Source organism: Pleurodeles waltl, chromosome 9 (genome assembly GCF_031143425.1).
Source record: "Pleurodeles waltl isolate 20211129_DDA chromosome 9, aPleWal1.hap1.20221129, whole genome shotgun sequence".
Lineage (NCBI taxonomy): Eukaryota > Metazoa > Chordata > Amphibia > Caudata > Salamandridae > Pleurodeles > Pleurodeles waltl.
The window spans coordinates 781,923,733-781,995,821 of record NC_090448.1 but is presented as its reverse complement, the minus strand read 5'-3'; positions in this window follow the sequence as shown (position 1 = coordinate 781,995,821).

Genomic DNA, 72,089 nt, shown 5'->3' with positions numbered 1-72,089 from the left:
AATATGGCCTGTCCCCCCGAAAGATGGGGTCTCTGGGGACAGAAATCAGGCCAGGGAGGGGGGGCTGTACGCTTCCCTCCCTATTTACAATATATCAGGGCCCTGGAAGATTAGGTCCCCTGGGTCAAAATCAGCCTGGGGAGGGGGGCTATGTGGCCCCTCCTGTATAAATTAAGCAATTGGCCCTGGGTCATGGGGTCCCCTGGGCCAAATATGGCCCGGGAGGGGGGCCACATAACCCTCTCCCCTAAAAAAATATAGCAGGTCTCAGGGGATGGGGTCCCCGGGCCCGAGATCGGCCTGGGGAGGAGGGCTGCATGCCCCCTTCAGGGTTGGCTGTCTATGAGGGGTGTTGGCTGCACTCGGGGTTGGTTTGAATTAATGTATGGCAAATAGATATTGCTTTATGATTAAAAAAAACCTTAGAAATTCACTAAAAAAACTAAACATTACAGAGATGTTATAGTTAGGTCCGGATTTTACACACACAAATCCATAGAATTTCAGCAATTATAGTTGTACTTATCTCCATAAACTATTGCCCTATAGTAACTATAACTCACGCCCTAACCATGTAGCGCTAATTACCCCACATAGCCCATCCCCAGAACATTGTGGCTCTGGAGAATGCAGACGTACGATGCCTGCACTCTCCCGGGCAGGGGTCTCAACTTTGCTCCCACCCGAGAGGAGCAGTTAAAAAATGCTGCTCCTGCAAACAGAAACTGCCGGGCCCCACTGAGCACCCAGTATGGTGATGGCTGGAGAGCCAGCTGGAGCCAAGGGGGCTTTCAAGCTCCCCCTTCGGCCCCTATGATGGAAGCAATTCTACAAATGTTTAAATAGGACTGGCTCCCATCAGGGGAGCCAGCTGTGTCCACTGGGGTCCTGGAGCTCCACCTGCACCCCTTCCAAACAATTAGAGATGTGAGTGCCTTGTGTGGCCAGGGGGGCACCCACTTAAGAAACAAAAATACCTTTTATGGATGCCAGCTGAAGAGCTGATTGGGGCTGCGAGGGCCAACATTTATAATGTGAGTGTCCAAGGTGAGCCCCGGGACACTCACAACAATATTTTGTTCTTTAAAAAAAAGTGTAAAATAAATGAGCTGCAGGAGCCACTCATGTATTATTCACAGTTCCTTATAGGTTCACCCTTAATGCCCTTTGATGGCTATTAACATATTTGTGTTAACTTTGAGATGTTCCCAGAAGGATCAGGGACACCACAAGCTTTTTTTGTAGTTGTGGGGGACTTCAGGGAGTGTAGGAGCCACCCAGCAACATAAAAAGAACAGTATGTCTCCTGGGTCATTAAATCCATGAGCCTAGGAAATCCTATGATTTGTTTTCCAAAACACTCATAGCTGGAGCTCTATGCTCTCTAGCTGGAGTACAAGGCACTGTTATGGCTGTTTTTATGATTGTGTGTTGGGGGCTGAAAACTGAAAGACTCAGAGAAATGTTGTTTTAATTTAAGTAATAAACATGTCTATGAGTCTTTCTTTCAAGATGTTTAAGCCTACAAAATACAATCACATAACTATCTTACAAGAAAGACTCACACATATGTATTTTTTTTATCCATTAAAACTTGATTAAACATTTTTATAATAATCACTGTTGTTAAATATTACATTATTTAAATTCATGAAATATACAGTTGATTAAAGATGTTTGTGATTTTTGTAGAAATATGATAGATCTGCTATGCGTTGTATTGTATATAATACTGTCAATGGAATGCAGGGACAGTATCTGAAAACAGAATATATAGAGTGGTAAATGTTTTGATGAGGGATGCTGGTGGTTGAGGTTGAACAGACCGAACAGAAATGTTAACATCTCTCTTGGTCATTTATATATACTGGTGAGTCATGGTGGCTGACCAGTGCAGAGGGGTACAATGCTTTCTGCCTTCTAGCAAAGACCATGGGCCAGATTTACAAGGCCATTGCGCCATTTAGCACCACATTAGCAGATACATTTTTGCCACAAATATGACACTAACAGGCCACTACCATAGCGCCATATTTACAAGGTGGTACCAACTAGGTTTATGCCACCTTGTAAACACTTTGCGCCACATCATGCATAATATATGCATGATGTACGCCTAGGAGCATTCCATCATTAAAGGTTCACTAAAAATGGTGCAATGGAATCTGCAAGATTCCATTGTGCCATTTCTTGCCTAATTTTTTAAGCCTACTTGAAGCGCACGTTAAAATGAGGCTCCATTGATTTTGATGGGCCTCTTAACACTATACTGGATTAGAGTAATTTTTGTTACGCTAATCTAGTATAGCATTACAACAGAGTAAAAAAAATGACTCTATTGCCTCTAACATGCGCCATGGGGCGCTGTATTGTAAATATGTCACTACCATGGTGGCGTTAGGGGACGCAAGGGGGCTGCAAGAAAAGCGGCACATTACTAGTGAAGCGCCACTTTCTTGTAAATATTGCCCTATATTGGTACGAAAAAAGAAGAGGGCTCATATTTACTATGAATTTGCTTCTGGGTTGCACCACTTTTGTGGTGCAGCCCCAAAACATAATCCTTTCTGGCATCTACTAAGCCATACAAAGTCAATTTATGTGGTGTACTGAATACAATTTAACGCAAGGAAGCACTATTTGCATTACTTTCATCGAGTGGCAGTTTCATGGGTAAAGCATGGACATTCCCATGCATTCACCCATGTAATTTGATGTAAACCCAGATTTACAATGACCTGAAACCTGGGTTTGCACCAAACCGACAGAGGCGTAATGAGGAGAAATATCTTTATTTCTCCTTTTAAGTTTCTCTTTCCGTAGGAAAAGGAATATGCCTCCAAGGATGGTTTATGTGCAGGAAGGAATCCCTTCCTGCTCAAAAACAATCCTGCCCATAAAGCAGGCACCCTTGTACCATGTTGCAGCGGTACCTGCATTGGCACAAATCAGCATACAGTGCACCAGCGCTGGGAGAGAGCAAAAATGTGCCATATGCTAGTAGATATGATGCATTTCTGCTCCTCCCTTCACACAGAGCAGCACAACAAGCAAGTTGTGTTGCATTACATTAAAGAAAAGTAAGTAAAGCACTTTGTGTCTTTTAAGTGGGCAGGTGCAGATCAATGCAGACTTTAACATAAGATAAGGAAAACAGTGAACTATTGAGCACTATTGTGCACTGTGAGACATCTGTCTTATGGGTCATAAGTAGAGGAGAATGCACTATCCAGCGAGTCCCCATTGCCCGTAAGTCTGGGCTAGTTTCTCGAATGCTGAATGCGAATTTGGTGTAACAGAATGTTAACTTTGTGTGTCTGCATGGAGATGTAGAAAAGCTCTGGAGGAGCATTTGATCTGCTCGTGAGAGTAGAAGAGACTTCCTATGAGATGGAGGAATGCCCCCAGAAGGATGTAGTTTGCAGCAGCCCACCCTCAAATCCACTGGCTAATGTTGTCATTGTGGGCTTCTGATCAGGAGGAGCCTAGACGGAAGGGTGGGCAGACGACTGAAAGCGTTGCAGAGAATTAATAGAGTTGTAAACTGTACAGTACGTATTACACATGTGCACCTGAGGTGATGCAAGAAGTGGCAATTGGGCAACAAAGGACAGATGTTTGCTGGGCATTTATAGTAATAGTTGTAGTGACACAACATGATTACTAAGAAATGAAGAGACTGAGCAAAAGGTGGAAGAGTGTGGAGACTAAGGCCTTGATTTATACTTTTCAGTGCAAAACTGCTACTGCGCAGCTTTGCACCAAAACGTTTAGCACCGCTTGCACCATTTCTGAGCACCAGCCAGGCACCATATTTATGGAATGGTGCAAGCGGTGTAAAGGGTAGGCTAGCATTAAAAAAAAATACGTTAGCCGGGTGGGGCTGGCGGTATGGAAGAAGGGAGTTTTCCAACAAAAAATGACGTTAGGCAGGTTAGAGTAAAAAAAAAAATACTCTAACCAGTCATTTCTGACGCAAAACCATCCATACCACATGACTCCTGACTTAGAAAAGACAGGAGTCATACCCACCACCCCAATGGCCAGCACAGGGGACCAGGGTCCCCTGGGCATGTCCATTGCACCCAGTGCCATGTATGGGTACCCACTTCAAATAGGCCCACAGGCCCCTTAACGCCTGCCTTGACCCAGGCATTAAATAATGGTACAAAGCAAGCTTTGCACCATTATTTGACCCCTCCTTCCCCCCAAGCGTGATTTTAGCACGGGGATAAATAGGGCACTAAGGCCATAGAGTCATTTTTTGCATGGGAACGCCTACTTTGCAACTCATTGAGGCAAAGTAGGTTTCCACGTCCAAAAAATGACTTTAACTCCATAAATTCTAGCACCAAACTATAAATATGGAGTTCGTTTTGCACTGAATTTGTGTAAAAAAAATGACACAATTTCGGTGCAAAACAAGTATAAAAATGCCCCTAACTTCCTGACAGATAGGAAGGGTGTGCAATCAGGACATGCTGGATGTAAGGAGATTTTTGGGGGGTATATTTTGGGCCTAGAGAAGTGGTAACTGGAGTTAAATGTAGTAGTGAGAATACCAGATTTCGTGCTGTTTTCAGTTGTTTGGCAGTTCTGAGCAATGGCGAGTGTGATCATTTTACATTACATTATCCTCCAAGTTAGAGCACTATTTGAGTTTGGCAGGTGGCCAGGTTCCGCTTGCGTCAAAAAAATAGACCACCAAGATAAAAATAGCTGCATTAGCGAACCAGTTAGCTAAAAAAGTGGCCCATATTTGCATACCAGGCCCTTTTTGAACTTGTAAAGACACCCTGCTTGGGTTTTTAACAAAGTATGGGAGATTGCATTCATTTGTTTGCTGCAAACAATCTTTGTGGCAATATCAGGGAAATCATGAGTCAAAACCGGCAGATGTGGCTATAAAACCGGCCCACAAACTCCTAAAAAAACAGCCTGCGACCAGCCCATTTGGCACTGCTTGGTTTCCTTTTAGGCCAGTCCGACCCTGCAGGCAGTTACCTCTCATCTGAACAATTGAAACATTCGGACATTGCTCTGCGGGAGCAGCAACCATTTGTCATTGGCTTTTTTGAATAGCCTTCCGCTCACTATGATGACAGAAACCTACCCACCTGGCCAGCCAATATGTGGAATGTGAGACACTTCACTTGGCCGTTTGCAAGAGACGAGGAGTAGTCATTTTTAAGGTCCATGATATGTGTTATCACCCATTAGAGACTGCGAGAGCTAGTATTAGTACACTGGCGCATGGCAGAACAGACTTTGAATCATGTTAGTCTCCTGTCTCAACCACGCAGCAGAGTATTCCCAGCTTGAGTTCTTTTCAGTGCGTGGAAGACAGAAAAGCTGCCAGCTGTGCGGTAGAATGAGAATATGTTTGGAAATAAAAACGAGCATTTGCAATGCAATACGTCTCGCATATTTCGATCAAGTTGTTATCTTGTGACAGCAGTGCCCACGAGCAAAAACAATAGTAAACATGAGTGGAAACTGAGAAAAGGCAACTTAACAAAATAAAAGAAAGTTAGCTTTAAATAATAAAACTTTGCAATTTTGTTTGTTTGCTGGGCACGTTTTTGCCAGTCACAAGCTTTCTGTTTGTGGGGCACTGGAAGTTAAAACGAACAAAATAGTACCTCGATCATGTTGGGAGCAAAGGACGGGTACTAATTAAGTTGAAATCAATCAGTGCTTGATCCCTGCTCCACACAGAGGAACAGAAATGATGACAGACATGCCTTGATGAATTACGAGGCTGCCAAGAAGATTGCCACGCAAACGAACAAATGGTGAGAGGCAGGCGAGCTCCAAGCCCTTTACTTGAACACAACAGTGTCTCGCATGTGAGACGAATGCGCTAGCGCATGCTCTGTCAGGCTCGACCCTAATACAGTGGTAACTATGCCCAGGTGTCATTTAGCTACTGAAAAGAAAAATAAGACTGAGTAGCCCTGAGACCGGAATCTGGCTTGCTCATGCTGGCTGTTGACATAATTAAGGATAAGAAAAGTGGTCTAGTAAAAAGCAGTCAAACAGAGATGCTGTTTAAAGAAAAGAAAATTGTATCCAAAGGGTGTTTTTTATCATTGCACAGAGGACGATGGACTACTCCTTGGGAAGCACCGGTTTTGAGATATATGATTATCTCATTGCTCTGTTTATAAGTGCCATTTTGTAGAATGAAAAATTATTAGATTTATGCTGAACAGGCATTGCAGGTTTTTTGGTGCTATATGTATATATTGCAGTGTGGGAGGCAGCTACCTAAGTGTCTAGAGTATCACCTGTACAGTGGGGTAGGTGTAGGGATATTGCACACGTATGATGCATATTATGCTGGCAATATAAGCCCCTTTGTGTTAATTTTCTGTGGTTATGAACTTGCTGTGTGCATGCTTCATATTTGTGAGAACAGATAAAGAAGAAATGTAGTATCTCCTGCAGGACCAGTGTACTTTTCGCGTTTGACTACATATCATGACCAGACAATCATTCAATCAATCAGTTTTTGTATAGTGCAACTATTCACCCATGAGGGTCTCAAGGCGCTGGGGGGTGGTGGGTATGGGGGTATGGCAGACACAGCCTCATTTGAAAAGCCAAGTCTTGAGGTTCTCCCTGAAGATGGTGAGCGATGGGCTTTGTCTGAGGTGCAAGGGTAGGTTGTTCCAGCTCTTTGCCGCAAGGTAAGTGAAGGACCTTCCTCCGGCAGTGGTTTTCCATATTCAAGGCATGGTGGCCAGTGCTTGCTGAGCGGAGTGGAGGGATCTGGAGGGGGTGTGGAAGGAGACGCAGTGGTTCCTGTAGGCTGGTCCAACGTTGTGTATGGCTTTGTACTTGTGGGTGAGTAGCTTGAAGGTGATTCATTTTTCTATCGGGAGCCAGTGGAGGGCCTTTAGAGGCTGGGAGATATGTTCTTGGCATGGGAGGTCAAGTCTGGCGACGCGTTCTGGATGAGTTGCAGCTTTTTTATGTTTCTCATCATGGTGCTGGTGTAAAGAGCGTTACTGTCGTCAAGCTTGCTTGTGACTAAGGTGTGGGTGACTGTCCTTCGGCAGTCTGCTGGGATCCATTTGAACATTTTCCAGAGATTGCGGAGGGTGTGTCAGCAGGAGGAGGTGCCTCAGTTCACCTAGCCGGTAAGTCACCTGTGTGACTAATGGTTTCATGTTGCTTTAACTGGATTTATTATATGCAGGGCTGGCTTTTTTTGCTCCCCCTACATGACCACCTCCTCGGATTCTCTCATTACCATCTGAAAAAAATGCCCCTCATCTCTCCATAGCCCCTCTATTACATACATTTCACTTGTTTTAAAGGACAGGTAAAGGCTAGCTTTACTAATCCATTTAGCTATCCACAAAAAATACAGTTCTATGCACCAGGCATATTAACCCTCTGCACTACTTAATGGTGAGTCAAAACTGCCACCAGACAAACCTATGATCTCTCTCTTTAGCAGGAACATTAATCACAAGAGGTATCTTGATATTTTTATTGCTGACTGAAAGCTGGGTGCACAAGAAACTCTGCAGCAGGCTTGGAATTGCAAGTCACTGCTCAACACAGCGCCCCCTCAAGTCAGTGCCCCACCTCCAGGTAAGCGCCCAGTGCTGCCGCATCAGTCGCACCTATCTAAAGCCGACCCTGACTGTATGTGTTGTTAGATTTGATGCATGTATGAGAATGTGTACAATAGTGTGTTACATGTTGTGCATGAATGGAGATCGCATGCAGTTTTAGATTTTTGTTGCACCTACGGAGATTGTGCACGGTTCAGATTTGTTTTGTATGCATGGGGATTATGGCCCTAATTATGGCGACCCGGCTTCCACATTATGACCATGGCGAATGCGCCACAGTGAGACCGCTGGCAACGCCACGTTTCCGCAAGCCGTCGGCCTGGCGGTGCCACCGGTCTTAATCCGCCTGGGGATTATGACCCCTCTCTCCACCGGCGTTTACATGGCGGTTGCACCACCATGTGAATGCTGGCGAAACAGGGTTCAGGGGTCCCCATGGCATGGGCAGTGCAGAGGCCTTCATGGCCGGCCCCGTCACGCTGACAGTGAAGACAGTGAAAAGCACGACAGGTGCTGTTGCACCCTACGTACCGCAACATTGCCACCAGCATCAATGTTGTGGTCTGTTTCCCGCTGGGCCACCGGATGGAAACTCTGTTTCTGCCTGCTGACGCAGCAAGAAACTCTTAATAGGGGCCACGGGAAGGGGACCGCACTGGCGGTAATCCGACCGCAGTAGTTTGGCGGGCAGCCTTTTCCACCTGCCAAACTCATATGAGAGGCTATATGTGTCCAGAGTTTTGTTAAATTTATGGGGAGTGTGTACGGTTTTTGATTTGTGTATGAATGAAGATTGCCTATAAATGTGAAGTGTGTTTGTGGCATTTATGTTTGTGATGGGCATGTGTGGTGTGATACGGTTGTATGGGGACATGGATAATGTTTGTATGAATGTTCTTGTAATGACAGGGTTTGTGTTGGAGGTAAGTCGTATGTTTTGAGGTGAACCATAGATACCCTTGCTATTGTTGTTTTACTGGTCTAAATGGGTAGGCTTGTGGATGAAGGGAATCCCTTTGTCGAAGGATTTCTGATTGTTCTGTTCCCTGGCAATTGAAAAAGTGGGAGTTTGTGACTTTATCTCCTCCGTGTATGATTGTAGTATGGCATGATAGGGAGTGTGCCCCATGTCTGAGGGGTTCACAAGATTTGAAGGTTTTAGAACTTTATGCAAAGTTAGTCTTAACCTAGTTGTTGTCTCATTGTTTTGTTTGACTTGAGGTGTGGTGAGCCTCATGTCTTCAGGGTAGTGAGGTTTTCCTCTACTTTGTTGCATGATAACACTTTGAACAAATTCATATGCACACCACGTTGTCAATAGATCATCCTTATGATCACCGGCTCAGAGCCATTGGGGGTGTATATTATATATAGATTGGTTTGCTCCTACTTCACCAGCACTAATTTGACAATTTAGCCTCCCAACAAAAACCCCACTCCCCCATACTCATCAGAGGAAGTGCACAAGCTCAAGGAGTTCATCCATAAATCCACACACACTCCGTCAGTATCTAAATCCTTGTAATTTTTTTAAGTACATCAACCACACTCACAGCTTTGACAGAAGGTACTCTTGTGTTTCGGTTGAATTGTATTTCAGGAAGATGTGTTGGGTTTTACTTTTTAGTTTTGTGTGTGGTCCCGAACATTTCTTTGTTCTAATTTGGAAGTCATTGCTTGAAACCTAATGTTTGGGCTGGTACTACGTTGTCCTCTGCCCTGTCACTCATTTATCTAGAACGCCTAATACATTTCTACTGCAGTCTTACCTGTGAAGAGTCTTTCTTTCACCTACGTCAAGACCATCGTTCCCCAGCCTTACATGAGAAGTAACAAATAGTTTTTAATCACCTATACACATGTACTGTTATTTGTCGAAATACCATCGTGGTTTCCCCACTTAAGTCCGAAACATCATGCAGAGGTTGGTGTTTTGCACAACAAAATCCACAGGTACCAGTATTTACTGGGTAAGCCACATATAATGGTGGCCTATGTTGTGCTTGGAATGCCATTACGAAAAGCTGATAAGACGAATATAACAGACAAAACAGATATCAGCAATGTATAGCAGACAAAGGGACTGTGATTTAACAATGGATGCATAAGTTAGCTTGGTTAAGACTTGATGAAGAGACAAGGTCGCGCAAACGTGTTGGTTGTGGTTTTTATAAACACTTTTTGAAGAACTGGATATAGGAACATCGAATTATGTAAATGCAAAAAAAATGAAATATTGCCACCAGAGGAATTGCTCTTCTGATTCGACTAGAGGAAATAAGGAAATAATGTATTGAGAAACATTTGATGTTCTTATTATTTTTAAGAAGAGATGCCTCCTGTGTGTTTAATGTTGTGAAAAACATCATGTTTTACTTGGCATGCTTAAGAAAGGTAATTAATCTAGACCATTTCCAGATAGAGGTGTGCTGATTGGTGTCAGGATGAGGCGCACTGTTTGGTGTCACGACGTCATGATACATTTATGGCTTGTCTATTGTAACAGATTGTCTAGACTTCACAGTAAGAGCAAACTGAGTAAGATTCCAAAGAACAGGCATTGCAAAGAAAGCACTCTGTGAGGGTTTGGATTGTATAGGGGTAGAAGAGAAGTCTGTAGCAGTAGTCAAACCATATAGCGATGAGTATAGTGATTGAAGTTTATGGTTTATTTTCCATATATTGAGGTGGTTTAGATGACCAGTAGCATCTGTCCAACTTAGGACCCACTCAAACAAATCTCATACAATATACACCACCATGCCCTGAACAAATACCCAGAAATGCTCAGTGCTGATGGTTGCATTGGTGGTTTAGAATGTGAACATGAAGGACAGAGAGTAGATTTAATCTTCTGTGGATGATGCGATGTAGATTATTTTATTGCTTTATCGTCTTTGAAATTTGAGGTGCTGGATATCTGAGCATTGCTGGGTGTTTGTTCAGGGCATGGTGGTGTATATTGTATGATATCAGTATGATGACGCTGGTTTGTTTGAGTGGGTCCTAGTTTGGACAGATGCTGCTGGATGCTGTGGTAGTATTACTGTAAAACCTTTTCTTAAAGCTTCCGTACCCAAATGTCCATGGGTGATTTTGTTGCATATCCACAGTTAACAGTGCTGTTTGGAAGGAGTCGAAGCTTGCAGTGGGTGAGGTCAGAATAACTCAACTTGAAGCTCTGCAAAGTCAACCTTAAAGGAGGTCTTTGTTGGTAATCAGATGTCATCTATGTACTAGGTAAGACTGTCAAGGAATGAGGGAGATGATCCCATGCTGGGTAAGGTGGTAGACTGCACAAAGGTTATGAGTTGTAAGAAGCAGAAGTGCAATTGTGATGGGTTAATGGTATGAGGAGGACAGTGAGCTTAAAAGAAAAGCTGAGATCAAAAGATTTGCCCCAAGCACGTGCCGAACTAGTTGTACATGCTACTGTGTTTGGGGTGGTATATGTTTGTTTGCCATAGGATATAGTGGGCTGAATCTGTTCTAATAAAATCAGGGCAGGGGAGTTGGCTGGCCCGGGGAGCAGGTGGATGTCCTGCTTTTGGAAGATCGAGTCAAGTGTCCTCTCTAGGTAATATATCAGAGAAATTTAGAGAGAAGTAGAAATTGAAGTATGTGGTAATGTGGTTACTTGTCGTAGGACAGAGGCTGAAATTTGGGGTAGCAGTAATAGGAGCAATTTGGTTCAGAATGAACTTGCTGTTCTGGCTTTTATTGATAAATAGACCACACTAGTCGGTAGTTTGTCCGGCCTGAATGAGGCAGGTTGATTGTATCCTATGTTACAGTGAAGTATGAAAGTTAGGTGAAAATATTGAGAGGCAAAGTTATATGTTATGAACAAGATCTTGTTGCTTATTCAACGATTGTTTCGGATTTCAAATGTGAAGTTGGTGGCAGTTGCTGGAGTCAACTGGAGACTCATTGCATTTTTCAGATTGGAAATATGAAGGAGGACAAAGGCTGGAGAAAAAAAACTGTGTTTTGAGAGAGAGATGTATGAGAACAGGAGCAAATAACCTTATTAGAAAGCAGAAATAGAACAAGTGATGGGTAGTTAGTCTATTGTGGTCTTGTATTGATGAATTATAGAGAGGGATAGGAATATTTGTACCTAGTAATGTAGCGGTTCATGAGTGCTAAAAAGGTGGATCATGGATGGTGCTATGATCAAATGGAAAGCTATGCCAGCAATGCCTTACAGCTACATACAGGATATCAGTGACACAGCTCACAGGCTCACATTCTTTATTATAGGTTTTGATGCACTTTTAGCGAATGGAAGACCATACTACTTCACAGCAGCATCCAATGGAAAACCTTGTTTCAGTGGGCAACCCCAGTAGGTCCAATCAGGTGGTAGGAGATTCAGGAAAGAGGGGATGGAGCTAGAGAGATCCTATAAAGGGCCCTAAAATGTTCTAGAGGCCAGATAAGTAGGGTGGAAGGTTACTAGTGTTAGCGCGTCGGAGCCTTAATAAGTAAACTTACAAGGGGACGCATTTAGGTCGACAAACCTTTGGACCACGTTTGGGAACTTCCCAGTACAAAATATTTTCTTGGCCCTAAAAACTTAATAATGACAATTACTAATCAATAAACATTTAATAAGAATTTGTTATCGATCACACCATGACTTCTCAGTCACAAATAACCACACCAGTTTAGTCAAAAGTTGAGATATTTATTTCACTATTGGTTACAATCTAACATCTTGTCTGTTAATCTCATTAACAATAAACCACACCAAAACAATCCAAATTAGTAATCAAAGCACGACTTTATTAATGCATAGACTATTTTCATTCAGTATTTACGCACAACATTAATATGAATCAACTTAGCAGTGTCTCATTAGTACATGAATCAACAAAGCAAGAACTCAGTCATTTGTCTATTTGCACAATATATTAGTGAACGCCTTAACTAACCTCAAATTGGCATTAGCATGTTGGACTTCATGCAAAACATTTTAGTGAACACGAATTTAGAAAATATCTATACTAAGGCCTCTATCAAAATTAGCAGTTGGTACCTAGAAAGGACAGGCAAACAGACAATCACAATTTGCATCGGATAGTTACCAAATCCAACAGATCAGCAAGCAGCATCAGTCTTCGTCCTCAGGACATTAGTCGATTCACCATCAGCAGAGATACGACGGGGTAAGGTCTTAAGATAGCATAGCTAAGGGATGATCGCTTCCCTCAGATGGAGGAGAAGTTAGTATCAGGTAAGAATGGGGTAGAGGATGGTTTAAAGTGACAGGACAACTAAACTAATATATGTCAAACTAGCAAAAGATACTCTAGCAAAAGTCTCACAGCAAATGGCAATTGTAAGAGTCCAATGTAAGTGGAAGTGTGAGTGGCTCCGTTTTCCTCAGGTTATGCCATCAAATCAAAACCGTCTAACTATTCCTTAATTCCTCATTGGATAAAGTTTGGTGCATTATTATCTCTGTCCAATAATTCGGTAAGCACCTTACTAGAATTTTCCACAGTTTACAGTTCCCATGTTGCGGATTGGTCCATGTTATTGACGTCTTCAACGGTTGGAACGTCATGTAGGAAATGTTACACTTTGCACTCCAGTCAGTGTCTTCATTGTCTTCTCCTAGTACGGTTAACCTTGCACCTGTTACGAATTACACTGTTGCATCTAGCAAGAACGTCGCCTTGAGCAAGCTGGTTCTCATGAGAAATAATTCACTACGGCTACACACATATAACTCTTAGAAAAATACAGCTTTGTGTCCTTCAGGAAAACAGCACATTACACGTTAGAAAATACAATTCAATATGTGGCCAGACAGCTAGGCCCAAATCCTCGCTAAGCTAAGGCCCTTCTAGTTTAATAAAGCAAACGCTTAACACATAACTCTAATTATGACATACAAATACAAATACAAACATTATTGCATAAAACTCTGAATTAATAAGCCTTTTCATTAGTCTTCGTATACATTGGTAGCCACTCCCCGTGGGCACATTTCAAACCTGTGCATTATTTTCTATGTTAACACATTTTCTATGCAGCTTCATCACACAATATATTTGTAAGATTACATAATTAATATTGCCTTTTAAAAGACACACTCCAACAATAGGAACGTGTGGAATCAGCATGGTTCTTCTTTCCTTCCTTTGTAGTTTTGCTATGCTTGTACAGTTTGGGCCTCCTGGTTTTGCACAGTAGCCAGGGCAGGGCCTGATGCAGAGGGTGACCACAGCAGACTCAGTCGGGTAACAGGAGGTTTAGGAATTAGGGATCAGTGCTCTTCTGTTCCAGCATATGTTGCCCGAATCCAGGAGGGAAAGGACCTGAGGGTTCAGGGACACTAAGCATGCTTGTGACCTACTTTCTTAGTGGCAGTGTTCTACTTGTGCATCTCGTAGACAATCTCTTTGTGTTGTTGGGGACTTCGGAGCCCTAAAGGGTGGGAATGACTAATTTCAGGATCAAATGGTGAGGCCTGTTGAAGAGAACAACTCTAGAGGCCATGATCAGGTTGTGGGAGAGCAGGAGCTTTGACAGTCCTCTTGTCAGCAATATGCAATGGCAGCGCTGCGGAGGCTACTGCAATTGTCCTGGAAGCTAAGGGGGTGTTCCTTCCTAAACCGTAAAATTTAATTTCCCTATTTATATGTATTGAGGAACTTGAGGTTTTAAGTGACAGACAGCTCAAATAAAGCCATTTGTGGCTTTAAAATTAGGAGTCTCCTCCATAAATCAAGAGGGTTAGCACGTATGGTCAAGCTACAGGCCAGAAACATTTACTAGTGATAACACAGCAGATGTTTTCTACTTTATAGTATTTATTCCGTGAAAAAACTAATAAAAGCACTACCTTACTAATTACTTGTCAACGTACCTGATTAGGTTTGCTTTTTGGTAGGAGAATGGTTTGGTAGTAGGCAACCTTATGTGTTGCCCCCAGTTTTTCCTGGAAAGAAAATCCCATACTAAAGAAACATCTTAGACTACAATAATAAGGAAGCTGCTGATCAGACAGCATTAGGAGAAGACATTATGCATCGCAATAATATATAGTAGCCACTTTTGACAAAGGCCAGCATTTTCGTGGTATCTTTAAGTAAGCCTAAATGCACGCTCCTCTCTATTTTCTGAACACACGTTATCATGACAGCAAAGGGAAGCAAATTAATGTGCAAAGGTAACTGCAGAGTAGCACTCTGTTTTAAAGGGATAATATGGCATCCAAACTGCAAACACTTCCTGAACAAAAATGCCATGCATCAGTAATTAAAATGCTGCTTTGTCGATAAATGAAACACATCAAAGAACACCTTCTTGGTTTCAAGGAACGTGTCACATCTGCAGTCTAATAAAAGGGCTACTTGATGGTTCATTACCATAACCTATTGAGAACAGTAATGGAACAGTATAATGATCATCAAATTGCTTGGATTTGCTCTCTTGATGGGCAGCCCATCCAGGAAATGGCAAATATTGAAAAACAATGAAAGCCAATCGCTGAAGGGGACTGATAAAAAAGCCTTCTCTCTTCACATCTTGTTCTTGTACTTACAAAAAAGATAACATCAGAGCTATCAGCAACTAACGCTGTCTGTAGCCATACCTAATACAAAGTGTGCATGCATACATCCTAAAATAGTGCAAAGTGTTAGGAGTAGGAATATTAATGTAACTTGCTGGTCAAAACACAGTCAGAATCCTTCACTTCTCTCTTCAGCTGACTGAACGTGCAGAAGAAGTGTTGTTTTCTCTGCTACTGTTATTTATATAAATAGCAAAAGACTTGTCACACATTTGTATCCCATTCAATGAGTTGTGCATAAGCAATCATAAGCATTTAACACATTTCTCCTGGGCGGGCTGAGCCATAGGGGTGGTGTTTGAAGTGTGACACCGCTCAAATGAATGCATTCTTGACTTGGCAAATGGGTCTGTGGACCCCGAGTAGAATCTGCTATGTCTGTTTTTCTCAACTTTCTGATATCACTAAGAAGTTTTGTATTGTTCTTTTTGGAACAGGAACTTAAATATCTATAAAGAGTGGTTTACAAAAAAAGTAACAAATCTGCACCAATATAAGTATTCCTTGAATGGATGCACATTTACTGCTTTTTGGAATTCACAAACATTGGCAGTAGTAAGCTCGTAGAGCTGTGACTGCTTCAAGTTTCAACACACACTACTGGCAAGCAAGCACCCAAAAGGTGATGGGGAAATGATTGCCAATAGTCTAACCACTGGCAATCGCTTGGGGTAGCATTCTAAATCATTGTTTTTCTCCCAACGGTGCCATTCTAGTAAGAAAGCCTGATGTAGGGTTTGGTGGAATGGAGTAAAGCCAGACAGAGTGTTGGAGGACTTTACTTCAGCTACCCTGCCTTTAGTATGGCAGCATATTTTTGAGATGTTCGTCGGCCCCACGGACATCTCTGTACATTAGTAGTAACTGCCGTCACGGTGGTTCCTGTCAATGTAGGAACAGTTTGACAGACGGATCTGTCAAACATCATGGCTGGCCTTCAAACTTTTCCAAAGCTTTTTTATTTTTAAAACCAAACTACTAAAGCCAGAGTTTGCCTTTGAAAAAAATATATACAGTATATAACAAGCCCCACACCATGGGAGTTATCTTCTTATTTTTTACTGTCCCTTACTGCTAGGATATACCTGAGGGTAACAGACAGTTAAAAACAAGCGGTCCAACTGTGCACTCTAAACAGGGTGGCAGTCGGATAGTTTAACTCTGATGACCCCTACTCGGTCAGGTCATCTGGGGAAGTTTTACACCAACTAAGTAAATTTTACTCCACTCTGGAAGTAAAATGTGAATCTACCCAGCTCAAAATCAGGCAGACAGGGAATCTTGTCACTGTTGCAATGGATTACCCTGTCCGCCAAACTTCAAACAGCCAAACATGCCCACCTAATCCAAATCAGTACTGAGTCTGCTGTCCATTGGAACATTCCAGTATAAACCTTGGCCACTCACCCGTTCACCCTGCACCCACTACTTTTGTTGAAAAATTTGAGATTCACACACCCCAAATCTCACTGACTAAGCTATGCTCCTTTGAATTAATTTATTATTGTTTTTGTGTCAGTAATCCACAACATTTTGTGACAGCATTACTTCATTATTTGTACATTTGTACACCTGCTACCACTGTATGCACAAAGGCTTCACCTCATTAGTAGCAATTTATCATCTAAATACAACAATGAGCACTTTGAAAGGTGACAAGTAAACCTTTGTTAAAGGTCCTCCACTGTACAGCTAAACTGGAGGCAGTGGCTTTAGTAATTTCTTATCCAGTTGCATGAGAAACACACTTTTTTTTGTCCTCATACCTCTCAGACTCCAAGCCATCTCCATACCATATCCTGTTGTGCCCTTTCAAGTACAGGAGTGACTGCTGCCGGCGGGACAGAGTCTCTCTCACTTAGGCCCATATTTTTCTTTTTTAGCGCCGCATTTGCGTCATTTTTTGACGCAAAAGCTGTGCAAACTTACAAAATATAATTAATCCATTCAACCAACGGTGACCAATTTTTTTTTTTTTTTAAGAGATTCTCACTGCCATGTCCGTTCTAGATGTTTTGAAAAGAACGTTAAGCCATTCATGGGCATGGGGGAAACTCTGAAATCCATTTGTGGCAAACTTCCCTTCTAGCCAGAAGTATCATGTAGAAGAGCATATTCCTCACATCCCTGCTCCTTACTTCACCTTCCTCGAGTAGGCCAAAGATTATTAGGGGAAGGCTTACCAAAATGTCCTGTTTCAGAATGCCCAAGATTGTGTTACACACCTCTTCCCAGAAACAGTAGACTGCTGGGCACTCCATGAACATATGTATGTCTGATGCTCTCTGCAGCCCGCATTTTGCACATTTGACCTCTTCCCCCTTCATTATCTTTGAGAGTTTGTAAGGGGAGATATAGGCTCTGTGTAAGGTAAAGAGATGATATCTCCTCAATGGGGCGGGCTTTACTACTCTGACCAAGATGTGCATAGATACTTGCCATCTGTCTTCTAACTGCTCAGGAGGCATTCTTTCTCCCTGGATACCCGGTAACTTAAAGTCGCCCTTGGATACGTCTGAAATTACCCAATACCAGATTGATATTTTTTTAGAGCCCTGGGGGCTCTCTGAGTAACTTATCCTCCAAATGGCTTGCTGATCCCAGACTTGCACTGATCCCCTGTGCCCAGCCTTACAGTTGATTGTACTTCAGTCTAGAAAGGTTCCCCCTGTTAGCTTTGTTAGATCTCCCCAGGATAGAAGGGATCCATCCTTAAAAAGGTCCAGCCAATACTCTGTGCCTGCCGTTCTAAGCAGCACTGCCAGTACATCCTCCAGGCACTCTGGGGTACCTGGGGTGTCTCAGACAGGGACCCACTGGCTATAGTAGTCAATCTTTGCTACTTGCCTAAGCTTGTACCACACCTTTGCCGCATCCAGTAGTATTTTCAGTTCCACTTTTTTAAAGCAGTTTGAGTCACCGAACTTATAGAAAAAGTGTTTTGCTGCCCCTTTCACAGTGACTACCATAATCTTAAACATATCTCCAGTCGCTGAAGAATCTGGGGATGTGAAGAACATTCTATCATTTTTCAATTGGAATGCCCATGCATTATATTGCAGGTCCTGGAAGCAAGGCCTCCCCTTTCTCTCATTCTATGTAGCTTCTTTCATGAGATCCTGGGACCTTTCTGAGACCATATGAAAGAGTTTATAGCTTGATGGAGTTTATCCAAATGTCTTTTATTTATTTGCAGGGGGATGGAAGTGTATAGAAAGTTCAGCTTAGGCAAGATCACCATTTTAATTAGACTAATTCTTCCAATGATTGTGAGGGGAAGATGTGCCTACTCTTGCATTAACTTACTACATTCCTCCAAGGCTTTCTTTGAGCTAACCGCTGGAATCTGTTCAATGTCCTGCACGATCGATAGGCCTAAATAGCTCATTATATTTTTCATCTGCCAATGATCCTTCTTCTCATTCCATATCATTATGTCTGTTTTCCCAGTGTTAATATGATAACCTGAGACCTTCCCAAACCCCTCCACCATACCCAGTAGCCCAGGAAAGCAGTGAATAAGTCAGAAGTATATGCCAAAAGGCAATAGGCATATAAGGCCACTTTCTTCTCCCAGCCCTTACAACAAAAGGGGGAAATAGAGGGATTCTGTCTAATCTTCCTGGCAGAGGGTTCTCTATACAGATCAAACACTGGGGGGACAAGGGACAGCCCTGTCTAGTGCCTCTAATAATCTTAAAAGGGGCAGTTAACTCCCCATTCACCAATACTGTAGCCGAGGGACCCTGATAAATTAGACCGATGGCCTTACAAAAATTCTCGCCTATATTATAACGCTTATGGATCAGTTTCAAGTAGCTCCAGTTAACTCTGTCGAAGGCCTTCATTGAGTCCAGGGCTATGACAGCTAAAGGTTCTTCTTAGGTTATGGCCAAATCAATAGTTCCAATCAGATTAAACATTAATTCAGGTAGGAATCTATTCCTAATGAACCCTTTCTGATTTAAGTGTATCAAGCCGTTCACTACTTCACTTAGCCTATCCGCCAGTATTTTAGTGAACAATTTATAGTCACTATTCAGTAGTGATATTGGCCTGTAAGATTCACATTGAGTCGGGCTCTTCCCAGACTTCAGAATGAGCGAGATAATTTCCTCGTTTCTAGAGGAAGGCAAAGGCACACCCTCCTCAAAAAACTCTGAAAATAATTGTGACATAGCCGGAACTATGGATTCTCCTAAAGCTATATAGAGCTCGACAGGGATGTCATCCGGACCTTTCACTTTCCCTCTTTTACTTCCTTTCAAAACTGCTCTTATCTCCACCTGAGAAATAGGTTTATTCAAAGGGACTTAGGAGAACATCCATCCCTAACCAATCCCCCACTTCCTCCTCACCTACCATCATCTCCTCTGTATACAGCTGGGGAAAAAACTTCTGAAAGGCATTCTCAATATCCTCTATGCTGCTAAGCTTAACCGTTGACTAATCAGGCACAATTTCCTTAAAGCAGTTCCGTGCTTGCTACCCCCTGATATTCCAAGCTAACAATCTCCCTGCACTTTCTACATATTCAAAATGAGCGAGCCTGCTAGCTATCCATCTTTTTGCGACCCTAGATTGCAACACATACTCCAACTGCTGCCTCAACTGGTTTACCTTATTCTCCAAATCCTGCATGTCCTCCCTCTCTGCCTTCTTCATTAATTGATTATTGCATTGGTGTATTTCTTGTTCTATGCTGATTGATTTGTTCCTATATTGCTTATTCCTATAGCTGGTGAGACTCAAACACTTCCCCCTAATGGCAGCCTTAAAAGTGTCCCAAACTATAGTCGTGGAGGTGGATCCCAGGTTGACCTTAAAAAACTCTTCTGTCTCTCCCCGGAGCTGAGAAATAACCTCTTCGTACAAAATCAGAGTGCGGTCTCCTCAAACCTACTTCCTGAAGAAGACTGATTTTTAACATCACAGCTACGTGGTCTGAAAGTTGAGCTGCTGAATAAGCTATGTCCTCAGCTAAACCGCAGAGTGCTTGGTCCGCTAAAAAATAATCAATCCGAGAGGCATGGCCGTATTTTTTATTACAGTAGGAGAATCCCGGTTTCACACCCACTCTTTGCCTCCACAGGTCCCACAGCCCAAATTCTTTCATCATCCCTTTGAGATATTGTTGAGACTTCATGGTGCCTACCGATCTACAATTTGTTGACCTATGTAGTTTATCGTCCAAGACCACGTTAAAGTCTCTAGCCATTATAATCGGATCTGTGAATTCTAATAGGTGGGAAAAAAATATTCTAAGACTCTCTACATCATCACAATTTGGCCCATAAAAACCTACCAACGTGAGTTTCCTGCCGCATATTTGTAGTTTGAATATAATCCATCTGCCCAACTTATCATACACCATCTCCAATAGCACTGCATTAAACTGCCTTATCTTCAAAATCACTACTCCTTTAGTATTAACATTATGCCCTGTACAGGCAAAGCATTGCACCAATTTCTGGGTTTTAAACAAATCCGTGCTCTCTTCCTTAGTTAAATGAGTTTCTTGTAAAATTAATATATGCGCCAGAGAATCCCTTAAAAACTGCAAGACCCTGCTGCTTCTCCCTTTAATCTGTAGATCATTAACATTCCAAGACATTATTTGAATTACCCTATTACTGTCTCCCTGGCTCCCATTAACCTCATCCAGTTAGATACTCGCTAGCTGAGGTGTATGAGGTTTTTTTTCTGGTTTTTTTCCCCATATACTCCCCACCCAGTTACCCTCCTCTGTGCCTCCCCCCGTTCCTGGAGAAAACTCCCCATCATTTGCAGCCGATATTGGCTCGGTTTTAAAGTGCCCAGGGGACTCCAGGCCTTTATATCTGTACGTGAAATAGCACTTCATTCATCAATACTCTCATTTTTCATGGTCTCCAATAGATAACCCACTGCTACTTGGTCTTTGATATTATACATCTTATTATTGTGCATCACTCAAAGATGGGCCAGAAATTTGAGTTGGGCCATTGCACCTAGTTTTTAAATTCCTCCAGTTGTCTCTCCACTCCCATTGCCTATTCAACATTGCCCTAGACGGTCTGACCTGATGTCAAAAGAGAAATCCTCTACTCGTGGAATTTTCATTTTTAGCACCTTTGTCCGATTTTTTTTTTTAAGAGGTAAGTTTGGAAATTTAGCAAGATCTTGAGTGGCTTTTTACTATTAGGATTCCTCCTGAACTGGTCTCTGGGGATCCTCTGGATGTTGCTTGCAATTTATTCCTTACTCTCATTCAATGAGGGTGCATTCTAATAAGAGAGGCTACATACATTTTAAGATCATCTCCCTCCACTCCCTCTGGTACATTGAAAACTCTCAGGTTATTCCTTCTGGAATTATTTTCCAGCTGTTCTAACTTCTCCTGTAGTTCCTGCTCAATCCCTTTTAACAGTTGAACTTTATCTTTATTCTTTCTTAGTTCCTCCTTTGCAGTACCAACTGACTCCTCCAGAGCCTGAGTTCTGATTGCCAAAAGATAAAAAAAAAATTCAAGAGTCACAGAAGCCTTCCTTATCTCTCCTTGGTTCACCTCGGAGACGACAAACCCTTTTTTGATGTTATCTGAGAGTGAAACATAGCCACCAGTGAATTGATTACGGTAGGAGTGACATGAACTGAGTTATCAGTAGATTCTAAAACTGGCAGAGGATCTGAAGACCCAGACAAATCTGATACCTCAGGGTCAGATCCTTTAGGGAAGCTAGTCAAACTTGTCCAGACCCCACTGCCCTTATTAAAAGTCACAAGATTGCTTTCTTCAGGATTTAACCTGGGTCGGGAAAGGGCCAAACTGCCCTCTACTTCTATCCCATTTTCCCCATTATCACCTTCCAAGCTTCGCAGAGCAAGGGGGTCTACCCTCTGGAGGGGCTACAGTTCATTACTATTGGTAAGGCCTTAAGATTTGCCCTCAGTAAAAGGGTAATTCTAGGTTAAGAGGAGATGGGTTTCTGTTTACTTTTGCTAATTTTTTTAGAGATCAGCGTTTCCCCTCTGTCCAAACCCCCAGACAACCTGTTTTGCGGTGCTTGGCCCTCTCCTTCTCAACTAAAAACAGTATTCTCTGCCAGAAACAGTCTGGAACGGCCGCCTACCTTCTTCTGACAGCCCCTTTTCACCTTTCCTGGAGGTAAGGTTGCTTCCCCCACCATCTACTGCCTTACTGCACTTTCATCACTTTTTGCTGCCTCCTCAGTCACTTTTGCAACTTTCTCTGGCTTAGCTGACTTCCCGACCACCTCTGTGGTCGTTCTGTTCCCTGTGTGACTGTGCCTGTATTTCCCCAGAGGGAAACGCATGCGGCCATCCTTCGGCTCTTTCGTAGCTCCAGGGTGGCGCGACACCAGCCTGCGGCCCCGCTGAGACCGCCAAAACCTCTCCCAAGGCTCTCGGACCTCCTCACAGGCTGCCCACACATCCGGTGCCTCCGCGGCAGTAGGAGGCAGCAGGAGCGACAGCACACACCTCACGGCGTGGCTTCAAAACCCCAGCCGCGAGTCCAGGTACGCGCTTTAGTGAGCCGCTACAGTGCCGCCCACCATGTTCTCCATCACACTTAACCAATCTGAAGAAACACACTTTTGTTAATCTCTGCAAACTATGTAGTAGATGATGGAATATGTGGCAAGTATGGAAAATCCTCAATTATGCAGAAAACACCACAGACTCAGATTTGCATAATTTCAGTAGCCCTGGACATATGCGATAAGTACTTTTAATTCAAAGTTATAAATGAGGAACATGTTATAAAACTAGGGACATTTAATAGGAAAATTAGGAGCATGTAAGAACTATTTGATTTCTAAGTCATTGTTTTACAAATACTCAGCATTACATGCAGCCAGCGTTGTACCATAAGTCCAAAGAAATACCTTTCCATACACAATGTATATATTGTTATGGTTATTCTTATGTATTTTTAGAACAAAAACATTGAATTTTCTGGTCATTACTTTCTGTACGGCAATTTTTGAACCCACATGACACCCTTATTTTATCCTTTAACATTAATGACATTTTGACAAAAGCAAGATGTTAGGCTGGTTTTCATCACCTTCTACATCAGTAAACCCAGGTGTACTTGAATGTAAGTTTTGTGGCCAGAAAAGTCTCAGAAGTGCATCCCTACAGATTTGGCGGTAATAACCTAATTTGCACTGCATATTCTTAGCAAGATGTCTAACACTCCCTTGGAAATGTCCACTGTTCCACAATCATGTGGAAGTGAGGTGTGCATAATGTATGCATGTATGTCATACAAGAAGCACAAACAATTAAGTGCCTGATTTAGAGTTTGGTGGAGAGGGTACTCCGTCACAAAGCAAAAGAGTACCCTCTCCACCAAACTGAAGTTCCACCAGCTCATTTAGGCGGTCATTTTGAACATGGAGGGATAGACCGCTCCACCGACGGCATGGCGGTGCACGACCGCCATATAAAGATGACAGTAGTGAACTGGCTACAAAGCAGGCAGTTCACTACCACTCACCGCCAGGCCTGAATCGACTGCTGGGCCGAAGGTAGCCACCGTCGACCCGGCAATGGAGTCTAGACCGTCAGTGGTAAAATTATCCCGTGTCCACAAGGGATTTTCTGGCGGGAAACCCCACCAGGTAATCCCCGGCGGAAAGCATACTGGTGACAGGAATACTCATTCCTGTCACCAGTATGTGACACGCCAGGTCCCCCCCACTGCCACAATCCCCAAATACACCCAAGCCCCTGGACACCCTCCCTCCCCCACCCGAGCCCCAAAATCCTAAACCCTACCACTCCTCCCCCGATCTCCCTGTAGGCCCTCTCCAACCCCCATCACCATCCCCCACCTCTGTTTAGGCCCCCCAACCCCTAATCCCCCACATACACATGCACGCACATGTAGACATACACACACACACATTCATACATGCAGACACACATCCCCCTTCACAAACACACATGCACACCCCCATGCACGCACTCACTCACTCAATACACCCCCCTCCCCCTTCCCTCTCGGGCAGCACTTACCTGTTCCGTGGTGCTGCTCTGGGAGGGAACGGGCTCTTAAGATGCTGCTCTGCTGGCATCGCCAAGTCTCCATACACCGCCGCACCTATGACTACATCATTATAAGCGTGGCGGTGTCTGGCTGACGTGTCGGTGAGGGTGGAGCAGCATCCACCCCCACCACCGACCACTAGCATGGCGCATGGGTGCCCTCACCCCCATCAAGGGCGGTGAGGCTCCAGGCTGGGTGCCTGCCACCAGCACTGGCGGTCTTCCGTCGACTGTCAGCACAGTTGTCGTCGGTGCATCCCGCCATGTTGATAATGACCGTCTTAGAGTCAGGTGGAACTGCAGTATGTCAGCAACTGAAACTATTCCATCTCCACCGCTGACATACAGAGTGAGGGTCGTCGGAGGTTTGGACATTTGAACGCCCGCGTGGTTTAGAGTTGACGGCAAATGGCCAGTTTTCTCTGTCCATCACCGCCTGGTAAAACCTGGCCGTAAAGACCAGTGAAAACTTGTAAATGCTCACCACGTCATGAAAGAAATGTTCCCTGGTGAGGGGGACTTTGCCTTTTTTATTTTAAAAAAGAAAATCCATCTTTAGGAATATTGGGCCAGATTTACCAAGAATGCCTTTTGCAATTCGGAAATAGTGATTTTTAAGAAATCGCTATTTCTGATTCGCAAAATGGAATGTATCACATTTGCGATTCAGTAATAGCGATTTCTTAAAAATCGCAAATGCTATTACCGAATCGCAAATTGCTATACCGGCCCAATTCCCACCATTGGGCCTGTAGGCCAATATTTGCGAATTTTTTGCATTTCCAAAATTGCGAATTTCTAACTGGAATTCGCAATTTTTGGAAATGCAAAGTCCAGGGTGCTGGGGGCCTCTGCTGCACCCCAAAAATGTTTTACAACATGTAAAGTACACACATGCCAAAAGGGCATGTGTGCTTTACATGTAAATTTTAAAAATGCATTTTTAAAATTTGCACATGGTTACCACCGAGTTCGACTTGGTGGTAAATAGCGATTCCTAAACGCCAAATTCACATTTAGGAATTGCTCCAGGGTGCTGGGGGCCTCTGCTGCACCCCAAAAATGTTTTACAACATGTAAAGTACACACATGCCAAAAGGGCATGTGTGCTTTACATGTAAATTTTAAAAATGCATTTTAAATGCATTTTTAAAATTTGCACATGGTTACCACCGAGTTCGACTTGGTGGTAAATAGCGATTCCTAAACGCCAAATTCACATTTAGGAATTGCTTCTTATATGTGCTTTAGAAATCGCAAATAAGGAATCCTTATTTGCAATTTCTTATTTGCGACTCTCTAAACAGGGTTGCAATTTTAAGCAATGGCTATTTTAGCGATTCCTTAAAATTGCTTTCAGAATGCCTTTGATACAATCTGAAATGGCTTTTTGCATTCGCAAACGGGCATTCGCACTGTGTGCAAATGCAAAAAGCTTCGATACATCTGGCCCTTTGTATTTAAAATAAAAGAAACATATTGAATGTTTGCCATACAGCTCCATGATGTTGATGGAGCCATCCATCAGACATTCAGTGCATTAGCAGGAACCACAGTGATGGTTGCTGGGCCAGCAGACATCTATAAACTCAATGGAGTACTTTACTCCAGAGTACATCTCACCCACCTTCAAGCATATGTATGCTTACACAAATTAGCACTTTTTCTATGTGTAGGCAACTAGTGAATATGCAAAGTGATGGAGTAGTGATTGGGTAAGAATTACACAGAGCTAGCAAAAAGAGCAAGCCAAATACCAACCCCCAGGAGTCTGGGGTAGGAGTAAGGGTAAGTTTCATGAGAGCATCCACCCCAAAAAACTTTAAAAAACGTGGGTCTAATGGTGCTTTCATGCACAATTTTACGAGGAAATTAACGGAAAAGCCATATATTTGACAAGCTGTTCTGAAGCAGCATTCATAAAATAGTCTACTACTTCAGATTAAAGCTAGGCCACAATTAAAGGCCCACAAGGCATCATTGAAATATTCAGGAAAATCACTGAATTTCTTTGAAACATTTGCTTTTATTGAATTCAGATACTCCCATTTGCCATACTAATACCAGCAATGCATTTTTAGAAAACAAACCAATTAAAAAACAAACACGGCAGCAACCTTTTTGAATGCTTACACTGTTCTCTACTATTCTTCCACAGTGATAGAAGTCAAGACACAGGCGGTCATTATGAACATGGCAGAAAAGACCGCCAACCGCCATGTCGGCGGTGAACAGAATCCCGCTGGTGGCAGCGAATGGAAACCTGCCATATAATGATTGAAAAACCCAACCCCGCCAAAAAATCAAAGACCATCACTCCCCGCCAGGACCCTGTCGGCGGGAATCCCGGCCCACCCCACCCCACCCCGCCACCGCCAAGCACACCCACTTCCCGCCCAATTAATTATGCACAAATCACTTCAGCGGACAGTGGAGGCCGGACGACCATTGGCGGCTGCGACCGCCACGGGCGGCAAGTGGGCCCAACAGCATATTGGCTAGGCCTATCACCCACACACACTCCAGAACACCATAAAACACCCCCATACACACACCACAATCCCTTGCAACGAAACCAGGACCAGAAGATGGAGAGCACCAGAGCCAGACAGAGAACGCCAGCAGACAGGACACGCATAGCGACCCACACAGGAGCACCCATACCCCGTCCCCAGTCCCAACACCATCCATCACCCTCACCATGTCCCCCCCAAAATCCACGCTTCACCGAAAGGGAGCTAAGGACCATGGTGGACGAGATCCTGAAGGTAGAGCCAAAATATTCGGGTCCGAGGTGCAGCACACACCCATTGCGCGGAAATTGGAACTGTGGCAGACCATTGTCAACAGGGTGAATGCAGTGGGACACCATCCACGCACCAGGGACGACATCCGCAAGAGATGGAATGACCTACGGGGGAAGGTCAGGGCCATGTCTTCAGGCACCACATCGCAGTGCAGAAGACTGGGGGAGGACCGCCACCAACACCACCCGACTACACCGACTGGGAGGAGAAGGTACTTGCCATCCTGCACCCAGAGGGACTCACTGAAGGAATGGACTCGGGTCAGTCATCTACAATTACCCCATATACAACACATCTACAATGCATGCACCACCCCACCCCACCCACACCCACCTAGACCCACTCCCCACCCTGCCATTACCCACCACATCCACCACCCTGCATTACTCACAACTCACTACCAGGCCTACATCACTTCCGCTGTGCACAGCCACCCACCCCTGCTCGCACCCACAATGGAATAATAACCCCCACCACAATGTAACCCCACCACTGCCACTAAATGCAATGTCCACCTCACAAAGGTAACCTGGAAGGCCACTGAAAGTCACACCAGCACAAAATTGCACAGTTCTGTACACCTCAAACCTTCAGGCATATGTAACAGACATGTCTATGTCCCCCAACAGGCACCACCACCCATGCAACCCTAATGGAAGGGACAAAGAGTGCCACAGCACTCCAGGGAGACAGAGGCACATCACAAGACCTTGGCGAAGGACCCCTGGACACTGATGAGCAGGCAGGCCCCTCACACAGCCCTGGATGCTCACGACGCAGCAGCCCTACCCAGGAAACCACTGTCACCCCTAACACCCAGTCAAGACCAGCAGGCCAGGGGAGGCCAGGGCACAGACAGGTGGAACACAGCTACAGAGGCCACAGTCTCCCACTCCCAACATGCAAGAAGGCGAGGGCCCCAGTACAGTGGCACATCAAGACCTGCGCAGGGGACACAGGCACAGGGGCGTAGGGCAAGTTCAAGTGCCCCAGTGGGTCAGGGGGTAGGGCACCGGATGGATGCAGCAGCCCAGGACGTCATTGCAGAGGTATTGGGGGCCTACCAACATACCCAAGACAGGTTGGCACAGATTTTGTCCACCCTGGAGCAAAGTCAGAGGATGCAGCAGCAACAATAACAACAGGCCATGGAGCAGTGGAAAGAACACAATGCCACAATGGCCACCATTGCTGAAGCACTGCTGCAGTTGGTCAACAAACAGTCAGACACCCACACCAGACAAGAGGCCCCCACAACAGCCCTGGACAACCAGCAACAGATGACCCAAGCAGCAGAAACAGCACAGGAAATACCCTCCAAACAATCACAAGGCCCAACCATGACACCCCAAGAAGCTCCACAGCAGGCGCCCAAACGTAGTCTCAGGCCAAGATATGGCACTGGAAACCCAGCTAAGAACAAGCCCCACTCTAACAATTGACACTGCTACTACTGCAAAGCAACCATCCCATCCATTCATCAAATACACTTAGAAGAGGGCAAAATGAAGTACTATACTACGGATAGGACCCACCTATGACATCCAACAGGGCTGCCACCAAGTCGGTTTTGAGGACACCCAACCCTTATGACTTCCATCACTGTACATAGCACATTTCACTGTATTCGACCAATAAAAAAACATTTCTCACCTGTAACACTGCCCCCTGTCTTCAATTTTGAACAAAGTGGAGTATGGGTGCAACTGGCAGAGAACAACTTTATTGCGAATTTGTGCTTGGTGGTGGTAATGTGTGTTTCAAATTAGGCAAGGAGGGAATGCATAAATTGTCTGTCAGTACCATGCTGAAGAGGTCCATGTCTCGCCTATCCTGACCAATCCCCCCTATATGACATGGCACACTGAGAGTATCAGTCACTAATCACAATTACAGGCTTAAGTCCCAGACAGTTATTGGAAGTAGAGTTGTATCAGTTGGTTCCTGGAATTGACATCTGCCCCTTCCTCATCCTCACCATCACTCTCCTCACCTCTCTGAGGTAACTGATCGGGACCTATAGCACCCTCCACCTCCAAAAGAGGGATACTATCTCTCACAGCCACGTTGTGCAGCATGCAGCAGGCCACCACTATTCTACACACCTTATCAAGCCCACAGGCCAGGGACCCACCAGAGATATGTAGACACCGGAATCTACCCTTCAGGAGACCTATAGTACGCTCTATCACCCTCCTAGTACATCCATGGGCCTCATTGTATTTCCTCTCTGCATCCGTCCTGGGATTCCTCACTGGTGTCAGGAGCCAAAGCAAGTTTGGATAGCCAGAAACACCTAGTAAAAGAGTCAATACAGAGTCGTCATTGTAATGTCCCTTAGTCAGACAGGCTGGTTTTTTGCAGTGTGTCAGTTAGTGACAGGCAAACTGACCTTTGATCCACCCTCTGTCCTCCTGTAGTTGTTCCATCTTCTGTGGCACACTACTGTTCCTCAAAACAAATGAATCATGGACTGAACCCGGAAACAAGGCATTCACCTGGGAACTGTACTGGTCTGCAGTACATATCAATTGGATGTTCATGGAGTGAAAGTTCTTCCTGTTTCTGTACACCTGTTCACTCACTCTTGGGGGGATGATAGCTATGTGGGGGCCATCGATGGCACCTATGACATGGGGAATGTTTGCAAAGGCATAGAAGTCAGACTTGATGGCAGGGAGGTTGTGGAAAAATTGTTTCTCACCCTTCGTGCAACCACTGTTCATTTGACATCAGGACAACCATATTGAATATGGCATCCATTTTGTGAGTGCTTTAAACACCCCGTCGCAGAGGAAATAGGCAGAAAAAGATGCAGCTTGAAAGCAGCTGCATCGTGTAATATGCCTAAGGCCGAATACCAGACCGGCCACATACCTGCGGTTAAGCCAATTTTGAGAAAAACTAATTTCCATGGAATAACCTGCAATTGGAACAAGGTCATACCTGCCATTTACTACACACTATTATACGCTACAGCTGTTTGCACATTTTTTGTAAGCAATCTCCCACTCCTCTCCCCTGAGGCATACAAATGTTTTTATACCTAACTAGTGGAAAATGATTGAACCTCTGCCATTTGTTTGCATGTAGTAGAAAAATATATAAAAGCTCTATGTTGCGCGAAGTAAGACAGACTACTCCCTAACCCGCTTGGTGAAGGAGCTCTCCCTTAACTCGAGTTACTGAATAAATCCCGATTATTCTCTACGTCTTGGACCCCGTCTCTTTCCTTTTTTATTATTTAACTTACAAGGCAAATTCAGAGGTATTTTAAATTATTTACCACAAGGTCAGCACTTTGGGGGAATCGCACATAGTACTGCAGAAGTTGTACAAATGCATTCAGAAACCTTTTCAGTACCTGGCTGAACATCGGCTGTGAGAAACCAGCACCCATGCCCACTGTCACTTGAAATGAGCCTGTGGCCAGGAAATGGAGTGCGGAGAGCACCTGCACCTCAGTTGGAATGGCATGCTGATTACAATTCCCAGGAGTCAGTGCAGGATCCAGTAATGCACATAGGTCCTGAATAGTTGCACATGTGAGTCTGTAAGTGATAATGATATGACGCTCCACCATGGTCCCCATATCCACACGTGGTCTGTACACCTGTACTGCCATTTGATACGTTTTGTTTTGACCAATGACTTTGTGTTTCACCACTGCGCATATTAGTTGCTCAATGTTCACCAGTAGCACATGGTATGTTTTGTTCAGTTTAGCCGCCTATGGGCTTTGACATTGCATTAGTCATTACATTCTGTATTCTGCCTATTGGCTTTGACATGGCATTAGCCATTACTTTCTGTATTCAGTTGAGCCGCCTATGGGCTTTGACATTGCATTAGCCATTACATTCTGTATTCTGCCTATTGGCTTTGACATGCTGTATCCAGTCTAGCCGCCTATTGGCTTTGACATTGCATTCCTATTGGCTTTGACATGATGTATTCAATTTAGCTGCCTATTGACTTTGACATGCTATTAGATATTCTGCCTATGGGCTTTGACATGATATTATATATTGCATTTTGTATTCAGCTTAACTGCCTATTGGCTTTGACATGATATTATACATTACACTTTGTATTCAGCTCCGCTGCCTATTGGCTTTGACATGATATTATACATTGCATTTTATATTCAGCTCAGCTGCCTATTGGCTTTGACATGATATTATACATTGCATTTTGTATTCAGCTCAGCTGCCTATGGGCTTTGACATGATATAAGACATTGCATTTTGTATTCAGCTTAGATGCTTATTGGCTTTGACATGACACTAGACATTGCATTTGATATTTAGGTTAGCTGCCCATTGCCTTTAACGTGGAGTTAGACATTGCAGTTGAGAATCCAAGCTGTATTTTTCCAAGCTGTGTTTTTGCACCAGAGAACCAAGATGTTTTTCTCACAGTAGACTAGACATGATAAGAGAGGGTACATGGTGTTGTTCTCTCTGCTTGAGCTTGGGAACAGGAGTAGTCTTGGAGACCTGGCCAGTCTCCAAAAGGCTTGCTCAGTTTCCCAGGTCTGAGAGGAGGGGGCACACCTTTGTAACGAATGTAACAGGCTGCAGAGAGTCAGATTCGAATCTGCCGGACCTCGTGCTGGAGCTTGGCGCCAGCTGCCAGCAATCCTGTGTGGGTAGATGAATCTCTTTCTCGCGGCTGACAAGGGGTCATCAGCTTGCAGACCTTAGAAAGATGAAGCTGTAAATAGTTTCCCACACGGTGAAGTATTTGTTTTGCTTTGCATTCAATATCTTATAAATATAACCTGCTGTGTATATTGCAAACTGATATATTTTGTTTGATTAACGCGGGCTTGAAAGCTACTAATTCGTCATACATAAAAATTGTGGTTGGGGAAGAATTAACAACAATAAAAGTCTTCTTTGACCTCAGAAGTGCACTTCTGTTGTGTTATGTTAGTGCTTTAGAAACTAGCTAAGAGGAAAGCACTACAACACCAGTGGTGCGTTCCTCGCCACAAATGTCGGTACCTATGAGGGGTAAGAAAAAGGAGTGATGTGCACACATACAATGGAATATTTGCTAAATACACGCAGTGCATTGTTCATAGTAGTGTCTGTACAATAACTGCAACCTGACAGATGTACATGTACATCACTAGGAGGGAACAGAGTAATTCATGTGTGCTAATATACGCAATGGATAGAGGCCTAGGTGCTTCATATGGCTAGCAGGCCCTGCATTGTGAGTATTATGAATTTCAAGATGTGTAGGTGATGGCAAAATGTCTGCCCACTGTAGTTCTGCCCCTTCGTTGTGGAAGTGACCTAATACCGCTAGCAGTTGACGTCACAGCTTACAGCGGTGTTGACCGCTGTTCGCACCCTCATTGGCTAACATGGATGCCAATGGGGAATCCTGGCGTATCATGATCGCCGCCGGCGGTGACGGTGCATACCACCGTGGAACGTACGCGCGTTCATCATTGTTTGATCACGTGACTCCCTGATCTCGTGCGGACAGGTACTCAACTCTGTGTACTGCTGTCGCCTGCCTCTGGCTATGGATGTTCCACGTGGTGCAGGGGAAAGGGCCTCGGCCTTCATCCATGAAGAACTGGAGAAACTAGTGGAAGGGGTCCTGCCCCTGTACGACAGACTCTACGGCCAGCCAGAGGTACAGGTGAGTCCGGGTTTGAGGGGCACTGTTTGAGTAATGGATGGAGTGGATTGCACATATGTGTGCTCCTGTGAGGCAGGATGGGCCATGGTGCATGGAATGCTGCGTGCCACTGTCCTGCATGTCTGGGAGTACTGTCAGTCCTATGTTTGACAGTCTGCCAGCTGTTCCCATCGTGCAGGTGCATGACCTCTGTGTTCCATTTCTGTGTCACCTTACTAGGTCAGCGCACACCAGAAGAGGGCATATTGGCATGGCATCGCCAAGGAGGTACAGACCCTGGTGGTCTACAACTGGCGGAGCACCCACTTTCGAAAAAAGTGGGAGGACCTGCGGCACTGGGCACGAAAGATCACTGAGGCCCAGCTGGGGAAGTCCTCTCAAAGTGGAAGGGGTGCCCGTCGGGTACTGACCCCCCTTATGCGAAGGATCCTGGCGGCGGTGAACCCAGACCTGGATGGGCGCTTGAAGGCTGCACAGCAGTCACAAGGGGGTGAGTACTCACAGACCATACTTCAGCCTGGAAGGATGAGTGTGTGTGCGATAGGGCTCATGGTGCTTAGAGCAGGGAATTTGGCTGGTGTCCATCTACAGTATGTTCCCCAAAGGGTGTAGGGGTGTCCCTGTCAGGTTTCACCTACCTCAGCTCCAATACTATTTGAGGGGATGGGTGTAGGTCAGTATACTGCTCAGTAGTCAGGGGCATGGCCATGGGAATAGTGCACAGTGCTGCCTGTTGGTTGTGTCTGCTGGGTAGGTGTATGTCTGGACATTGTGTATCAGCATTCAGCTATTTACAAGTGTCTCTTCTGTTTTGTCTCTCCATCCCTGTTCTCTTGTGTTTGTTTGGTACAGCATTAACATCAGGTGAGGGAGCTGAGGCACTGGCAGGTGGGGAGGCAGCGGCCCACGGATCCTCCGAGGCAGAGACAATAGACGCCCAGGGGACCAGTGGGTGGGAGGGCGAGGGGACTTCCACGGGGGAGGCTACTACCACAGGAGGTAGTGACTTTGAGACCTCCTCCGATGGGGGTCCTCCGGCGGTGGCGGACCCTAGTGGACACACCACTACCGTGAGATCTTCCGCCACCACCCATACCATCAGTGCCCTCCCCTCTGCTCCCCATCGAGTTGCCCGTGCCCGCCCACCCAGAAAGGTGAGCGTCTCCTTCGCACCAGGCACCTCCTCCCCTGCCCCAGTCAGCCCTGCTGCCCTCACAGAGGAGGCTATTGACCTCCTTAGAACCATCTCTGTACGGCAGACAACCATCGTCAATGCCATCCAGGGTCTGGCATCAGAGGTGCAGCAGACCAATGCCTATCTGGATGGCATTCACGGTGCCGTGTCTGCCCTACAGAGATCTTTTCAGGCTCTGGCCTCCTCTTGGACGGCAGCCAGTTTCCCTGGCCATTCTGTCCCCCCTCTAACCTCCTCTAACCCTTCCAGCACCCCACTCCCTTCACCCGTCCTAAGCACACAATCAGACCCGCTTACAGGCACATCAACAGACAAGAAGCACACTTCCAAACACAAGCACCACACCTCCCACCACAAGCATTCACACAGCCAACAGACACCTGCACACACAACAATGTCCACTTCCCCCTGTGTGCCCACCTCTTCCGCCTCCCTGTCTGTCACCTCAACATCCACACCCTCATGCACTGCACCTTCACTCACTGTTATTGTTCCTCTTCCTGCACTCACCACGATAGCAGACAGCCATACGTGCATCCCATACACCACACCTGCACTCACCACCTCTTCTGTAGTTGACACATGCAGCACACTCACCGGACTAGCAGATACCCACCCAACATACATCCACACTAGCTGTCTCTCTTCTCCCACTGTGTCTACCCCCGCCTCCCAAAACACACAAACACACCAAGGGGGTCATTCTGACCCCTGCCGGCGGCGGAAGCCGCCGGCCTGGCTGGGACCGCCAGAATACCGCTGCGCGGTCAAAAGACCGCCGCGGGTATTCTGGGTTTCCCGCTGGGCTGGCGGGCGACCGCCAGAAGGCCGCCCGCCAGCCCAGCGGGAAACACCCTTCCATGAGGATGCCGGCTCCGAATGGAGCCGGCGGAGTGGAAGGGGTGCGACGGGTGCAGTTGCACCCGTCGCGATTTTCAGTGTCTGCATGGCAGACACTGAAAATCTTTGTGGGACCCTGTTACGGGGGCCCCTGCAGTGCCCATGCCATTGGCATGGGCACTGCAGGGGCCCCCAGGGGCCCCACGACACCCCATACCGCCATTCTGTTCCTGGCGGACAAAACCGCCAGGAACAGGATGGCGGTATGGGGGTCGGAATCCCCATGGCGGCGCAGCAAGCTGCGCCGCCATGGAGGATTCCCCAGGGCAGCGGGAAACCGGCGGTACACAGCCGGTTTTCCATTTCTGACCGCGGCTGTACCGCCGCGGTCAGAATGCCCATGGGAGCACCGCCAGCCTGTTGGCAGTGCTCCCGCGGTCGTTGGCCCTGGCGGATTTTACCGCCAGGGTCAGAATGACCCCCCAAGACACCCACCCATCAGACATCCACCACACCACAGCATACTGAGCAGTCACTAGCACCCACTACACCCACACCTACACCCCATACATCAACTCCCTCTGCCTCCACTCCCACGCCCTCATCCACGCCCACCCCAATTGCTCCCAAGAAACTTTTTCTCTCCTGTGCAGACCTGTTCCAACCCACTGGCCCACCCCGTCTTGTCCCCAAACGTGCCCACCTCCTTGCCCTTTCTGCTTCTTCCACATCACAGCCCACCCCGGTCCAGCCTTCCCATTCCCATACCCCTTCCCCGGTGAAGAAGAAGGCCAGCACAGAGCCTAAGCCATCCAGCTCCACCCAAGCCAAACAGCCCCCACCCCCTTCAAAGGAGAAGCCCACCCCCCTCCAACCTCCTCAAGCAAGTCTAAGTCCCACCCCCATCGGAAGTCCCCCCCCCGCCCCGCTTCCGTGAGGTGCCTGGATCCCCATATGGTGCCCCGTTCAGTGGAGTACCCAGCACTTGTGGGAGTCAGGCGTGGCCAGTTGTGGCCAAGGACAATTTGCTTTTTATGGACTGGCCATTGGCCCTGTTGGCACTGTTTTCCTCAGTGAGCTACAAATTAAAGTTTCTGTGTGGCCTATGTTTGGGCTGCACGCAGTTCCACCCTGGTGTTTGTTTTAATTTTTTATGGGTGTGGGGCTATTGTATGTACTATGGTCAAGTTGCAGTGGCCTTCGGTCAGGTACCTCTTGGTGTGGGGTGTCTGACTTGTGCTGCTGGGAAGGGTTGGGGGCGTTGTAGAGTGGGTGGAGTGGGTGGGTATGTAACCTTGCCCTTCCCTCCCTTGTGTCGTAGGTTGCGTTACTTACCACTGTAGTCTTCATTGGCAGTCTTAGTCGTGTAGGTATATGGCAAGAAGCAAGGCTGGAAGATCAGCAGCTCTCTGTCTATGGCTGTCGCTGCACGTTTTGTGGAACTCCCGTGAGTCTTTCCCTCTATTTGTTTCATTTCCACCTGGCTTTTGTGGCGGTGGTTCCCGCCCCGGAACTGGCGGCGGAATGGTGGTTCATAATTCTATGGGCGGGTTGGGCCTTTCCGAAGGACTGTGGGCGAACTCTGCCGTCATCAGCGGGACTCCTTTCCTGGAATGGGTGGTGCGCAGGATGCGTGTGTTTCGTTTGGTTCATTATTTGGCGGTCCGGCCCGCTCCTCTGTTGGCGTTTTCTACCGCCGGCGGAGCGGAACGGAGCACCATGCTCATAATGAGGGCCACAGTCTCATTTGCCCAAAGACCATGGAAGTGTCCATAAATGCAAAATTCAAACTGATACAGTGCAAGGTTCTCCACAGGGCATATTTTACTCCACAGGATTTACCCTGAGATATATGTCTGAGATGTACTGAGTGGAATGCTGATCTATTGCACATGTTTTTGCTACTGTACAGAATTTTCCTGTCCGTGGAAGGAGATCACAGACATCCTGTTAGAAATTACGGGGAGAAGGGTGGTGCTGCAATTAAAGAAGTGCACCATAAGACTTGGTGGTCCGCCAAAAAAGCCAAAATTGAGATCTATGTTCATATAGCTGGATCAGATACTAGCGTTATGACAGATCTCCATGGGTTGGAAACCAGCAGGCCACCTTGCTTCGCAGACTGGTTGGTGGGGAGCAACAAAGGAAGATTTTTTGACTACTATGGCAGGTAGGGCCAGAAAAGTCAGTAGTGAATATGTGGGATGTATTGATGGTGGTGGTACAAAATAAAAACAATCAGATGCCCCCATAGGTCACTTGAGACAAAGGGATAATTGTTATTTGATCTTGTGATGTCTGGTGGTGGAGCACGCTTCCTAAGGCTGAGTTTGGGGAAGCAGCGGATGGAAGTCTTTGGTTGTCACTTGGAAATTTAGCTTATATCCCTCAGATAAATGGTAAGTTGCTCCAGTTCTAATACTACAAGAGTATGTGGAGAGGATGAGTAAAATTTGATGGCATATTTTTTTCCGAGGTGGAAGGATAGTTTCTTTATATAGGTTCTTTGTTAATGGATACTGTTGACATACAAATATAGTAATATTGATAATTTCACTGAATATGACCATTGTTTTCTGCTAACTGAATAAAAATATTTTTTTTAACTTTGACCTGGCACAAGTGAGGGATGAGGTGACAGTATTGATTTTGCTTCTCCTTAAAGCTAGTCCCATTTGACAAAATGTAACAACTTCTTAATAAAATGTATTGTTTGTCCTTTAAAATTATATTTTATTAAAATTCATAAATATGCAGGAAATAAAATGCATTGTGACATAATAAATCTTCTTACTAACCAAAGGCATTATTTTTTGCAGGGCAGAGGATGGTTCACTTGCATGAGCTGTAAAATAACAAGCTGGTGTTCTGGTCCATTTGGTGACTGATTTTATTAATCTCTTTTATCAACTTTAGACAGTGTCACATTAACTCATAGGTACAGTTACTACTCTCTCCTGAAAAATTATACTCGAGATCCCACCATGCTAGATTTCCCTAGACTTCTAAATTCAGTCATAAAGTTGTACTTTGGACGCCTTGAAGGGTTTGTAGAGGGGAACAATCTGCTAGCACCCATTCTATGCACAGTATGGTATCAGTCCAGGTTCTGTTCCAAGTTTAGGGTAGAGACTACCTTGGTGACAAACTCAAAAGGTAAAATTGGTAAGACAGATGGAAGTTGAGTGTTCTTTCTGCTCCTGTGGGCTCCAAAGGTGGTTTTCAACTCAATGCTTTTCTCTTGGGACATATTCCTATTATCTCTTGGAACAACAAATCAAGTAAGAAAGCAATACACAATTATAACATATTCAGAAGAATATGGCACTCAATGGCACTCAACATTGCCATGGTGATCCCAGTAGGATAGAGACTCACACATCGAGACTGCCAACACAGACCAGGAGTAGGAATCAGACTTATATTCAAGGACTCCTTCAACTGCACTACAACCACAGAAGCCGCAAACCCTCAGATAGAGCACCTGCACTTCAAGCTACAGACATCAGCAAAATACACTGTAAGCAGAACCCTCGTTTACAGACCAAAGGGATCTAGAACCACTTTCGCCGACAACATTGCTCACTTCATCATCCCCTTCATAATCGACTCCAGCAAGTACTTCCTACTAGGAGACTTCAACTTCCATACAGAAAACAAGAGTGATTTCAACACTAACGGACTCCTAGAAAGCCTAGAGAAGCAGGGATTGACACATCACACCACTGGACCCACATCCTCCGCCGGATACACCCTCAACCCTGTCTTCACCACCTTCTAATAAATTGATATCTCCGCAGCCACACCTCTCAACTGGACCAGCCACGCCATCATCCAATTCCGTATTAGCATCCCCCCCCCACTAAAGAGACCTGGCACCACAAATAGGTCCAAACGAAGCAGGAGCAGCAACGAGGACTCTAACTAGGTAGACATGCTGTGCCTGAATCAACCAACTTCCACCAGCAACTTAAACAGTGACTAGCTCGTACTCTATAAGCAGAATGCACAGAGAGGAACATGGAAGCAGGCCTCTTGGCTCACTGAGGAACTCCATGCAACAACTACACTGCAAACAACTGGAAAGATAATGGAGAATGAACCATCTAGAAAACTACAAAAAGACATATAAGACAGTTTACCGCCAACAAATCAAAGAAACAAAGAAGACTGCCCTAGCAGAGCACATAGACAACAGCTCCAACAGCGCCAGCAGTGAAAAAAACAGTGTCAAATATATATTTGCTATCATCAAAGACTTCACCTCACCAGCCACCACCACTAACTACACCACCCCCTTGCAAGTATATAACAACCTCACAGAATTCTTCAGTGACAAAATCAGTCAAATGCAAATTTCACCCTCAATTAAACCCCTGCACTCTTACCACCAGCGTACCCTCAAACACCCACAGAAAAAACCTGACGGCCTGGGAAATAGTAACCACAGAAGAAACAGATAAATTCATGAGAATCATCCACTCCGATGTACCTACAGACCCCTTCCACTACCACATCTACAACATGGAAGCCACCCCTATCAGCAAAGTCCTCACCTGCATCATGAACACCTCCTCACTTTCAAGATGTTCCCAGATGCCTGTAAACACACAATGGTCAACACACTGTTACAGAAACCCTCGGCAGACCCCACTCAACTAGAAAACTGCCGCTTGATCACTCTTCTACCCAATCTTGCCAAAGTGTTGGAAAAACCCATGAAGAAACAACTTTCTCACCTCCTCAATGCACATCAGCTCCTAGACTCCATGCAAGCAGGTTTCCAGCCAACCACAGCAACCAAGGCTGCCCTCATCACTACAACTGACAACATCAGGATGACCCTAGCCTGTGGAGGCACCGCAATTCTTGTACTATGTGACCCCTTCGCAGCCTTCGACATGGTCTCCCACTCCAACATGATCAGAAGACTACATGAGACAGACATACAAAGACCCGACCCCACCTGCTTTGTACCTTCCTCACTGGAAAAACACAAAGAGTCAACCTGCCCCCCTACAAAGCCAATAACCTCATATATGGAGCACCCCCAAGGATCATCCCTCAGCCCACTGCCATTCAATATTTGCATGACTTCACTAGCAAACCTCATCGTATCATACACCATCAACATACGCAGCTGGATCTTCAAATGGCTATATGAGAGCAACAGGAAAACATGCCTTGATCACCAGCAGACTCAACTATAGCAACACACTCTATGCAGCTCCTGAACTGGCTCCAGACCATTCAAAATTCCACAGCTGGACTCATACTCAACTTGCCTCATTGCACCCACTTCACCCTACACCTCAGTGCCCTGGTAGTGTAAAACTCTTAAATGCATTCTTCACTGCTGCAAGGCCTGCATTTTCCATAGGACAACATTGAGTTACCTTATAACATTTAATGAGTGATAACTTTCATTTGGCAACAGGAAGGAAGGTAGAAGTTGGAGTCTAAAGCATTGTAATGAAAACCCTCTTTAATGGTAAAGTTGTATTTTAAGCCACATTTCTGAAAATGCCTCTTTTAGAAAGTTGGCATTTTCTTGTTCTAAACATTTGGTGCCTGCAGCCTGTGTCCTGGATTACAAGACTAGGTTTAGCTGGCATTTGGTCTTTGTGTATTCCTTCCAAACAATGAGACAAATGGGGGTTAGTTGTGGGCAGGTTGGGAGGAGGGGAGCCTTTCCCTGGCCCGATTACATCTCAAAGGGGCTACTTCTGCACATCCATAGAAAACTTGTCACCAGACTGGTACCAGGTATACATATTGGACCCTCAGACCAACCCTTCAGTACACACCTGGACCTGTGGAAGACTACAGAAGGACTTCCTTGTACTCCAGGAGACTGCACTGCTGCTTGAGGCCTGCCTTATTTCTCAGAGGACTGCCATACTGGTACCAGAGGAATGTACTGCTGCTTGAGTCCAGGCTTGCTCTCCAGAGGACTGCCTTGTTGCTTGAGGTCTGCCTTGTTCTTTAGAAGACTGCCCTACTTCTTTAGGCCTGCCTTTGTGCTTAGAAGAAGACCATCTCTTTGAACCCAGGACTACCACAGTGACTCTATGGGTCAGATGGCTGACCTCCTATTCCCAAGATATGGGTGCACAACAAGCTCCAGGGCCTCCCAGAAACTATCCTGCTGACCTGCTGCAACTGAATCTTCCTGTACCTGCAACTGGACCTGCCTGGACATATAAATTGACCTGCCTGAGCCCTGCTTGCCTCTGCTGAAATGTGTTCCTGAATCCTCCCCCAGTCCTGAACCTTTGGCTGGCACTAGTTGAGGTCCTCCTGTGAAGTCCTGAGGTTTTGAGCTCTGCGCGCAGAATTTTGAGAAAGTAACCTTTTTCAGTCGGACTAACTTGGCCCCTGTATCCTGCCCACACACAAGTCACTAGGTGACAGTGCACCAACCTGTTATACATACAGATATCTGAAGTAATCGTATTAGCCTAGAGGTGGGCGAGCCATTACAAGCTCAAGTTGACTCGAGCCTGTAGCCCACAACATGCCGAGCTTTCATGTGGCTTCTGTCTACTATCCTCATGCACTAAAAGATGTAAACAAAACATTAACATTTGAGGTAAACAGGAGACACAAAGTAATACCAATTTAGTGGTTGATTTGTACAAAGTGAAATCAGAAAGCCTGGATTAATCATGACTTCCCCTTTTGACCACACTGTGTGATCTTAGGCAAATATTTTATTTTAACAATCTTTCTTTTTCTTCACTGTTGCCTATGAAGGCACCTTCAAATATATGCAGTGAAAAACCTATTGTGTTTCATTTAAAAGACTATAATGTTACACTGTTTATAAGAATGTGGGCTGCCTAAAGGATTCACTTGACAACTGCCAAAACAGGAATAGATTCTAAGTACATGTTTAAAAACTATCACTTTTAATAAATATTGCTCAGGTTAGTGCTATAATGTGACATATTATGGTGTATGATTTTCTTGGCAAACATTTTCAGGGCTCAGCTAATGCACAGGTTCTAAGGGCCAAGCCCGGCCTCTGGCTCTGGTTTGACTCAGATCACTCACCTCCATATTAACCAACTGAGTTTTACTCTCAAAACAATGCATTTCCCACACATTCGTTTATTTTGCTCTTATTTTTCATTTATGGTGTCTGCAATTATATTTTACATGCAGTTATTGCCCATCTGAGGGCCACTTGGATTATGTGGCAGGGAGGACCAAATTATGTAACCACAGTGACTAAATTAAGCAGCAGTAAAAAAGCCAATTATGCTCCATAGTGAGACTTTTTTGTGGATGATACTACTTCATTATATTGTCATTTTTACAACTCCTTACATTGTATGGCCAAAGGTTTCACCTCATTAGTACCATTTTAATGTCCGAACGTTGCTAATATGTTGTGCTCTTACCGTATGTTTTGCTGCTCTTTTTCATGAATTCGAGGTGCAAAGCAGTGAGAGGTTACATTTGACTGATTCTAATGTATGGCTGGATAAAGGTCTGAGTACCTTGTGGCATACATATGTTTGGACTATTTTGGTAGGTGATGAATTCTTCAGAGTTGCAAACTCAGTGCTTCAAGCACTTGAAAAGCCCACATGTTCACCCAGTCACCCTCAAAGCAGCTTCAGTAGAAATAAAATGTGTCATGCACTTTATAGTGTAAGGAGGCCTACAGCACCCACAATACACGTTGTTAAAAGTGACAGTTACTTGGAATGAGAAGAGCGGATGGACATAGAGGGACGGTGGCTAACTAAAGAAAATCTTTTATAGAACTTGAAGATGTAGTATAACTTTTTCATGAAAGATTCTTAGTGACTTATGAATGGTTTCAAGGTGCTAAGAAAGTTTAAAAAGTAATTAATAAACATTTATATTCCGTCACATAAATATTTATGTAACAGCTACCTGAGACTCACAAGGGTTAGGAAAGTCCTATAGATATGACATAATACAATGTAACTGTCTTTCTCATTTATATTTTAAGGGAAACTTGCATAAACTCTTCTTTGCAGTAGTTGGGTGTGACAGAGTACTAATGCAGTGTATGTGTCAATGGGGAAAGATATGCAATGCAGCCATTCATCCCTGTTTACTAATCCCCACAAAGTCTTTAATTGATACCTTACAAATGGGCTGGAAAGAGTACCTGCCCGCAGGGGGTAGAAGAAGCTTTTAAAATGACAAAGCCTCCTCTGCTTGTGAATGGCCTTTGAATGACCTGTGAAGTACTAGAGTCCAGCACACGTCAGATAAGGATCTTCTGTGTCAGTGAAGCTGCCGCAGCCCAGACTATAGCACAGGAGGCTGATGGGGCTAGGGATCTGGAGCCTTTTTAGATTAAGCCTAGGCAGCGAGCAAGCACTGTCTCTTGACATGTTGTAATCTATATCTGTGGGCTTTAACCACACCCATCTCACACCCATCACTTTCATTCGTTCCTTGGTCTGCCTTTCAAAATTCCCTTGATATCAGAGGTAAATGCTTCACGCTTGTCCCACCTTGAGGCTGCTTTGTTACAGCCTTGCAGACTGACCCTGTTACATGTATGATTGCACGATCGTCCATATAGCTTAATGTGGAGCACAATGTTTTTTTTCTTCACCGCTTTGAGCTGCGAGGCCGTATGTTTTTTCTTCCACTGGTGTCTGGGCGCTTTAGATCAGGAAGTGAAGTTTCATATATCGCAAACTCGATCATAAGAGCAGTTTACATGGCTATGCATGTAGCGCAAACTCAATCGGAAGAGCGGTTTACATGACTATGCATATAGTGCAAACTCAATCGGAAGAACGCTTTACGTCTCAAGGTGAAGTTACATATAGTGCGACCTCAAACTTATTTTTAATTTCAGAAGCATATTACTTTTGTGTCCCCTCCCTCATAACCTGAATTCACAGCGTAAAACGTTTCTCAATACAGGAGCTGCGCTTCATTTTTCAGCACGGCGCCCAAAACTCACTGAGGATGTGTTTAATTCAACATTGCAGTGTGCAGTACCTTATACTTCCAAAAGAGGTCCCAATGAACTCCTAGGAACAGCCTGTGGTACAGTACCCTTTCCCTGCTTCATGCACATAACAAAAGTACATGTTGCAGGCTCTTTGCTGCCATCATATACATTAACATAACCATGTTGTTCGGGCTTACATTTCACACGCTTTACTTAATCTTGCATTCTGTATGACTGTTGCTTTTACCAGGATGTTGTTACTTATTTATTTTTTACATGAGGACATGAAGTTCCATATACCGCGACCTCGATCGGAAGAGTGCTTTACATCACTACGTGAAGTTAAATATAGCCGACCTTGTACTTATTTTTTCATCAAACATAATACTCTTGTCTCCCTCCCTCATAGCCTGCGCTTCATTTTTCAGCACTGCGCCCAAAAGTCATTGGGGATGTGTTGAACTCAAGATTGCAGGGTGCAGTACCTTATGCGGCCAAAAGGCGAACCAAAGAACATCTGGGGACAGCCTGTGGGACTGCACCGTTTCCCTGCTTCGTGCACATTACAACAGTAAATGATGCAGGCTTTTTGCAGCCAGCAGGTTATAAGTATAAAAATGTTAACATAACCATGTTATTCCTGCTTACTTTTCAAATGCTTTACTTAATCTTGCATTCTCTATGAGTGTTTGCTTTTTCCGGGATGTTGTTACTTATGCTTTTTTCACAGCCAGCATATTACTCTTGTCTCCCCTCCCTTATTACCTATTTACCATTTTTTGTTTCTCCAGCGCCGCAAGGTCATAATCACAATAGCAATATGAAAATATCATCACTCCACTGACAAAAAAAAAAAGGTAAAAAAAATTCAATTTCCAACGCCAATACCTCCAACTCTCACAAATGCAGGACCTAATGCATTGCAAATGCTTCTTAACTCAATGGGTGCTGAGCTCTTGGATTTGGGAAAAGGGCCATGCTGAATTCAAGTCAGCAGCCTGGTTAAACTTTGATTGTCAGTCCTCATGCTCTTAATACACTGAAAATTGAATTAAGTTTAAATAGGAACATCGCTGTCTTTTAAACTTCAGGGTCGTTGACTCACCTCGTCCCCCACGTGCAAAATCTCTGGGGCGGGGAGGGTAAATCCCTACCAGTATCTACGACCATGATAGCTTACCTTTATTAAAAAGGATAACTAGTTGTTATACAAAATAATTGTTTCTTTAATTTATTCCCATGTTTTTATTTGAAATGTTGTGAAATGAAGAAAAACAAGATGACATTTTCTTCCAAGGATTATTCAACTCTAATTCTGAGTTGATTCTGCCATCTAGTGGACAAATAAATCTAGATTTTTCCTGCAGCAGATTTACAGAAAATTCTCGACAAACCCCAATACGCTCTACCACGTAAAGCATTGTCCTGGGGGTGAGGTGGGGAGGGGGGGGGGCGGGTTAAGAGGAGAGCATCATAACTCAAAATCAATACACCAGCTCACCCACCACCGAAGATTGTGATATATAGGGAACCTAAGACTCCTTTAAATCATCAATATCCTCTGATGGATTATTATTATTTATTATTTATGCATTTTTTTGGTCCAACGCGCAAGCGCTCGGGCCTGTCGTAATCTTTCTGTGGGCTTTTAACCACGCCCACGGCACTCCCATCACTATCACTCGTTCGTGGGCTTGCCTTTCAAAAATCCTTTGTTATCATTGGTAAATGCCTTACCTTTGTCCCTCCTTGGAGCAGTTTTGTTACCACCTTGGGCATGACCCTGTTACATGGATAATTAATTGCACGTTTGCCGATAAGTTTGACAGCGAGCTAACTTATTTTTCCTTTTGTGTCTCTCCTTTGTGCTCACACTCATGACTGCTTTGAATCAGTGTATGTGAAGTGTTTTACTTTCCGTTTTCAATTTATGTGGCAATAAAAGTCCAGTTAGGAATTTACAACACTGACAGCTCTAACTCTAGCAAACCCGAGACCCATTGCATTGCAAATGCTTTAAATAGCGGGTCATTACCCAGAGGTGTTAGAACGCTTTACAATAGAGTGAAGAACAATGTTACGTGAGAAATTAAAATGAAGAGGGTAGTAGGTGACAATATGAATGGCCACTATGGTTACTCATGGTGAGAGCTACGTAACTATAAATGTACATATTCATTACAGATTACAAATTTAGAAAAGTGCAAGCAATTAAAGTTACATGAATAAATAATACATATTCACAGAGGAGAAGCTGGTCGTAATATCTCTTGAAAGTGACATTTAAATGTCAGGATCATGGCATTAAGTGTGCAGGCCTATTCAAGGTGGGGAGCATGGTGAGGAGTGATGTTGAGAAAAATGTCTTTGGAAGAGTACAGTTTTAACGTCCTTTTTGAAGGTCCGGAAGGAGGCGGTGGTGCGAAGGTTTGGAGGTAGCAAGTTTCAGATTCTACTCACATTACCTGAGAAAGATTGTGCCATAAGTCTATCCCTTTTGAAAAAATCAAAAAGTGTATTTCTTTAACATGTGGAAGCTTTGACACTAATAGGGCTCATTATAGCACTACACTGGAAATACTTATTAATTGTGACAGTTGTGCATAACTGAAAGTCTGAACTCTTATTTGAAAATGCCTTCATAGGCAGCAATGTAGAAAAAAAGAGTTTTGGTGGAATAAAACATTTGCCTAAGATGACATAATTTAAGCATGGAAGCCACAATTTATCCATATTTTATGCCTTCACTTTGTACAAATCAGCCAATAAATTAGTATCTATTTATTTATCCTAATGTTAAGGCTTTATTTTGACCCCTTAGTGTATTTTTTAGCAGTTTTTTAGTTGAAACTCAATCCAAAGGTATTGGAGCCCTTTACTTGAGCACCAGGTACATTACACAAGGTCATATGCGTTGTTTATAAGCATGGGTAGATTAAGTGATTTTCCCACTATCACAGGATGTTGAGCCAGTGTTGAGATTTGAACCAACATCCACAGTTTTCCAGCCAGCAACTCTGATCTTAATGCCACATCCTGGGTAGAGAGAGGTATGCAGAAGCCACATGAAAACTTGGCTCGTTATGAGTTCGAGGTTTCAACAGGACCTCAAGCTGTGCCAGAGATAGGCTTCAAATTTGAGCTGTGGCAAACTGGAGTTTCTACCAATCCAGGCCTGCTGGTTGTGTAAAAACATGCTTTTGACTCAATTTTGTTGCAGTCTACCATCAACCACCATGGCCCATGACTATCTGTGACTGGCTTTTTCGAATTTAGTAAGAGCCTGAGGTTTATTGGTTCATTGGGTTCTCAGCACTACTGTTGTATACCATGCTGGGGTAAGAGGCTTCAGTTCAGACCGGCTCTGCAAGTTATTATAAATCTGTCCAGCAACCAATTCAACAATACCTCTCTGAACATCAGTCCATTTCACTGTTTACTAAACTGTTTACTAAGCTGTCATGGAGCACTCACAGTCTCTGCCAAATCTAAACTGAAACAAGTCTGTAGAAAATTGTAAAATATATTCAGTCTGACAACTCATCGGATGAAGACTTCCCTTCCAGATGTAAAAGCTTGATCCTACTCCAATTACACTAGTGGCCGCAAAGGATAGATATTCTCTTAGAATAGTAAATCTGCACTGCTAACCCTTGATGAATTATATTTATTTATTTATTGATGTATTTGTTTATTTATTTATTTATATACTTATGTATTCACTGAAAAAACCTAATGTTAAAGTGATGTTGCAGTTAGATAAAAATCTCAGTTACAACATAACATTTTAAAAACTCAAAATCCACCAGTTATTAACTCAAATAACCAACTTTCACACTCATTGTGCACTAAGATCTCATACATAACTTAGGACATGTTCTATGACATCATTGATAACATCACTGATGACATCTGAAAATACATAATTCAAGACATTACTGTACATGGTATGGCCATAATTTATAGTTGCTTACATTAACAATAACTGGTTAATTTAATTGCTTTTTTAGTATAAAATGTTTTGTTTTAACTGACATTTTCACCTAGCTATTTTGTCCCTTTAACATGTGCTTTTTTCAGTGAATTTCTAAAGTTTTTTTAATGTAATGTAAAATAATATCCTCATACCTTACAATCACACCACTATAACCTTTGTGTTTTTTCAGCGAATGTCTAGGATTTTTAAAACATAAAGTAGAGATTACTACCATACTCAACCCCCTGTGAGCTGCCTTTGTCTGTGTGCAGCATGGAGTTGAGTGCAGGGTCTGACCATGGACACCAACACCACTTTTTATATTTGTAAATCACTCTCCCGCCCCATGAACTGTTCACTGGGGATCCCACAGGCTTGTAGTGCCCCCTGCCCAATTTTCGTCTTCATTTTGGGCCAAAGGAGGTCCCTTAGGGGCCCCAACACAATGGTCAGTTGGACAGGGTACCCCAACCTTTTACCCTATTTTGATTTTTGTTAACATTTTCAGGACAGGGGAACAAGTCCCCAAGTCCTGTTGAGGCCACAGCAACAATTCATTTGTCACATCCAGTCAGTCAGTGCACTTCTTTTGAAAAAGCCCTCACAGCCAGTCAGAGTGCTTGAATTTGTCAATTTCAACCTAATGGTCCAGATATCTATACATTTTGATCCTTAATTTCTCAGAAACTACTCAATGGAATTACACAAAATCAAAAATCTTGATCTAGCTTTCTGTCAAATTTGGTGCACTTCTGTTCAGGGGTTTTGGCTGTAGTGCTGCTCACAAATTCCTGTGGAAATTGCATTTTGGGACTTTCCTTTTTCTCAGACTCCGCTTGAAGTATCACCCAGAAACTCTTAGGGAAGGAGCAGAGGTGGATGAACTTTATAGCAGGGACTTACATTTCAAGGTGTTTTCCTAAGAGACCTGTATTTAAGTCCTTGTGACATGCCTAAAAAGTATTATGTACCCTGGGAGTCAGTTCCTTGTTCTTGAGCCTTGGCAGGAGAACAGCTTTTTTATTTTTCAGGATCTCCATTAATGGGTTGGATTTGCTTGTGGATATTATCTCACTTGCTACAGTGCCTAAAATATTTTGCAAGTAGTTGTAAATACCAAAATATAGCACTTCATGGGTAATCCAGGCTGATTTAAAATCAATTCTATCTTTAATGCCGGGTCAATGAAGATATTTCACAGCTGGATTATGTAGTCTGAATTCTTGCCCTATTTGATGAGGGACCACCTGCATGGAGAATGGCTTTGAAGTGCTAAAAGTGAACTTTGGAAAAACTGATAGATGGGTTTGTCCCTGTCCAGGTTTTGAAAGGACCAGGGTTTAAACTGCAAATGTAGTGAGTTAGGGAACCAGCCATTATTTTTAAACATATTATCATGTCAGGCCTGTTCTTAGAACACTATAAGATGTGTTATATAAACACCATGTAGGCCTACAGAGGGTAGAAGGCATTCCAGTCATGCTCATCCTATGTCGTACATTATTCCATTGACAGCTTCACTGATCCTGGCACTGACTCTTAAGCCAACTGGAAGGATTGCCAGCAGACAACAGGCAGACCCTTGCCTGTCTTTTACGTATGGGGTTGGGGTTTTCCCTTAGACTGGGATATGCAGAAGGGTACCACTTCTATGCTCTCAAGTTTTAGACATTAGGGTGTAGGTAGGATTCTCCAGGTTTTAGGATCATACATATCTAGATGATGGGGGTGTTTATTCTCTTCACCCTGATGGTAGAAATGATCACTGTATTGTGTTTCATCTAATTACCACACCCGATGCTTTTAATAATTAGATGCAATCACTTCAATAAATATATTGAAACTTATTTTGCATCTCCTTGTTTGCCCTGGCATGAATGAGTCTTTGTGTAACTGAAAGAAAAGGGCATGATCTGTTCACCACAACTTCCCTGAGGAGTCAGAGTGTCATGTTTATTTTGCCACAAATCACCGTTACTTTCTAGATTTCTGTGAGGGAATGCGGGATTCCCTAGAATCGCCAACAGCTTCTAGACGGTGTGGTACTGACTCAGTCGTCCACAATTAATGGTGTTGCTACCCTAAACTATACAGTCCTACTCCCAAAGTAGGAACTGTACCACACTCATGTTATGAAGTGAATTATTCAGTTGCCCTTCAGGAGGGCAGGGCCAGTGACATGGAGAGACTAGAAATCAAAATGAGCCCTGGCAGAAATGTTCATAGCAGCCCTACACTACTGGAGGTAATACTAGAATGTAGCTTGGCAGCATGTTTGGGTCATGGCCAGGGCTTTAGGTGGGATTAAAAGAGTTGGGCCTCTAAAAGAGGCATGGGCCATGTAATTAAGGGAGTGGCTGAAATACATATAAAATTCATGTAATTTCTATAGTATGCCACCTGTCCAGCATTTTAGCATTTCTCTGAGCTTTCTGTTTTTGCATCCAGCTTTCGAACACAACTGAAATACACATAAACCAGCAAGAACTATTGAGTTTGTAAATGGTTTTTAGCTGTTTGAGGTAAACAAGTAACAATAAGGATTTTGTTCTAATTAATATTGAGACTGTTTCAATTCTGAAATTGAGAGACTGTGAATTAAACATTACTGAAGGCCACAAAAGGGTTTAGGTCTTCTGAGTGTCTCAATCATTTCAGTTATATTGATTCAATGTTAGACACGTAAGCCCTTTATCTCTCCACATCCCATCCATTTGCATCTTACAGCTCATTTCTTTCTGCTTCAGCACCTTCTTTTCACTCTCTCTTGAATGCTCTTACTCATATCTTCTTCACTTCAATGCCCTCAAACACACAACACAACCATTCACCTGTAAACACTGCATTTTCTTTTACTTTTGCCTTTTCAATATTATGACAGCTATATACCTCTTTCACACACATTTTCACAAAAGCACAATTGCAACTGGAATATGAGGCCACTGCTCTGTGCGCTTTGCAGAGATGCCAAGGATTGGATGACCAGGTATTTTGAAAATGCTCCCTGATCCACTTACGGACACTGTGAGAAATTTTCACTGCCTTCAGCCTCTATTCCAGTGTGCTCAATCGTGGCCCACCACCAGGAGGAGACTCAGTTCAAAGTATGCTCTATAGTAGAGTAATAGACTGCACGGACAAAAATACAGGAGCACAACATCCTGAATATAGCTAACACTCAGAAGGATTGCAAGATTAAGTACAATGAGAAATATAAATAGGAAATAAATTACTGACATGTGTTACCTTAATGTTTTTACATTTGTTGTACAGAAATCGGTCAATGTTTTTTGCCAGTAAAGAGAAGGACAAGAATATAGGGCCCAATAGGGTCCTGTTCCAAAGTCTGTTTTGAATTACTACTGAGTCTGACATCTAGACAAACCATATCACCTGAAGACTTGGGGGCAGATTTAAGAGCCTCTTGCGCCATCTAACGACACATTAGTGTCATTTTTTTAATGGTAATGTGGCGTTAGATGGCCAAAAATGCCACACCAGGTTTACAAAGTGATGCAATGCATGCATTGTTCCACTTTCTAACCCTTTGCCCTACATCATGCATGCTCCATGCATATTCTATGCAAAGGGGGTGTTTGGCACAAAGAAATCTAAGAGATTTATTTGCATCAGTTTTTTTGGCACTTTTAACGCCTGTTCAGAGCAGACTTTAAAAGGAGGAACACTATTATTCATAATGGGCTTCTATGGGCTTTGCTGGATTAGCATCAACATTTTTTACACTAATCCTGCAAAGCTACGAACTAGCGTCAAAAATTGTGATGCTAGTTTCCTAACTGCCACCATGGTGTGCCATATCTTAGATACAGTGCACACACACATGGTGGCATTAGGGGGTGAAAGAAAAGTGGCCCTTAGTCATGGCATTGTGGAGAAATGCGTCACACTCCTCAAAGTGTCTCTGGTGCAAACACATTAGAATGCATGGGGATCCAACAGTGCAACTCAATTGTAACTGGTGGAATGGAAATGGAGAAAAATTAGGCAGTAGATGTGGAGTGTGAGGCTTATGCAGTAATAGATGAGAATTAAGCATAGAGTAATCTGGCAGATTGTTTGTTATGACGCCCTTTTGAAGTGGAAGAGCAGGAAGAGGAAGGTTTAGTGTTCTCCACTACGTGTGACAGGAAAGTGATCTGGAAGGACACTAAATAAGTTGTCATCCCCATCAGACATGTTTTAATGCATGGGCAAAGTTGGCAATTGCCCAAGGCTCCCGCCTTCCAAGGCAGTGTCATCATACCGAGTTTTGGGGAGCACGGGAAAGACATATTTAAACATTTTTGTGTGACCCTGTAAAGTTTGTCACGCAATTTGGTATTGTTTGGCATGATGTAGGCTTCTATTAGCAAGACATAGGTAATAACCCCCAAAGTTCTTCTGTACAGGACGCCCCAAAATATGATTTGACCACAAAATTCTTAATATGACACTTTTAAATTATTACTCTTTCCTTCTCTGTGATTCTCTGTCCTGGGTTACCTTCCTCTGTACATTTATGTGGTGTGGTTAGAACGCATTTCTCTTTGTTTTGTTCTATGATCCGTTACCCTTCCAGTGATTGGGGAATGAAAAAGAGCAGAGTTAGTGGTGAGGGGGCAAAGAAGGTTGTTGAGATACAGTGTCATCCATTTATGGTACAAGCAACCGCTGTGAGTCCAGAACAACCATCTATTGCTGCCTGTGCAACCCAGATCTCATCATTTGTGTGCCAGAGACACGCCTGCAGCTACGCCCTGACATGCCAAGCTTTCCATTTTAGTATTATCCCACTTAACATGTTGTATGTTTCTGATGTTGTTTATTCCTGTTTTTCCTGCTTACAATTAAAGGAGTTTTTATCTTTAAAATGCTGAACTGTATTGCCTTGAGCCTGTAGTATATTCCATACCTGTTTACATTCTAATTTGTATTCAGTTGCCTGCTGGTCACTGAACTGTCAACATCGTCTCGTTGTCACTGCGGACAAACTGCCAAGAAACGTGTTTGTGTTTACCTGTACCTTGCATTGAGACTACATCAACATCCTCGGATGGATCGCCCAAAGCGGCGCGCAGTAGGCGGTATGGTGGCGGAAGTCATGGCCTGTGCTTCGCCATTGCGGAATTGCTTGTGTGTCTGAATAAGTCCAGGGAGGGGTGCGCCCAGTGCGCAGGACTGGTCGTCCGTGACCGCTGTGCCCCGTCATGCTTGGGTGGGTGGGTTGGAAGGAAGTTTACGTGGCGAAGGACACATACAAAACTAGAGGCATAAGCGGTGCCTCGTCCCGCGCACCGAAGCGACAGGCAGTGCAGGGAAGATGGGCTGGGGCCACCGCAGAGGCAGCAGCCGGTGCTGTGGCCTCTGTCAGCAAAGGGTGCATGTCACAAGGCGGCGCACAACCTCGCATCGTTACCTCACCTGGTTTTGCAGGACCGCTGAGGGGGTCAGTTTTGTGGGTGATTTTGGTGCACTCGAGGCCAAGGGAGGGCCACCAGACTTGTCTAGTCCGTGTAGGCAGGCCCAGCACAGTGGATGTGGCTGGGACTGAAGGCTTTTCAGGATAGGGGACAGGATGGCACATATTTTTCAGCTTCACAGGATTTGGGGGTTTTGATAAGTGCCCTTGTTTTTTTTGGTATACAAGGCTCGCGACTTTGGGACTCACTCTTTCCAGATCTGGATGGCGATGGAAGCAGAGCACCAGGGTTTGACTGCGGCAGAGATTAAGCATGTGTAGTGTTGGCATTCTGTTATCAGCTCTGTTTGCGTAGGGTTGAGTTTTCCATGCTGTACACAATTTTTATTCCTTTTCGCCTAGGTTACATTGCTGGCCCTGTATGGGGCCATTTTGAGGTGTGGATCGGTGGCCACAGTTTTTTTAAGGGAACGGCAAGGCATGCTGATTCCAGGAGAGGGGGATGTCAGTTGAGGCTGCCTGATACAGTGGTGCAACTAAAATGGTTTAGCAATGGGGGGGCATGCGTTGGCATGAACTGTTACCAAAACCTGATGTTTCAGTGGTGGGATGCCCCTCCCCCTTGTTCTCATTGTGCAACGAGGGAGAAAATGATCTGGTCAAAGTAAAAGGTTTGGCATTGGTGAAGACTATGAAAATGGATGTGGTTACGAAAAAGGGGTCATGGGTGGGGATGGCTGTTGTTTTGACTGAGTTGATGCCCATGAGAATTTGGCAGGGCCTACAAAACCCAGGGTGATTGACAGGGCACATCAGAAGACTAACAGGAAATTGAGGCAGTTCTACAAGCAGGAAGGGTTTGTCTCTCTGGAGCCCTCAGATATCAAGTTCAAAATTAAATGGTTGAGTTTTATGCCCTGATGGAATCCAGCTGTCCATCTTTGGGGTGTAGTTATATTTGATGCAGGTTCGTAATGTGGTGACGGAGAAGCTTCATTTGTCAGTAGGGGTGTAGACCCTGGGAGTGGGAGGGTAAAAAGCAGGGAGGGTCAGACAGAAAAATTCCAAGGGTTTTTGTGGTAGTGGTTTTTGGTACAGAAGTTTTAAAGTTATTACAAGAAATGCTAGGTATCTTGAGGATCAGTTGAAGTTTTGGGGTGGGGCAGTAGGTTATAAATGGAAGAGGATAGCTACTGTGCTGCATCCACGAGGTTCGCAGGTGGGATGTTTGAGCAAGGTGACTGGAGAATGGATTTGGTTAGTTTGCATAGGAGGGTTTTTTCTTAGGGGAGGGATTTTCTGTTAATGATTAAGATCTATAGTGAGGCCAGATGATTTTAGCATGTAAGGCTTAGAGATAAGGTTTAGTGATGTTTAAGCTTATGCACTTGTCTCATTAAAGCACCCTCTTCCACACTACTAAGTTGCCTGCCGTTCTTTGACTATGCCATCTTGCCCAATGGGGGTTTGGGGAGTGAGCAGAATGCCCTACCCCCAGGATCTTCAGGCGGTGGTAAGGTCCAAAGGGCGAGGGATAGTTAGGATTGGCTCCAGACCTATAGGCGTGGTTAAGTTTTGAACATTTAGTGTAGGGACGGTTAAAGTGTTTGGAATCTTGAGGATCAGTTGAAGCTTTGAGTGGTAAGTTATGTATGGAATGGGATAGTAACTGTGCTGGATGCATGAGGTTCAGGTGTGGGGTGTTTGTGCAAGGACAGTGGTGATTGTATTTGATTAGTTTGTGTGAGAGTGTTTTTTTCTTAGGGGAGGTGGAGGGGTTTTCTGTTAGTAATTACGATGTATAGTGAGGCCAGACTATTTTAGTATGCAAGGCTTAGAGACAAGGTTTTGTGATGTTTAAACTTATGCACCTGTCTCAATAAAGTGGTCTTTTCCACATTAGTAAGTAGTCAGTCGTTCTTTGGATACGCCATCTCACCCAATGTCTCTGAATGCCTCGCCAGCAGGGGTCCAGTACTCTGGGATCATAACCTATTCAGTGCTCAATTCCCTAGCTGTTGTGGTGGAGGCGGTGCAATGGAAACAGGCAGGACTGTTCAAGGGATTTCAAAGAGATAGTCAAAGGGGCATATTTACAAGCCCCTAGAGCCACCAGAGCATCACCTTTTGTGACGCTCCGTTGGCACTGTGCACTGCGCCATATTTACAAGGCGGCGCTAAGCCACTTTTTATGGCTTAGCATCGCCTTGTAAATATGGGCTCCTTCAATGCTTTTTTCTGCCGCAGAGGGGCGTGCAATGGGTGTTCCTTTTGACTCTGCCCCAGCTTTACAAGAATTCATAAATCTGTGTCAGTGCCAAAAACTAACTCCACCCTAGGGGCGGCGTTAGCATGGTGCAACAAGGAATAATACTTTTATTTCTTCTTGTTTTTGCTTTTTCCATGTGTGCTGCATTCTGCAGCAGACATAGAAAGAGCCAAACACCATGAATGATTGTTTATGAGCAGGAAGGTGTCCCTTCCTGCATATAAACATTGAATAATGACAATTTGCTACTTCTATGTGTAATGCCTTCTGCAGCACACATAGAAGTGCCAAATCACCATTGTAGATAGTTTGTGTGCAGGAAGAGACACCATCCTGCACATAAACAATCATTCCCTTTAATGCAGACACCCTTGCACTATGGTGCAAGGATGTCTCCGTTGGAACTGGTAGTTAAATTTAGCACCTGCACTGAGGGAAATACAGGGGTGTGCCGTATTTTTGTAAATACAGCACATCCCTGAGTTTCAGAACTGACACTGCCAATTTTGGCACAGCGCAGTGCTGCGATGCGCCAGTTACTTGTAAATTTGGCCAAAGTGAGGGAGGTCCTAGCAAATGTCACAGAAGATACCACTTCACATTTGCAAGGCTATTGAAAAAGCTGAGTAAGAGGAAAAGGTCTTAGGAAAGGTGTATCTCAGGTGCTGCCCATCATGTACATGCATAAAATCAAACAACCAAGTAACATGAGGCTACGTGCGAATATGAGTTTTCCTATCTGCGCCAATGGACAATGTTGTGCAGGGGATTTCAGTAGACCCAATGGTTCATAAAGCTGAACTACACACATGGGTTCACTCGCTGAACTTTCAGTAGTTTCCACACAAAATGACTGAGGAGATACAGTTACATTTTGGGGTACCATCTGCAGCAGCATTGTGCAGGAAGTAGTAAGTTGCATCAGGGGCGTCAGTGTAGATCATGAGATGCTTCAACAAGCCACCACTAAAATATTGATGGCCCCATTAAATCCTTACCAGGAAGGTTCCCTCAGCCTCTTGCAAGAAACGTTAGAGTTCAGCTTTGCCTTTACTTCGGCCTCTCCTCATAGAACACACCAAATGTGTGCAGTTTCCAAGGCATAGACAGTTTCTGATGCTGTTTCATTTTTAATCTGTCTAAATCTCAGCGGGCACCGCACATGAAGCAAAACTGAAATGCGTGAAGGATGCTTCCCTAGTGGTAGATGGCAGTCCATGGTCTGACTGAAGAGGACACTGCAGGGAAGACCAACCCAATTGCTTATACCAGACACACTATCTGTCTCCAACAAACAAATAGTACTCGAATCGAGAAAGAGACTAATGCGATTCTAAATTGTGTGCCAACAGTTCTGTACCAGTCTTTACAACTATCAATTCAAGGTCTTCTAAGAGAATGCCTCTCTTGCAGCGGTTTGCCACTCAACGCGCTACTGCTGACCAATACATAGATTCTCAGACTCCCAGTGTGATGATTCATCATGCTATAACTTGCTGGAAATGGACAGTCTAGCCTTGATTCTCCAATTCTGCTAAAAAACCCTGATGAGAATAGGAGGCAGTGACCTTGTGTGTTGGTGTGGACAAGCGTCTGCCAATCAGTTTATTTCTTAGACTTGGGATAAATGGTGCAGAAGGAAATCAGGACATATCTTTTTTCTAAGCTGCATGCGCCAGGGGGAGAACAACTGCAAACATCATACAACTGAACTCATCTCCATGGGAAAATATTGCCATAGATTTTTGTCTCCTTCTCCTGACAGCAGAAAATTCCTGATCGTGGTAACGAGAAGTGAGCGTCACCATCATGGATGTAGGAGCAATAGTGATCAAACTGGCGGAAACTTGGTGATACACTGATAACGTGTAAACTAAAGGCAAAAGAAAATGCTCTATTTCGAGATCAAGAGTTCCAATAATACTTTGACTGGCAGGGCATCAAACAGTAACTTCTCATTCTACAATGGCCAAAGGTCAAAGGAAAAAGTGACAGTTTCTTTAGAGTACTCAAGAAATAATCAGAATTGCTACCAAGAAACAGAAGGTCCTTGATCTGGAGATTTACCAGTTCCTCTGAGTATACTAAGCCACCCCAGACAGACCTTTTGTCAACCTGCCATATTAGGGAGACACCCGTGTAGGTCTCCTTAGCCCCAAAGGGATAATGCATGTCACAGCCCCTTTAGAGAAAAGAACATTGAACAGAAGTCCCTTATGCTTCTCTAGGACAAATTAGGCCCATCCAGATTCAGAATGCTATGAGTCAGACAATCCAGCCAGCGAAAATCTTTTCTGTGTGTGTGTGTGGAAGGGTGGGGATGTATAAGGTATGATGGATCGGACATGTTTCGGCTGTCCATGCAGCTTTCCTCACGGTTGATGTCATTCCGCCAAACAAAGTTTTCTGTTATCCTGTGGTAAACAATGAAAAAAAGAAAAAAATACTATTCTATTCGGCCAGTGAGATTTCTTTTATATCAGGTACATTTCATGCGTTCCATTGGAATTCCATGGTTCCCTGAGAGTCACAACATTTAAATCATCATCAGTTATTGGTTTACTCTTGTTCGTTAAGTGCTATTTATGCAAGTTTCCATTTCCCACATTCTGTGGAATATTACTAATAAAAATAAATCCCAGAGGGTTTTGTGCACACTTCATTTAATTAACAAATAATTATGCCCCAGCGGGCCTTTCCTGTGAATGATAACACATAACATTTATTTATCATAGTACACACAAAACAGATTATTTCCCACTTAAATCATCAATGAGTATATCACTGGTCACTAGAGTAATCCTAAATAGATCATGCTGCTAACTACAAAAAAAAGGGTAGATATTGTGACATTTAGCATGGCAAATGTACAATCAATTATTCCATCACAACATTAGGGTCACCTGTTTCTAGATCAATAACATATCTTGATTCTTGTTGTCTTTAAATGCTTTCTCTAGCTCCCCGTCTCGGACTGAATAAAACTTGATCTAAGCAAAAAGTTTGTGATGGCATAGTGGGCAAAAAACAATGAATTGGAATGCCACCCAGAGCGATTTCGAGTGGCTGGGATTAATTCAAGCATTCTATTTACCACCTTGTTGTTTTTGCATTTTCTGCCTTAAGTGCACCAGCTATGCCTAGCCGTGGGTCCCAGGCTCACCATTGATGAAGCAGAAATGAAGATTTTACATTTATTAGCGCATAAACGTAGTGTGAAATAATCATGTGTGACTTTAACCGAACTAATAAAGATTGTACGGGGACAAAATGTGCCCTTAGAGTAGTTTGCCAACATTTATAAGCGTGCTTTATACAACGTGGTGTATTAGGATTGCACTAATCCGACATAATCATAAACGTATGCTACGATTTGCTTGTTTGAAACGCTTTAGCTTAGCATAACTTTAGTAGAGGCTTTGGCCTAGTTGCCTGGTCTCACGGTTTAGATGCTCGTATTTTTCCAATGTGCTAATAAACGTGTATTTTTGCTTGAAGCTGTACTTTTCCACTGGGATCGTTCACATGCTTATCTTAAAGTTTCGTGCCAGCTTGGCATTTTTCTCTTTACTCCAAGGTCGATCTGCAGGTGCGGACAACGGAGGCTCTGAAAGTGAGTTAATTGGTATAAAATGTTGCAACTTGCGTACCCATCTCCAAGGATAATGTATGCTTAAGTAAAAGCTTGAGAACTGTTGTTTTTGATTGGACAATTTGAAGCTAACCTATGAACCCTTCAATGGAAGACCCTACTGGATTTGAACTGTTGTCTATAAAACCCAGGTGCACGAGAGGAAAGTATCCATTATTGGACATCCCGCCATTTTGCAGACTTCGTAGCTATTATGGCCCACCTTGCTGCGACGCCATTTTGAAAGAGACTTTGATGCTTTCTCTAATCGAGAGAAAGAGACTTTAAATGATTCTTGCCCTAGAGACTTTAACTTTGATCCCTTTGCATGAAGTAGTAGTTTTATTTTGCCGCCGTGAGGCATTTGCCCGTTCACCCCTGCCCCTTTGCCCCGTCCCATGCTGATCGAGACGGTACCCATGCAGACCAAGAAACGGTACCTGTGAGACGAAGACTTCCTTGATTGCTGATCGTAATTGGTAAATATGAAAGGAAATTGTAAAATTGCATTGTGTTTCTTTTAGGTAACCAACTGCTGATTTTTGACAAGATCCCTAGTTAGGAGTTTTTCTAAATTAATGTTGCTAAATTGTTTTTGCATGAAGTCCCACATGCTGATGCTAATTTGAGGTTAGATGAGGATTCCTTTGTTGCACGATGCAATTTGAGACCTTGTTATGCTGACTAAATGTATGCAATTAGTTCGTTACAGATTATCGTATTAGTGATTTGCATTGCTATTATCGAATGTCTTGTGATTCAAATGCTACATAGATTGCACTTGTTTCGCCGTTATGGACAGCTATTAATGTTCATTTACGTTTATCATTTGGTGTTGAGACACATTTATATTGTGCTAGCTTTGTTAATATAGGGAAATAAAATTCACTAACTTTGAATAAACTGGTGTGGTTATTCCTGACTGAAAGGTCAGGGTTCGCCGAAAATGTATTCTGGATTGATTGTTAAGTGTTATGTTGATCAGGGTATTGCTTATGTCCGTTATTGATTATTGATTTGATGCAATCGATCGATCTAGAGTACGGAGAGTCCCACTTAGTCAAAAGATTCATCGGCCTAAAGAGCGTCCGAATACAGGTAAATTATTAGTACGGACCGCTCTATCAGTAGATGGTAGCAGAGGACGGTTACGTCTTTTGGGACCCTGTACTCTTAAAGTACATGGTGTTGAATTAACGGTTACGCTTTTTGAGACCCCACTCGAGAAGTTGAATTAGATTTTTCTTGGATAAAACAGATTGACAGAATGATGTTGGGCTAGGTCCACCGCGACTTTCCCGGGATCTCGGAGCTTGCGAATGGAGAGAACGGAGGTGTGGAATCAGCGTTGGCGGTACTAGCGATGGTATGAGTGGAATTAGGGTTTTGCGCTTGCACAGCTTATTGCCGCAGATTGTGTGAGAAGGTTGCGAGGAATTTTTTTATTTTTAGAGGATAGCGGAGGTGCGACTCCGAGTGTAGAAGTAGAGAAGTCGTCGAACTTCATAGAAATAGCGGAGGTGCGACTCCGAGTGTGAGAGTAGGGAAGTCGTCGAACTTCATGTGCGTGTGGCGCTTCGTGCATAAAAAGGTCCACATGGTTGTTGTTGTTGAGACGGGCCCTGCGAGGTCAAGAGACTCCGGAGTATGTTGATTTATGTTGTGGTCTGGGCGGTTTAGTAGGTTGATCGGGCGTGGTCAACGAGTCGGTACGTGTGTCAAGGGAGTGAAAGGAACTTCGACTTCGGGCTTTGACAAAATTCTAAGTGCACTAGAATAGATCATTGACAAGTTGAGAGCAGTCTGCGGGTCAGATTTGCTTGCGAACGTGGGGACCGAGAAAGATGGAATAACTGCTGAGGCTAGTGAAAAATCCCTAAGGTCCTGAAGCGATTGTGTTACCCTTCCTGTAGTAAACCGACAGATCTGTTTTATTTTTGGTAGCTCGCGATACATGCAAGAAGTTGTTACGAGAGGAGGTGAGTGAAGGAGGACTAGCCGCGAGGCTTTGTCAGCCGCAGTGTGTGTGAGTGTGACGTCACTAGGAGCCGCGCTGGGATAGGTTGGTTGCAGAGAAGGGTCGCGCACGGATTGGACGCAGTCCGTGGGGCTCGATTGGAAAGGGAAAGGCAAGCGAAGAGTATTCCGGGAATTAAAGTCACCTATTGATTACAAATTTTGTGAAATAAAAGACGAGAAAATGAAATTTTTTAAAGCATTAAGGAGTGCGATGAAAGGGGAGTCTTACATTAAAGCGAGCGTAGGAGAGGAGACGCCGCCCGAAGGCACACCAGCTTACATTGTAATGGAGGAAAAAGGGGTAGCTCCGTGCCTTTGGCTAAAGCAATGGCACAAACTGACAGAGAAACATGGGAGCGTAGCGTTCCCGATTCATGGGACATTCAATATAAGGATCCTAGAGAATTTGAGATTTACAATGTACGACATGAAGGTACCTCCAAGGCCAGCACAGTTTGAGGCTCTAGCGATTTGGGAACTGATGGCTAGACAGCAACAGCAAAATAAGTTCGAGAACAGGATAAGAAAAGTAGAAAAGACACTAGCGGACGCTAGGTGGGATAATGCACAGAAGGTGTGGAGGTCAGATGTATTGCAGGGGATAAAATTGTTTCCGGCAATTACTAAGGAAGAAGAGGAGACAGGTAAGAAAGCTACCTGTAAGAAAGACAGGAAGTGTTCCAAGGATAGAGAGGACGAGGAAAAGTTGAGAAGAGAAGAGGAGTTAGAGGATGAGGAGTTGATAATGCAATTGCTGAACGACCGTCCACCACCTTATGCAGAGAGTGGACAAGGTCCAAGTACCAGTTCTGCCCCTCCGGCACCGGTACAGAACAGTGAAACCCAGAGTTCAGGAGCATCATCGGGATCTAAGGACCCGAGTCTACTGTTCACCCCGCAGATACCGCAGGTTAGGAGAATATATCCAGATGTGCCCATGTTGAAACCAGCAGAAAATTATCAGCCGCAGATGCCAGGGTACTACAGCAGTGACAACAGTGCGGGAATGATTCTAGATCCAACCACAAAGGGAGGACAGAATGGTCACAACCCAACATTGGCACAAGCTGAATCAACCCAGTTTTTGATGCCTCAAAAGCAGATGCAGGGGGGAAACGCACATGCTCAGATGACGGGGAGTCAGATGGGCATGCCGGCAATGATGACCCATAGTGTGGGAATGAACATGCCTCGGAACATGGGAAATGGACAAAACCCAGATGCGATATCGCTACCCATTACTGTAGGTCCACCGGTACCTTTGTACAGTCAGCCTAATTTAGGCATGAGCGGTCAGGGATCAATGCTGCAGAATGGGACAGAGAGGAGGTGCATAGAAAACACTCCAGGGATAACTCCGATAGCGGCTCAGCCAACTGGATCTGGGACCTTGATGGAGTTTAGTCCCATATGTGCTCAGTCGACACTGGTGAGGTCGAGTCCCCCACTGATAATACCTCTAACATCGAATACTGAAAAGTTGCCGCAACCATCAATGGCAGTCGATGTGAATGCTACACTGATGGGGTTGAATGCGCAACAGCTGACACAATGGTTCAACAGTCTAAATTCCACACAAAGTTCAGCCAGTGGGAAGGGAGAAGACTATATGAATAGGGTCAGGTTGAACATGGAAGCACAAGAATTGGTGGAAGGGACTATGGGTGTGAATAGGTTAGAGTCCTACTCGGAAGAAGAGCTGAGATACCTATGTCCCAGGATTACGAAGGAAGTGAACAAGGTACATAAAAGCTTGCAGGAAATAGCCGACAAAAACGGGGTTAACATAGACAAGACAAAACATTTGAGCAGAAGCTACAGATTGGATTTTGGGACCACAGATTTTGAACACATGAGGTCAGCAGACATGAAGGCGCACCTTAGAGAACTACTACAAAGTGCACAAGTGTGGAGGTGTTTAGACCAGTGGGAAAGCAGGTGGGTAAAGATAAAGGAAAAGAGGAGGGACAGTGCTACAGAGCTCAATGAGAAAAGACCACAGAGTAGCGAGGCAGTAACCATGTTACCAATGAGGGAGACAGCAGGGGGAAAATTAATACATGTACCATGGAACAGAAGCGACATTCAGTCATTTACGGATGATTTTCCCAAACTGAGAGAGAAGCCGATTGAATGGTATCAACAGACTGATAGGTTTGTGAAGCTTGCAAAATGTCTCTGGGAAGACCTGAACACTCTCTTTGAGATTGTGGTTCCGGCAGATTTGTGGGAGGATTGCAAAAGAGCTGTAGGTTGGCCGACAAGTGAACCAGAGAGAGACAGGGAGACGGGTGCACCATCACCTATGGTGATGAGCTTGTACTACAAGGTGATTGAGCATTTGAAGATGAAAGTTGCAGCGAAAAATGTGGATTGGCAGAAGATCGATCGAACGGCCCAAGAGGCTAAAGAGTCGATTCATAGTTACTATGAGAGGTTGTTGAAGGCGTTCAAAAACTATAGCGGCACGGAAACAATAGAGGCGAAGGATATGCTTCATTTTGTGTTCAGATTTGTGGAAGGGCTGAGACCAGAGATAAGCCAGATGATAAAGTCGCATTTGATTTGTTGGCAGTCGAAACCGATCGATGAGGTGTTGAATTATGCGAAATACTGTAGCGACGAAATTGAAGTGAAACAGAAAAGGCTGAAAGAGAAGGTGATGATGATGCAGCTTAAAGCAGCTCAGACAGGTCTGCAAGGTTTGCAAGGGATGCAAGGGTTCCAACAGCAGGTACCGCAACCGCAGCCGCAGTTGCAGGGAAATATGATGTTTCAGCCACAGGCCAGAGGCCGAGGCAGAGGAGGTTTTGTGAATAATGGTCCGGATTTGAACACTGTTGTGACTGGTGTGCAGGCAATGAAGAAGGTGATGCCGTGTCACGTGTGCGGAATTGTCGGTCATTGGAAACGCGAGTGCCCGATGGTGGTGCAGGAAGGTGCAGGTGCAGGTGCAGGTGTTGGTCAGCAAAACAATGATGTCAATGCATTTCAGACAATGAGGGGACCGAAAATGAGAGGTCCAAACCCAAATTTTCAGACCGTAAATCAGTTGCAGGGATTACAACCTATGCAGCCGCAGCAGATGCAGATGCCTCGTATGCAGATGACGCAAATGCAGCCAATGCAACAGCAGTTTCCCATGGTACCTAATCAGCAAATGCAAATACCTTTGGCACCAATGAGTCAGCAGCAAGTGATGGTTCCTCCACAGGTCTCGGGTCAGGTAATGAGTACAAATGGCACCGTACAACAGTTCCCACTACACAGTGAGAGTGGAATAAACAATGTATGGGAGAGTGAAAGTTCAGAAGAAGAAGGAGATTGTGTGCTTGCAGCATCCTTGGAAGTTGATCAAAAGGGTCCGTACGTAGAGGGAAGAGTAATGGGTCATCGTGTTTCATTCTTGGTTGACAAAGGAGCCACACGTTCAACTGTTAAGAGCAGTGAAGTACCAAATTTGCCACTCTCAGGGAGGACAGTTCAAGTGGTGGGAGTAGCAAACAGGCACCTGACGAACTCAATAACAGATCCGGTACCAGTCAGCATCGGTAACTATCAAGGGGTGCATCAGTTTGTGGTATGTGACTCAAGCCCGATAGCACTGTTAGGGAGAGACCTATTGTGCAAATTGGGTTGTTCGATCATGTGTTCGAACGAGGGAATAACAATCCAGACGAGCAGTGATGGGGAAGAAGAGGACAGTGTAGAGGGGGATGAGATGGAAACTGTCGATGAAGAATATCCTCTGATTTGTCTTTTCCCGATGATAACTGAAGAAGATATTCCAGCCGAATTACGGGAAACAGTCGGAAAGGAAGTGTGGGATATGACAGGGAAAGAGGTGGGATTGATGAAAGGAGTGGAACCAGTGAAAGTGACTGTAAAGCCCAATGCAATCTTTCCCCAGACCCCACAATACCACATGGCACAAGACACCCTCATGAAAGTTGCCCAACTTATTGATGAATTTGTAAAGCAGGGAGTACTGAAAGAAGTGTTGAGCAGTCCATGTAATTCACCAATAATGGGACTAATAAAGCCAAGTGGAAAGGTCCGACTTGTGCAGGACTTGAGGAAAATAAACGACATCATAGTCAAATGTTGCCCTGTCGTACCAAATCCAGCTGTGATAATGTTTCAAATTCCTTGCGATGCCGAGTGGTTCTCAGTCATCGACTTCTCACAAGCATTCTTTTCTGTGCCTCTTCATGAGGACAGCCAATTTCTCTTTTGTTTCAAATTCCTAGACAGAGTATACAGTTGGTGTCGAATTCCTCAAGGGTTTTCTGAGTCACCGTCAATCTTCAATCAGATTCTAAAGAAAGACTTGGAAGCATTAGAATTGCCATTCGAGTCAACCTTAGTACAGTACATTGACGACTTACTGGTTGCATCAAAGACGGAAAGTGGCTGCACAGCCGATACCATTGCTCTGTTGAACCATTTGGGAAGGAATGGACACAAGGTGTCTCCTTCCAAACTGCAGTTCTGTCAGAAGAAAGTGAAATACTTGGGTCACCAAATAGAGAAAGGGTCACGGAGAATAATGAAGGAAAGAATAACAAGTGTACTTCAAATGAGTCCACCCAAGACAAGGAGGGAGGTGAGGAAGTTTTTGGGAATGGTGGGCTACTGTCGCCAGTGGATTCCCAACTTCTCGACTCTAGCAAAGCCTCTACTGAAGCTGACCCAGAAGGATGCCTTGGATCAAATTGAGCTGAAAGGAGATGAGATGGATGCTTTTGTTGAATTGAAAGAATGCATGTGCAGGGCTCCAGCTTTAGGTATGCCTGATTACACAAAGCCTTTCACATTGTTTTGTCATGAACGTGATGCATGTTCTCTGTCTGTCTTGACTCAGGCCCATGGTGGCGTAAACAGACCAGTAGCGTATTTTTCAGCTACTTTGGATCCGGTCGCAGCAGCACTCCCAGGGTGTTTGCGCGCCGTAGCAGCAGTTGGTATCAGCCTCACTCAGAGTGAAGGAATAGTGATGGGACACCCAGTAACAGTCATGGTCCCTCACTCAGTTGAGATACTTTTGACCCGCTCCCGAACGCAACACATGACCGGAGCAAGACTCACAAGGTATGAAACGATAATTCTGGGCTCACCGAATGTGCAGCTGAAAAGGTGCACTACGTTGAATCCAGCAACCTTGCTTCCTGGTGAAAATGCTGAAGTTGAGAACGCTGAAGACGTCGAGCATGACTGCCTTCAGGTGACTGAATTTTGCACAAAACCTCGACCTGACATTAAGGATACTAAGCTTGATGAAAATGACCAAATTGTTTTTGTTGATGGTTCATGTCTAAGAGATGGGATGGGAATTTTGAAAGCAGGATATGCTGTATGTACTGTAACAGGTGTCTTGGAAGCGGCCTGGCTCCAAGGAGTCTATTCTGCACAAGTAGCAGAACTTGTAGCCCTTACAAGAGCATGTCAACTGTCTGCATTGATGAAAGTCACCATTTACACTGATAGTCAGTACGGGTTTGGGATTGTGCACGACTTTGGACAACTATGGTCACAGAGAGGTTTCCTGACTTCTTCAGGATCCCCAGTGAAAAATGGGGAAAGAATAAGGGAATTGTTACACGCCATTCAAATGCCAGCCGAAGTTGCAGTGGTAAAGTGTAGTGCTCATACAAAAGGACAGGACTATGTTTCTCTGGGAAATGCATATGCGGATCAAGTCGCAAGATTTTGTGCCTTGAACTGTATATTACTCAGGGATGAATGGAATTCGATAAGTGAGCCAGAACTCGAACCAGCTGAAGCATTCGCCTTGAAAGTTGTAGATACAATAGATGAACTAAAAGCACTACAGAATAACGTCAGGGAAGATGAGAGAGATTCCTGGATTAAATCACAATGTATAAAGAGACCAGACGAGTTATGGGTTTCAAATGAGGGAAAATTTGTTTTGCCAGACAGTCTCTTATCACAGCTTGCGCGGTTCTATCATGGGCAAGCTCACCTAGGGAGAGATGCCATGATACGATTGTTCAAAACTGATTGGTTTAACCCCAGATTTCGTCAAGCTGCAGAAGCAGTTTGCCATCGATGTGTCACTTGCCAGCAGATGAACCCAGGAAAGGGAACAGTTGTGAACGCCAGCCACATTGGCAGGGCCAGTGGGCCATTTAGTAGGATGCAGATAGACTTCATTGAGATGCCTGTGCATGGAGGTCTGAAGTATGTGTTGGTGATTGTGTGCATTTTTAGTCACTGGATTGAGGCATACCCTACACGTAGAAATGACAGCCTTACAGTTGCAAAGCTATTGTTGAGAGAGTTGATACCACGTTTCGGATTCCCGATCTCTTTAGAATCAGATAGGGGAAGTCACTTCAATAACGAGGTGATAAAGTTACTTTGCGAAGCGCTGAACATTGAGCAAAAACTGCATTGTAGCTATCGCCCTGAAGCATCAGGATTGGTGGAGCAGATGAATGGTACACTGAAATCAAGAATGGCGAAAATATGTGCATCGACAAATTTGAAATGGCCTGACGCGTTGCCCTTGGCGCTAATGTCAATGAGAAACACCCCTGATAGAAAGACTGGATTGTCTCCGCACGAAATTCTCATGGGCAGGGCTATGAGACTTCCTGCAGTTCCCGCAAACGCGCTTTTGAATATTACAGATGATATGGTGTTAGACTACTGCAAGGGTCTGGCTGACGTGGTTCGCTCTTTCTCTCACCAGGTGGAAGCAACCACCTTGCCACCGATCCAAGGTCCAGGACACGCACTGAAAGCAGGTGACTGGGTCGTGGTAAAGAAGCACGTGAGGAAGTCGTGTCTGGAACCCCGTTGGAAAGGCCCTTTCCAAGTGATCCTGACGACAACTACCGCTGTGAAGTGTGCGGGGGTTCCCAACTGGATTCACGCTAGTCACACAAAGAAGGTGTTGTGTCCCACAGATGAGGAAGTTGAAGCGCTAAAACTACCAGTGCCTGATAAAACAGTGCTGAGTGCTGAGACAGAACAAAACCGAACTGAAAGCGGACAGGCAGAAGCAGGAGAGAGAGAGATATTATTGGAGGACGAAGAGACAGACTCACTTGGGGAAGACCAAGGAGAAAGTTCAGACAGCGACGAAGAAGCTGAAGGTGACAAAGAACCTGAAGCAGCTGAGGGTAGCAAAAAGCCTGAAGCAGCTGAGGGCGACAAGGAACCTGAAGCAGCTGAAAGTGATACAGAGCCTGACGAAAGTAACGGTGACGAAGGGCTCAAAAAAGGTGAAAAAGAAGGAGGGCCTGATCAGAGGAGGGCTTTCCCAGAAACAGACGATACAGAAAAAGAAAAAGAGAACGTGATTGATTCCCCAGAAGGAGGGGACAAGGCAGAACAGAACGGAACAGTTCAAACTTCTACAGAAAAGGTCGCAGGTCCAACAAATGGACATGGTGCAAAGAGGAGACTAAGTATATCACCAGTAAAACAAAGGACCGGAGAAGGTTTGAACGACGGAGAAAGGCCAAAAGTGAAAGAGAAAAGAAAAGAAGTGTCTGTCGTGGTACCAATCTCGAGTGAAGAAAAAGACTTGACAAAAGAGGAAAGTGCCAGCGAGGCAGAATCGAAAAGAGAAGCAAAATTGAAAAGGAAAAGGATACCCAACAGGAGATATTCCGGTCCAGAATGGGCATATGCAGTCAATGACGATTGGACTGACGAGTTTGTATCTCTAAGCATCGAGAACGAAGAAGAGATACCAATAGAAAAGAAAAGTTTTATGGACTCTGTTGATTGAAAGGGTGATAAATGATATCGCTTGCTACAATATAACGTGAAACAAACAACCAGCTGAGACATTGCTAAACCGGATGAGACACTTGCTGAACTGATAAAGACTGAGTTATTGCCGAATTGAGACAAATGCTGCTAACCGATAAGTGACTGGCCTCCTGAAGAAAAACTGTGTGAACATTGCGCTCGTTCAGCTTTGTAACTGAATTGCTAAATAGCTTCATTTATAGGTGCTTCTAGCTCTCTGATTCTATACAGATCATGGCTACGCAAAACAGTAGAAAGAAATATTGTAAATATGTGTGTATAGGCTTGATAATTGCATGTGTACTAATAATAATGGCAATAGTGCTTGCAATGCATGGAAAGGGTGAGAATGAGAAAATTGACGCTTCTACTTTTGCTCCTGTTACTGTCACTGAACTAACCGCATTGAAAAGACTAGAAATAGATGAGAGACTCTTGCATGATAAGAAAGAGCTTTCGTATAATGTTTTCTATCGCTTGCTAACAGAATATGTTGAGACTATGGATGCGAAAGATTGTTATGTGTGTACACAGATACCGACATCAGTAAAGGAAGGGGTGACTTATCACCACATGCCTCTTACATACGGGATTACATGTAGTATAGTAATGTCTAGATTTTATGGTCAAACTAACATACAGTATTTTTACTCGAATTATGATGTTACCTTTGCATATGTACCTATAATAGCGCAGCTAAGCCAGATTGCTAAAGATTGGGATGCTAAAATAATGAGGGAATTTTTCGAGCCAATGCTACCTTTTGAAACGGCTCACGCTCATAGGGAAAACCTTACCTGCTCGCTCTCTGCAGTAGAAATAAGCTTTTTAGATCGTACAGATGATAGAAGGGCACAAATGAATGCGAAATTAGAAAAGGAACTACATAAGAGGACTTCAGTAGATAATTATGATTTTGCCGCAATAAAGACACAAGGGAGAATTGCTTTAGATGCTTGGCATGTAGGGAAATTTTGTATATATCGAGGTGAATCTTATTATGACAACATTTTCGTAGGAGCGAGTGAGTGTAAACATACGTTTATCTTTAAGGCCAAATGGACATTCATGATGAACGGACTTGACCCTGTCATTCCAGGTGTATATTACATTTGTGGGTATAATGCCTATTATCGTCTTCCAAAGGGATGGTGGGGGAGATGTTATTTGGGTATAGTGTTCCCAAAGGTTTATCAACTGGAATACCTATCGATGATTCAAAAGACATCTGGATCCCATCGTATCCAGAAAAGAGAGACCGCAGCTGCTGTGGTAGGAGATATATTTGGAGCCATGATTCCTTCATTAGGAGTTGTGTTGAATTCCATCAAAATACGAAAGTTGTCTACTATAGTGGATAACATGTTGACAAAGTTTTCAGGTGCTATAGTACTGATAGATGCTGAGCTTGCAGCGGAAAGAGCTATGACTCTTCAAAATAGGCTTGCTTTAGACATTCTTTTAGCAAAGGATGGCGGCGTTTGTAAAATGCTTGGTGCGCGCCACTGTTGTACATATATTCCCGACAACAGTGTGAAGATTAAAACTATGCTTGCTAATCTAACAAAAGAGAGTGCAGATTTGAAGGAATTGAAAGAACCAGGAGTGTGGGAGAAGGTTGGAAAAGGACTTGCTTCAGTGGGACATTGGCTTGGGGGAATTTGGAATGGAATATTACTGAAAATAATACAAGGAATATTAATTGTAATGATTTGTATATTTGGAATTTGGGGAATAAAAAGGGGAATAATAATGATTATGGAGAGAATTAAAAGAAGAAAGGAAGAGAAAATAATGAAAAGAATGGCGGAAGAATACAAAGCGAAAACTAGGGGAATTAAAAGGAAAAGAGAACTGACAGAATTTTAATGGAATAAAATTTGTGAGCATGATTTGGTGTGATGACAAGTAGTCATCAGAGGAGGGATTGATGAAGCAGAAATGAAGATTTTACATTTATTAGCGCATAAACGTAGTGTGAAATAATCATGTGTGACTTTAACCGAACTAATAAAGATTGTACGGGGACAAAATGTGCCCTTAGAGTAGTTTGCCAACATTTATAAGCGTGCTTTATATAACGTGGTGTATTAGGATTGCACTAATCCGACATAATCATAAACGTATGCTACGATTTGCTTGTTTGAAACGCTTTAGCTTAGCATAACTTTAGTAGAGGCTTTGGCCTAGTTGCCTGGTCTCACGGTTTAGATGCTCGTATTTTTCCAATCTGCTAATAAACGTGTATTTTTGCTTGAAGCTGTACTTTTCCACTGGGATCGTTCACATGCTTATCTTAAAGTTTCGTGCCAGCTTGGCATTTTTCTCTTTACTCCAAGGTCGATCTGCAGGTGCGGACTATGGAGGCTCTAAAAGTGAGTTAATTGGTATAAAATGTTGCAACTTGCGTACCCATCTCCAAGGATAATGTATGCTTAAGTAAAAGCTTGAGAACTGTTGTTTTTGATTGGACAATTTGAAGCTAACCTATGAACCCTCCAATGGAAGACCCTACTGGATTTGAACTGTTGTCTATAAAACCCAGGTGCACGAGAGGAAAGTATCCATTATTGGACATCCCGCCATTTTGCAGACTTCGTAGCTATTATGGCCCACCTTGCTGCGACGCCATTTTGAAAGAGACTTTGATGCTTTCTCTAATCGAGAGAAAGAGACTTTAAATGATTCTTGCCCTAGAGACTTTAACTTTGATCCCTTTGCATGAAGTAGTAGTTTTATTTTGCCGCCGTGAGGCATTTGCCCGTTCACCCCTGCCCCTTTGCCCCGTCCCATGCTGATCGAGACTGTACCCATGCAGACCGAGAAACTGTACCTGTGAGACGAAGACTTCCTTGATTGCTGATCGTAATTGGTAAATATGAAAGGAAATTGTAAAATTGCATTGTGTTTCTTTTAGGTAACCAACTGCTGATTTTTGACAAGATCCCTAGTTAGGAGTTTTTCTAAATTAATGTTGCTAAATTGTTTTTGCATGAAGTCCCACATGCTGATGCTAATTTGAGGTTAGATGAGGATTCCTTTGTTGCACGATGCAATTTGAGACCTTGTTATGCTGACTAAATGTATGCAATTAGTTTGTTACAGATTATCGTATTAGTGATTTGCATTGCTATTATCGAATGTCTTGTGATTCAAATGCTACATAGATTGCACTTGTTTCGCCGTTATGGACAGCTATTAATGTTCATTTACTTTTATCATTTGGTGTTGAGACACATTTATATTGTGCTAGCTTTGTTAATATAGGGAAATAAAATTCACTAACTTTGAATAAACTGG